Genomic DNA, 59,587 nt, shown 5'->3' with positions numbered 1-59,587 from the left:
ATGGTACAGGCTAAGTTATGGTAACAGAGAAATTCCAAAAGACAGTGGCTTATTTATAATAGTAGTTTATTTCTCTATCAAGTAACAGTGATCCATGGCTAATAGGGTGTTCACTATATTCAAGAAGGGCTTCCAAGTCTAGATCAAAGATCAGTTCTGCTCATGGCAAAGAATCAAGAAGGGGGAAAAGAAGAAAGTGAGAGCACTCCTAATCCTTTTATGAATAAGACTGTAAAACTGGCAGACATCACTTCCACTCACATCTCATTGGTCACATAAAGCTGCAAGGGAGATCGAGAAATGTAGTCATTAGCCCAGTCGCCATGTGTCTAGCTACAGCAAAAAGTAAGAAGAGGGCAATGGATGTTGGGAAATAATTAACAGTCTTTGACATAGATAGACCAATGGAAACCCAAACTTTTATGAGAATTTCATTAAGGAATAGAAAGAGGAAGTCTGCTAGCTGTTTCAACAGAATGAGTACCATATGTCTAGGTGTAGATTTCCTTTTCTTTATCCTCGCAATCACTTAGGGTTCTTGAATCTGTAGGATAGTTGGTGTTTTTCTTCACTTGTGCAAATCCTCAGCTCTTTTCTCTTCAAATACACTACCCTATTCTCTTTCCTTCCAGCTTTTCCCTCTCTCTCTCTCCCATCAAAACATGTTACATGCTTTATGTCTCTTAATGTCTCATTGATATTCTCCATCTTTTTGTTTCTCTGTGCTACATTCTAATGATTTCTCCTGACTTATCCTTTGGTTAAGTAATTATTACTTTATCTGTACCCAATCTACCAAATATGTGGTGTGGCAAAGTAGGATTACAGTTGTGAGTACATGAAACACAGTTTATTCTTGTGTTATTTATTAATTATTGTATTATTTTCCATATGAACAACTATAAACCTACCTTTGTCCCATATTCTATGCGTACTGAATTTTTAATTTCAGATGCTGAGTTTTCTATATCTAGAAATTCTATTGGGTTATCTTTCAAATATGCTAGGTTATTTTCTTTCTTTTATTTTTTTTTATTGTTGTTCTATTACAGTTGTCCCAATTTTTTTGCCACGGCTCCACCCACCCTCCACCCCCCACTCCCACAGTTGGTCCCCACCCTGCTGTCCATGTCCATGGGACATTTACATTAGTTCCTTGACTAGACCCTTTCCATTCTTCCCCCCCACGCCCGGTCACTGTCAGTCTGTTCCTTGTTTCCATGCCTCTGGTTCTATTTTGCTTGTTTGTTTGTTTTGTTCATTAGGTTTCTCTTACAGGTGAGATCACATGGTATTTGTCTTTTGCTGCTTGGTTTATTTCACTTAGCAGTTCCAACCATGGCTAGATTATTTTCTATAGTTTCCTGTTCCTACATATATTTTTAACATTGTCTTTTATTTGTTTAAATGTAATATGAAAGGAAATTCTGACACATGTTACAATGTAAATGAACCTGAGGACATTGTGTTAAGTGATAGAAGCAATCACAAAAGGACAAAGACAAATACTGTATTATAGTCTGAATATAGCATATCATTTATCATATCCAGGGTAGTAAAATTCATAGAATCAGAAAATATACTGGTGATTACTAGAGGCTGTGGGAAGGGGAAATAAGGAATTGTTATTTAATGGATATAGAATTTCAGTTTTGCAAGAAGAAAAAGCTCTGGAGATTGGCTGCACAACAATATGAATATAAGCAACATTGTTAAGCTGTACACTTAAAAATGGTTAAGATGGTAAACTTTATGTTATTTGTATTTTATGACAATTAAAAATAAAATAAAAAATTTTAATAATGCAAAAATATAATAATCATATTTGTCTCATAGTCTGGTATTCTTGCAGTTCTATTTCTACTGTCTGTTATTTCTGCTGGTTCTCACAGCATCTTGTTCCTTATGTGCTTGGTTATTTTTTACTGTACACTAGACATTGTCTGAAAAATTACTGATGCAGATTCTTTGAGGACCAACATAAAGATGCATTCTTCCAGAAAGGATTTGAGTTTGCTTCTGCCAAGCACTTAGAGGTACTTCCAGTTCAGGCCTATGTTAAACTAGATTTATGACTTAAAAGGTTTTCTTTTTAATGCTTCATGTCATTTAGGCAGCAAACCTACAAAAAGGCTAGCTATGGTTACAATGTCTCAAGGAGAGTCCCCCCCATCCCCACCCCATACATTCAGTATACTACTAAGTTAACTTTCCTGGAGTCTCTTGGGAGAAAGCTGTGGGGTGGGTGTACTTCTGCTTCACCTTCAGTCATAGCCTTTTGCAGGGCCCCACCAGAGAATGTTCTAATTGGTCTGGGGTAGGGCTTGGGCCTGGGTACTTTCGGTAATTCTAATGTGAAACCAAGGTTGAGAAGCACTTCCCTAATTTATCTGCTCCCTACCACCAGACTGCACCCTCCCTCCTCCCCACTCACACTCCCAATCAATTGTAAACAGTCTCTGTCTTCCCAAAGTTATGTCCCAGTTTCCATATTTCTCTCTGTTGTTTCTCCTTTGGGAAAGGAGGCAGAAACCCTGGTAACTTAACCACATTAGCAGGAACCAGAATTCTCTTTTATATTGTTTGTCTTCACAGGAGGTCTCAGCATGAAACAGAAATGCTGGTGTGGGATGACCGCCAAAATGGGCACTGTGTTATCAGGGGTCTTTACCATCATAGCCACTGACATGTACCTCATCTTTGAACAGAAGTACCTGAAGAGCAACAATTGCACTGAGGTTAACCAAGGGGCCAAGAGTGTGTCTATCCTGCTAAGGCAGTTCTTCATCTGTTGGAGTTTGACTATTGTCCTCTTCCTGTTTTGCATCACCATCATCATCAGCTGCTTGCTCCTATACTCAGTATATGCCCAGAAGTACCAGGGCTTGGTGACCTATATCATCTGGATCCTATTTTATGAAGCCATAAACACTGTAGTACAAATCCTCACCAACAGTGGCACCAGCACTGAGGTCAGAATCATGCGCTGGTTTGGCTTGGTGTCCCGTATATTCATGCACTGTTTCTGGATGTTCTTTGTCATGACTTATGCCCACATAATCTACAAAACTAAAAGCCAGGGCAATATCACTTTCTACAACAGACATATTTCTACAGGCAATGGAGATTTCCATCGGCGGAAATTGAAGATAATCAACTTTACCCACCACTATAATGAATAATGTTGGCCCTTTTATCTCCTGAGAGGCAGGTCTCCCAGGTTCTTACGGCAGTTCTGTTTCCATCTCTTCACTCTTGCTGGTCTGTACAGCAAGTAGAGACCCTACTGCCACCCTTTCCAGGGAACATGGAGAGAAATGTGATTTGGGTCACAACTGAAACATCCTCCTCATTGAGGATGTTTAGTTGAAGTTCATTGATATTTATCAAGCACTCCTTGGGTTGCTCCTTTTCCTGGTCAGTACCAACTTATCAGGCAAAATGAAGAGGGCAAGGGAATGAAATGAAGCTGAACAATTCATTCATCTTTGTAGGTTTTCATTCACCTTCAACCTACAGCTCTCTAATTTAACCCTGGGACAGGCAAATCTGTATTTATATCTCAAATTGCTGAAGCACAAAGGATACTGTTGAAGCACAAAGGACACCATTGGCTTTGTGCTATGGCTTTTCTCCCTCTGTCCTCTATGCTATATCCCATATAAGTAAAAAAATAAAACAGAGAAAAATCATTTTTCCTTTTCTGTTTTGAGTTCTCTCTTTTCTAAATTTGTCAAATAATATTAAAAATTTTGTCAAATAACACAAAAGACAATTAAAAGATATTTGTTAAACTTTCCTGTGTTTGGACACCTTAGGAAGATACAAAAAATGTAAGATATGAGGCCTGACCTTGAGGATTTTGCAGGTTAGTGGGAGAAACTAAATCACTGTTTAAGAATCAGTTAGCCAACCATATAAGACAGTACAATATTACACATTATCATGGATCAACCCTGGCTGGTTTGGCTCAGTGGATTGAGCGTCGGCCTGCGAGCTAAGTGTCGCTGGTTCGATCTTCCAGTCAGGGCACATCAGAGAAGGAAAACTCTGATTCCAAAAAACCTCCGCTGCCTTGCGGCATACCTCTTCAGGGGAAAGGCTAAGGGAGTAAACCCCGACAGAAAATCCGGAGCCGGAGTCCCTAAGGCGGTTTGACGTTGTAGTCAACACCGGCAACTCCTGTGGCGCACCTGAAGCCAAGCTGTATTGACTCCGTCTTTCCCTTGGACCCTTCAGCTGCGAAGAGAGGGGGGGTCTGCTGCATGGGCAACAGCAGACCCTCCATATCACCCTGCCCAGGCTCTGTAGCTTCAGCTTCACTGGAGAGGACACTCCAGCGTCATCGCAAGATGTCGATTCAACACGGGAGGAGACAGATACCGTGTCACTCCCGAGTCGGACTGCACAGCCATTCTCGGCGGTGCAGATAGACTCTTAAGAAGCTACACCATCGTCTCTCGAGACGGACGGCTGCCGACAATCATGGATCAACAAACATTATTTTGTATTTATTAGGTTCAGAAACTGTTAGAAGCAGCTTAAGCCAGGATAGAAGAAAAATTGAACAAACTTCTACTTCAAACATTAGATATTATGTTAATTGTTTACTTATTTAATAGCTTCCTTGAGATATAATTGACATATAATAACATTTAATGTTTAAAGTATATAATTTGACTTAAGTATACCCCAGTGAAACCATCACCACAATTGAGTTCATGAACATATATATCACCTCCAAAAGTTTCCTCATAATCCCGGCTTCCCCCACAGTCTCTACCCCGCCACTCCCAAGGTACCGATTTGGTCTTACCATATATTAGTTTGCATTTTCTAAAATTTTACATAAATGGATTCATACAGTATACTCTTTTTTTGGCTAGCTTCTTTCACTTAGCCTAATGCCTTTAAGGTTCATCTATGTTGTTATATGGATAAATAGTTTATTCTCTATTGCTGAGTAGGATGCCATGGCATGAATGTACCACAGTTTGTTTTTAATCTATTTGCCTATTGAAGGACGTCTAGTGGTTTGCAGTTTGGGGCAATTATGAATAAGAACACTATAATCAGTTTGTACAAAACTTTGTATGGATTTATGATTTCATTTATCTCAGGTAAATGCCACTTTAACTTTTTTAAGAAACTGGAAATTTTTTAGATAGGCTGTATCATTTTATATTCCCAATGGCAGTATATGAGAATTTCAGTTCCTCTACATCCATGCCAGCACTTAGTATGCACAGTAATATTTTTTTTAATTTAGCCATTCTAATAGGTATATAGTGGTATTTTATTGTGGCTTTAACTTACATTTCTCTAATGATAAATAATGTTAAGCATCTTTTCATGTGCTTATTTAGCATCCTTATATCTTTTTTGGTAAGATGTTCAAATCTTTTGCCCATTTTTTATTTTTCTTTAGACGATTTTTAAAAATTAGTGTTTTTTATTGTTGAGTTTGGGGTGTTCTTCATATTTTCTGAATACAAGTTCTTTATCAACTATATGATTTGTAAATATTTTTCATTTTGTGCCTTGTCTCTTCATTCAGTTTACAGTATATTTTGAAGAGCAGTGAGTTTTTATTTCAATGAAGTCCAATTTACCTATTTATTCCTTTATGGGTCACACTTTTGGTTATGTATTTAGGAAATCTTTGCCTAACCCAACGTCATGAAGGTTTTCTTCTAGGTTTTACTCTAGAAGTCATAGTTTTAAGTTTTAAACTTAGATATGTAATCCCTTTTGAGTTATTTTTATATGTGGTGAGATGTAGATCAAAGTTTACTTTTTTGCTCCTGGATAGCTAATTGTTCCAACACTAATTCTTGGAAAGATTATCCTTTCTCTACTGAACTGACTTTATATACATACATATACCTATTTCTGGACTCTATTTTATTCCATTGATCTAGTTGTCTATCTTTATGCCAATGAGATCCTGTCTAGACTATGGTAACTTTAATATGAGTCTTTAAATCATATTCCTCCATCTTTGTTCTTTTTCAAAATTGTTTTGGCTATTCTAGGTTCTCTGCACTTCCATATGAACTTTAGAACCAACTTAAAACTTCTGTTTTTAAAAAAAATGTTGAAATTCTGATTGGGATTACATTGAATCTGTAGATCAATTTGGGAAGAATTGACCTCTTACCAATATTGAGTTTTCTAACCCATGACAATAATATTTCTCTCCATTCATTTATGTCTTTGATTTCCCTCAGCAATGCTTAGTAGTATTTTTTAAAAGATTTTATTTATTTATTTTTAGAGAGAAGGGAAGGGAGGGACAAAGAGAGGGAGAGACACATTGATATGGGAGAGATACATTGATTGGTTGCCTCTCACATGCACCCATCTGGGGACCTGGCCCACAACCCAGACATGTGCCCTAACTGGGAATCAAACTGGTGACCTTTTGGTTCACAGCTTGGCACTCAATCCACTGAGCCACTTCAGCCAGGGCTGCTTAGTAGTTTTCAGTATACAAGTCTTTCACATCTTTTTCAGATTTATCTCATAAGTATATTTTTTAAGCTATTGTAAATGGTATTATTTGTTATAGTTCCCATTGTTTGTTGATAGTATAAAGAAATACATTTTAAGTATATTTTATTGATTATGGTATTACAGTTGTCCCAATTGTTTTCCCTTTGACCCCCTTCACCTGGTACCCCCTTCCCTCCAGCCATCCCCCACTTAGTTCATGTCCATGGGTCATGCATATGAGTCCTTTGGCGTCTCCACTTCCTATACTATTCTTAACATCCCCCTGTCTATTTTGTACCTTCCCATTATGTGTCTTAATCCCTGTATCTTTTCCCTATTCTCTTCCTTCCCCCTCCCAGCTGATAACCCTCTAAATGATCCCCATATCTATGATTCTGTTCCTGTTCTAGTTTGCATAGTTTTTGTTTTTGTTTTTTATATTCAGTTGTTGATAGTAGTGAGTTTGTTGTCATTTTAGTGTTCATAGTTTTTACATTCTTCTTTTTCTTAAATAAACCCCTTTAACATTCCATATAATAATGGCTTGGTGATGATGAACTCCTTTAGCTTTGCCTTGTCTGGGAAGCACTTTATCTGACCTTCCATTCTAAATGATAGCTTTGTTGGATAGAGTAATCTATGTTGTAGGCCCTTGCTTTTCATCACTTTGAATAGTTCTTGCCAGTCCCTTCTAGCCTGTAAAGTTTCTTTTGAGAAATCAACTGATAGCCTTATGGGAACACCTTTGTAGGGTAACTCTTGTGCTTTTCTCTTCCTGCATTTGAGATTCTTTCTCTTTAACCTTTGGCATTTTAATTATGGTGTGTCTTGGTGTGGTCCTCTTTGGATCTAGCTTGTTTGGGACTCTTTGTGCTTCCTGAACTTGTATGTCTATTTCTTTTACCAAATTAGGCAAGTTTTTTTTCATTATCTTTTCAAATAAATTTCCAGTTCTTGCTCTTCCTCTTTTTCTGGCATCCCTATCATTTGGATGCTGGCACTTTTGGAGATGTCCCAGAGTCCTCTTATACTCTCATTTTTATGAATTTTTGTTTCTTCATTCTGTTCTGGTTGAATGTTTATTTCTTCCTCATGTTCCAAATTGTTGATTTGAATCTTAGCTTCCTTCCCTTCACTGTTGGTTCCCTCTGGACTTTAATTTATTTCACTTAGTGTAGCCTTCATTCCTTTCCTTATGCTTTTGCCATACTCAGTGAGTTCTCTGAGCATCCTTATCACCAGTGTTTTGAACTCTGCATCTGATAGATTGGCTACTTCCATTTCATTTAGTTCTTTTTCTGGGATTTTGTTCTGTTCTTTCATTTGGGCCGTATTTCTTTGTCTCCTCATTTTGGCAGGCTCCCTATGTTTGTGTCTGTGTGTTAGTTAGAGCTGCTTGACTCTCTGTCTTAGCACACCTGTTATGTTTTAAGGGGCAGAGCTTTGGGTGTTTGCTGGGGTGGGGCAGCCTGCCACCTTGTGGCTCTGTAGGGGAGGAGATGTTGGAGAAGGAACAATGCCACTGCCTGACTTCTGCAGGCTTTCCTGGCACCCAACTTGTCTCTAGTCACTTCACCCACTTCCCATATGCAACTGGCACCTTTCTGACTGTTGCCCTGGTGGTAAGTCTCAGAGTGGGTGAGTTTACATATGTTCTGAGCCCATGTGGGCCCTTTAAATGGATTCTCCTGAGAATCCATTGGTTTTTTTCCTGCCACCCCAACCCCTACCAGTTTTTACAGCCAGAAGTTGTCAGGCTTTATCTTCCCAGCACTGGAACCCCCAGCCTATGGCTGGGGTTGCTTACTCACAAGGTATCCCTCACGATTTTTATCCACCACATGTGGATGTGGGACTGCCACTCCCACCACCGCCACTGCTCCACACTACACTTTGTCCTCTCCACCCTAACTCCCTGTGTCCACCCCTCCTACATGTCTGGATGAATTTGGCTTCTTTAAATGCTTGGTTGTCAGACTTCCATACAGTTCGACTTTCTGGCAGTTCTGGGTGCTTTTTGCTTTAAGGTTAGTTGTGATTCTTCTGGTTGTGTGAGAAGGTAAAGTGTGTTTACCTATGCCTCCATCTTGACCAAAAGTTACCTTTATTTTTTGTATATTGATTTTGTATCCTGCAACACTGCTAAACTCATGCATTATGTCAAGTAATACTTTTTAGATTCTTTCAGATTTTCTGCATAGTCAATCATGATGTCTACAAATAAAGACAGTTTTACTTCTTCCTGTTCTTGCCTTATTGCACTGCAGGCTAGCACCTCTAGTATAATGTTTAGCATAAGTAGTGAGAAGGAATACTATTGTCTTGTTCCTGATTTCAGATGGAAAGTACTCAATCTTTCTCCATTAAGTATGGCGTTCGCTGCAGGTTTTTCATAAATGTCCTATATCAGGTTGAAGACGTTCCTTTGTAGAAGAATTTTAAAAATTATGAATAAATATTGTATATTGTCAGTGTTTTTTCTACATGTATTGAGATAATATGCTCTTTATTTTTTTATATTATTAATATGATAAATTACTTTGATAGATTTTTCAAATGTTAAACCAGTCATGACATTTCTGGAATAAACTCTACTTGTTTGTGATGCATAATTCTTTTTTAAAATATATTTTTGGGTTGACTTGTTAAATTTAAAATTTTTTGCCTCTATGTTCCTGGGAGATATTTTTCTATAGTTTTCTTTTCTTGTAATGTCTTCATTAGGTTTTTATATTACAGTAATGCTTACTTCATAGAGAGAAGTATTCCTTCCTTTTCAGTTTTTCTTAAGAGTTTATGTATAATTGGTATTTATTTCTTCTTTAGATGTTTGGGAGGATTCAGCACAGAAGCCATCTGGACCTGGAAATTTTTATGGGAAGTTTTTAACTACAAAACTAATTTTTTAAGAAACAAATATGGTACTATTAAGATTATCTATTTCTTTTTGGTAAGCTTTAGTAGTTTGTGTCATTCAAAAAGTCCACTTTATCTAAGTTGTCAAGTTTATTACCATAAAGCTGTTCACATTATTTCTCTTGTTATCTTTTTAATATCTGGAGACTGTGTAGTGAAGTTACTCCTCTCATTCCTGATGTTTTCTCTCTTTTTTTTGTTCAGCCTGATTCGAGGTTTATAAGGTTTTAATTAAACCAGTTTTTGGTTTCATTGATTTTGTCTATTCTTTTCCTATCTTATGTCTCCATTGATTTCTGCTCTGTTCTTCATTATTTTCTTTCTTTAATTTTCTTTGAGTTAAATTTGCTCTTCTCTTTATACTTTCTTAAGGTAGAAGCTAGTCATTGATTTAAGATCTTTTTTTTTTTTCTTAATCTTTCCCCAAGGAGATGCTTATTGATTTCAGAGAGAGGAAGGATTGGGAGTGAGAGAGAAAGAGAGAGAGACAAACATTGATGTAAGAGAAAAACATCGATCAGTTGCCTCAGGCATGTGCCCTTACTGGGGGCCAAACCCACACCCCTTTGGTGTATAGGATGATACTCCAACCAACTGAGCCACCTGCACAGGGCAAGATCTTTTTAATTTATAATATAGGCACTTAGTGCTATAAAATTTCTTCTAAGTGCTGCTTTAATGGCATCACACAAATTTTCATATGTTGTGTTTTCATTTTTAGTCAATTAAAAATACTATCTAATTTCCTCTTGAATTCTTCTTTGATCTATAAGTTATCAGTGTGCTACTTTGTTCCAATATCTGGAGAATTTCCAGAAATCTTTCTGTTATTGATTTCTAATTTAAGTATTATCAGAAAACACACATTGTATGCTTTAAATCATTTAAAATTTTTTGAAAATAGTTTTATGATTCAGAATATGTTTTATCTTGATAAATCTTTCATATATATCTGAAAAGGATATTTATTCAGCTAGTGCTGGGTACAGTATTCTATAAATGTCATTTAGATTGAGTTAGTTGATAGTATTCTTCAAATCTAATATATTTTCTTTTTTATTTTATTTATTTTATATGCTAATTTTATTTTAAATTATAGTTTACATTCAACATTATTTTGTTTTAGTTTCAGAGGTACAGCACAGTAGTTAGACAATCACATACTTTACAAAGTGATCCCCTTGATATTTCAAGTAATGTCTTTTTTTTCTATTTTTATTTTTTAAGTGTATTTTATTGATTAGGTTTTTATAGTAGTTCCAATTGTTTTCCCCTTTGCTCCCCTCTTCCCAGTACCCCCTTACCCTCCAGCAATGCCACCCCACTTAGCTCATGTCCATGGGTCATGCATATAAGTTCTTTGGCTTCACCCTTTCCTATATTATTCTTAACTTCTCCCTATTTTGTACCAACCGATTATGCTTCTTAATCCCTGCACAATTTCCCCATTTCTCCCCCTTCCCCCTCCCAACTGATAACCCTCCAAATGATTCCCATACCTATGATTCTGTTCCTATTCTGGTTTGCTTAGTTGGATTTTGTTTTCATTTTTCAGATTCAGTTGTTGAGAGTTGTGAGTTTGTTGTCATTTTAGTGTTCATAGTTTTGATCTTTTTTTTCTTAAATAAGTCCCTTTGACATTTCATATAATAATGGCTTGGTGATGATGAGCTCTTTTAGCTTTATCTTGTCTGGGAAGCACTTCCTCTGCCCTTCCATTCCAAATGATAGCTTTGCTGGATAGAGTAATCCTAGTTGCAGGTTGCCTTTCATCACATTGAATACTGCTTGCCAGTCCCTTCCTGCCTGCAAAGTGTCCTCTGAGAAATCAGCTGATAGTCCTATAGGCACCCCCCTGTAGGCAACTCTCTGCCTCTCTCTTGTTGCCCCCAGGACTCTCTACCTTTCACCTTTGGCATCTCAATCATGATGCATCCTGCTGTGGTCCCCTCTGGGTCCAGCTCGCCCAGGACCCGCCATGCTTCCCAGACCTGTATGTCCATCTCCTTCGCAAAATTCGGGAAGTTTTCCTCATTTTTATCAATTCTTGCTTCCTCATTCTGCGATGGTTGATGGTTTTTATCTTCCTTATGTTCCAAATCATTGATTTGAACCCATTTCCTTCCCTTCGCCATTGGTTTTGTGTGGATTTTCTTTCACTTCACTTAGCATAGCCTTCACTTCTTCTCTTATGTGTTTGCCATACTCAAGCATATCTGTCAAGCCTATGAGCATCTTTATCACTAGTGTTTTGAATTCTGTGTCTGTTAGGTTGGCTATCTCCTCATCGCTTAGTTCTCCCACTGGAACGTTGATCCGTTGCCCCTTTTAGGCCATATTTTTCTGTCTCCTCATTTTGACAGGCTCCTGTGTTTGTTTAACTCCATGTCCCAGGTAGAGCTGTCGATCCTGTTATGTTGTAAGGGGCGGAGCCTTAGGGATTCATCAGTACAGGGCAACCTGTTTCACCACGTTGTGGCGATGTATGTGGGGGAGGGGTCCGAGAGGGAACGATGCTGCCTGCCCAGCACTCGCCCCTTTTCCAGGCACTTCTCCCACTTCTGTAAGGGACTGGTGCCCCTCTAGCTGCTGCCCTGGCTGTCATTCCCAGCGTGGGAGGGTCTGTGGATGTTCTAGGGCCGTGGGGGCCCTTTAAACAAGCAGATTCTGCTGAGAGACTAGCAGTTTCTGCCTCCACTCCAAGCCCCACTGGTCTGCATAGTCAGAAGCAATTAGGCTTGATTTCCCCCGGTGCTGGGACCGTGAGCTTCGAGGTCCAGTGAGGAGCTGGGAACGCTCCCCAGGTGTCCCTCCTGACTTTTTAAAACGTGTGACTTCGCTTTCTGCCAACCTGCCGCTGCCACCGCTGCTGCCCCAGCTCTGCCTCTCCTACCTGTCTGGGTGAGTATTTCTTCTTTATATCTTTGTTTGCTGGACTTCCATGCAGTTTGATTTTCTGGAATTTCTGGTTGTTTCTAGTTTTAAGGTAGTTGTATTCCTTCTTAGTTGTGGAGGGAGACGTAGCATGTCTGTCTATGCCTCCTTCTTGGCCAGAAGTCTCAAGTAATGCCTTTTCTAATTTTCTGTCTATTCCATTAACCACTGAAAGAGAGGTATTTAAATCTCTGACCATAATTGTGGATTTCTCCATTTCTGTTTGTGAGTCTATCCATTTTTTGCTTTATGTATTTTAAACTCTATAGTGGGTACATAAATATTTAGGATTGTTATATCCTTTGGATGGATTGACCCCTTTTCACTGCAGAATTACATTCTGTATCTCTGAGAGTATTCCTTGCCCTGAAATGCTCTTTATATGATATCAGTGCAGCCACTCCAGAATTCTTTTGATTTATATTGACACGATATATCTTTTCCTATTTTTTTTTAAACTATATTTTAGCTCTCTATTTAAAGTATGCTTATTATAGCCCTGGCTGGGTTCTCAGCTGCCTGGAGCATTGTCCCATACACCAAAATGTTGCTAGTTCGATCCCTGGTCTGGGCACATGCGGGAGGCAACCGATCAATGCTTCTCTCTCACATCAATGTTTCTTTCTTTCTCTCTCTCTCTCTCTCTCAAATCAATGAAAAAATATCTTCAGGTGAGGAATAAATATGTTGGGAACCCCCGACCCGCAGAGTTCCCCTGGTGTTACAGATGAAACAAAGACTTCCCAGGCAGCTTGTGCTCAGGGAGAGAAGGCCGGCAAATGTCTGAGAGACAAATGCCTTGATCACCTTTCTCCAATGTCCTTTATTGAGTGCAGTAAGCTTAAGGGCATATAGCATGCACATAAAGCTCATCAATCAATGTTAAATAGTGCTGATTAAAGAAAACAGATATTGTTCAGGAATAACAATTGAAGGAACATTTAGATCTCCCTCAGGTCAGGGTGTGTTGGACACAAAGACTCAGATGGCCATAAAATAGGGAGGGTGAGTTCATTTTGAGTTAAAGTTAAAACCTCTGCTGCTGGTATCCTAAAGCGATCAAGTGAAGTAAAAGAACAGGGCAGGCTTCAAAGGACATAAAGCATTTTCTCATGGCCCGATCCCCACTGGGGCCCACTGGCTATAGCATTGAGGCACGTATGCACCCAGCTTTCCCGGTTTTCTGGTCAGGTCTTACAGGCTTTGTTTCCTTTGCCTGGCCTGCGTGAGGCTCCAAGTCTCAATACTTTCTCAGGAGGACCCTGACATAAATATATAAATATCATGCTTATTATAGGTGGTATATAGATGGGTCTTGCTCTTTTTATTCAACCTAATAATTTTTTAATTGAAATATTTAAATTATCCTGTTATTTGTTTTCTATTTGTCCTGTCTGTTCTTTGGGGATTTTTTAAAACTTTTTCTACTTTCTTTTGGACTAATTTAATATTTCTTATGGTTTTATTTTATCTCCTTTGTGACCTTATTATATATCATTCTTGGTTGTGTTATTTTAGTGATTGTTTTAGAGTTTATAGTATACATCTTTAACTTATCAGAGTCTACCTTCGGATGATATTATACCACTTTACATATAGTATAAAAACCTTACAATAGTAAATTTTCAATTTTCCTCTATTGTGCAATTGTTATCATATGTGTTGCTCTTATATGTTATAAACCTCAATCTACATTGTTATTTTTGTTTAAATTATCTTTTAAAGAGCTGTAAATGACAAGAAAAAATCATATTTACTCATGTTTTTACCATTTCCATGCTGTACATTCCTTTGTATGGATGCAGATTTCTATCTGATACCATTTTTCTTTTGCCTGAAGGACTTTCTTTAACATTTCCTGTAATGTGAGTCTACTGATGATGAATTCTTTTGGCTTTTCTGTGTATGAAAAAATTATTTCACTTTAATATTTAAAAATAAGATGTTTTTCATATTTAAAGGGCTTTCAAAAACCCACTGTTAACCAAGAATCCTATACCCGCAAAGGCTCAGATTTTCTCTGAGTTCTAGGTTGATGGAGGTGACTTCATAGGGGACATGGCTACTTGGAAGTCCCTGGGGAACTCAGACCCACATTTTCCAAGCTGTCCTCATCACCTGCCCCACCCGAGTCCTAAGTGTGCTCCTGCCTCTGTACTCTCCACCTCAGTGAACGGGCCACCCTCCACCCAGGTGCTCATTCCAGACTCCTCCCACAGCCCCAGTCTCCAACTGCAAAGTCACTCCCCCAACATCCCTCTGTTGTCTTGCTCCACCTCATTTTCTACACCAGCTTCTCCACTATCCTGCCTCCACTCTTGCCCCCTTTCCGACCCATAGTCCCCATAGCAGCAAGAAATATTTTTCTAAAAGGCAAATCAGATCCTGTCTCTCACACACACACACCCTCAAGACCCTTCCAGATCTCCCCATTCCCCTTCACATGGCAGGTGGCACGTAAGGCCCCTTCCTTTCTCTGGCCTCTGCCACCCCATGTAGCCTACCACTCTGCTCAGGCTACACCAAACTTGCTGTTTCCAAAATGGCTTTGCCTGTTTCTGCACCTATCTGGATGTTGTCTACTTTGTGAAGTGTCTCCCTTTCCTGCCCAGTTACTACCCACCGCCTTGCTCTCTGCCTCACGTTCTTATAAGACATGGAGCTGAACTACCAAGGCCACAAGTGAGGTGCTGGTGGCCATGGGTCCCGATGGACAGTCCCAGCCAAGTTGCTTTGACCACATGCAGATGGGCTTTGTGATGGGTTGTGCTATGGGCGTGGTGGCTGGGGCGCTCTTCAGCACCTTTTTCTATTTCAGAATTGGAATGTGGGGTTGGGAGGTGATGGGCAGAATTGGGGGAAAAGGCATCAAAGAAACCATGATGCAAAGTGGCGGCACCTTTGGCACATTCATGGCTATCGGGTTGGGCATCCGGTGCTAATCAGGTCAATGGTTGCCCATATCTACCTCATCCCATCGGTCCCAGCCCAGGTACTATAATAAAAAGACTTTGTGTAGTTAAAAAACAAACAAACAAACAAAAACATCCTTTAAGACACAAGCTCAATGACTGCCTCCTTCAGAAAATCCCTTCCTGATTCTCACTCTGGGATACCTCTTGTTAGATCTTGAGGACACTGGGCCACCTCCTTCACAGCATTTATCACATTGCATTGTAAGTTTTATTTTCCTTAAAAAATTTTAAAAACATTTTGTTTCTTTGTTTCTTATTTGTCTAGCTTCCTTATTAGAGTGTTCACCTGTGTATCTCCAGTACCAAGCTCAATACCCGGCACATCGTAGATGCTCAATAGATGTTTGATAAGTTAATGTTGAATGAATGTACAGAGGAATGCAAGAGGAAACAGAAAGAGAACTTAGGTGGTTATTACAGTGACCCAGGAGGGAGGTGACAGGGCCAAAGCCAAGACTGGAGCAGCAGGGATGAGAAAACAATGAGGTTGATAAAGACATTGCCTGAACTCTACAGCACAGGCTTAAACCACAATAATGAGCCCATGCAGCTTGGAGCCCTATTTTGAGCTGGTGCAGGAGAGCACCCCATGGGGAGCAGCTGCTCTGGAAGGTGCTCTGTGAGCAGGGACGAGGTGCGGTTTAATTGCTGGGGACAGGAAAGCATCAATGCAGCCATCCACTGGCTAGCATACTGCCTTTCCTTCACCCACCAGGGGCTCTTCAGGCCTGGGTACAGTGAGAGGTTTGTGCATCAAGCAAGGACTAAACTCTGGAGTCCCACAGGGTGGGAGGATAATGGGGAATAAATAAGGTGTGAGAATATTTGGGATGAACCTTGAAAATATTATGCCAAGTGAAGTAAGCCAGACACAAAAGGACAAAGACTGTATGATTCCACATATACGAGTAACTTAGCATAGTAAAAGTCATAAAGACAGAAAGAGAAATGGTGGTTAACAGGGGATGGGTGAGTGGGGAGTCTGTTTGATGGGAGCAGTTTTCCTTGGGGAATATGAGAAGGTCTGGAGATGGGTGGTGGTGACGGTTACACAACATGTAAATGTACTGAGTGCCATTGAACTGTACACACGAAAGGGGGAAATGGTAAAATTTGGTATGTATATTTTATCACAATAAAAAGATTGCTACTAACCAAAAAAAAAGAAAGAGAACTTGAGATTGACAGAGTGAATGGTGAGTGAGGAGAAGACTGGAGGGAGGTTTATGGCAGCCTGTCTGGGCTCTGACAAGACTGAGCAGGAGCCCTGTTCCAGTCACTTTCGGAAAGAGACCATGTCAGGCTTCCAACCATCGGAAGCACGCCAGCCCAGGACTGCGCACGTTCCTCTCACGTGTGACTGTTCCCCTTTCTTCTCCCCTCACAGTGGTAGCTCACCAATAGGTCGAGGGAAGAGAAGGGAGCTTTGCCCTGGAATTCTCTGAACTGGGAGCCAGTAAGAAGGTGATCTGGGCTGGGAGAGATGTTTGCACTGGGCCCAGCTTATGCCAGCCTTGGGTCCTCAGTAATAAGTGTGCCCTCGGCAGGGTCCACTTAGACTCTGGGCATGTCCCCATGGCTGGAGCCAGCCTCTAGAGCTCAGGTTTGGCCTGGGTTGCAGCCGGAGGGTGGCCTGCTGGGTCTTTGGCTCTGTGACGGTGGCTTATTGTTGAGGCTCCTTCACCCTGGACAGAGAAGATGGTGAGTCGGATCCATAAACCTTCCTCCATTCCACTCACTGCTGGCTGACCCCTAACTTGGAACAAGTCTGGGTCAGACTCAGGGAGCAAAGTAGGGAATTTCCATTAGTGAGGCCTTGGAAGGAAAGACAGGGCATCCAGGAGAGAGACAGGTGTGATTCCAGGCCCTTAGGAGCCATGCTAGTTTTCTAACCTCAGAGAAAGAAACATCCCAGAGAGGAGCCCTGAACTGTCTCTATCATTATTCCAGATACAGGAGCTTCCTAATCCCCAAAGCCTGACACCAACAGAAATACCCTTTTTGCCACCTTAAAGCACAGCAGCTACTGGAGCAGCAGAGCTGGAGGCTTCCTGAGGAGTATCTCAGGTCAGTTGTGCCCCACCCCAATGATGTGTTAGCCTATAGCTGGTCAGAGCGGGGACCAGACCCCCTGTCCCCATCCAACCTATAGCCTATCAACATACCATTATTACTCTGAACTCCCCCATTTACCTCTAGTGGCTGGGGGGAATTTGTCTAGAGTTGGCTGTGCAATCTTGTCATGTAGCTCCATTAATTTTTTCTTCTGCAGGAGGTGCTCTGGTACAACAAGTATAAAATGAATAGCAAGATGTTCTTGCAGTTGGTGGGCATCTTCTCTATCCTCAACACCATCCAGTTCCTCATCTTTGACTTGAATGAAGTTGTGTTCCTTGGCTATGAGAAGTTCAGCATCTACATGGACATAAAGTATGGGATAGCCTCTTGGATCTTGACCAACAAAAAGGTCATCAGCTTCATCCTATCCACCATCACCATCATGGTCAGCTCCTTGCTCCTCTGCTGCATCCATGTGAACAAATACATGGGATTTCTGTGCTATGCCGTGTGGATTGTCACCTATGAGCTCACCAGCTTTTCCATGGTCCTGCTCACCAACGGGATCATCAAAGAGCAGTTCAAGGAGCTGGGTTACCTGCACTTGATCTTCCAGATATCCCGTATGTTCCTGCACTTCTTCTGTCTGCCCTTTATTGTCAAGTATGCGTACAACCTTTATAAGGACCCCACGGTTTTAAGCAAGATGAACCACTGCAGGCAGTCATCCATCAGTACAATGGACTTGTGGCCATCGGCCAGGCTGAAAATTAAGAGCCGCAAGATAAACTGAGCAGAGCCAGGAAGAAGAGAGGGAGGGACAGTGCTCCCCAACCATGGAGCCCCCCTTTCCCAGCCTGCTTTCTGTTGGTTCTGCTTGCCTTTTCAGGGTTCTTGAGTTTTATGCATTTAAGAGTGATTCTTGGGGGAGGGAGTGTTGCATGGATCAATTATTGTACATGTGTGTGTTTGTGACTCGTTTCAGCATTGAATTATATCTGTGCTTACTTAGCCATCTCAGTTGTGCATACTGTCGTCTCTCATGGTCCCCTCCTCTCTGCATGTCCTTAGTTTCTAGTTTTTCTCATGTGGATTGCCCACAGATGCCTGGCTCTAGCCGATAGAACTTTCTCTGCTGATAGAAATGTTCTGTCTCTGTGCTGTTCACTAGCTACATGTGGCTACAGAGCACTGGAAATGTGGCTCTTAAAACCCAGGATTTTTCAGCATTTTAATTCTTTTTTATTTCAGTAGCCATATTTGGCTGGCTTGTAGCTGCCACACTGGAGAGCACAGTCATATGGAGCCTCACTTTACTCCTGCATGTGACCATCGCCAGAACCCCTTTCCAGCATCTGGCATCACTTTGCTTCCCTCATAGTTTTCAGAAAACACTTCCTCTTGTTAGTTTATAATATGTCAAGAGGAATCCCCATTCAGGAAAGCTCCAGTTTCTCAACTTAAGCTCTATTGACATTGGCTATCCTATCCATTTTTTAACAGCATCCCTGGCCTCTGTCCACTAGATGCCACTAGCATCCCCCCACCCTTGTGACAACCAAAAACATCTCGTTGCCGCCTTGAGTGTTGTCCTGATACACCAAGGCTGCAGGTTCAATTCCCAGTCAGGGCACATGTAAGAATCAACTGTTAAATGTATAAGTGGAACAACAAATAGATGTCTCTCTCTCTCTCTCTCTCTCTCTCTCTCTCTCTCTCTCTCTCTCTCTCTCTCTTCCCCTACTTTCTCTCTCTTAAAAAATCAATAAATAAAAATTTAAAAATATATCTCACTGCCAAATGTTCTCTAGGGGACAAAATTGCCCCCAGTTGAGAACCATTATTTTAAAATAATACACCCTAGCATTGAGAGCTGGGATGACACTACTGTTAACTAATGGAGAACATCTTTTCTGAGAGCTCTTTACATTTACCACCTTGTACAGTTTTAATTCTGATGTTTCCATTTATGGTGTGATGAAACTGAGACTCAAGATGTTTAAGGGGTGTGATCAAGGTCACATAATAGTAAAAACAAGATTTGAATCAAGATCATCTGATTTCATACACGAATGTCCTATTTGGTCCCCTGAAGCACTCTTACTTTTACCAAGATTTAAAAAAATAAAAAAAGGTATGGCAGGGGAACCTCCTTTTAGGATATTTCTTTTTCCTTCAAAATTTATTGGGCATTAAGTCAAAGATCACTGCTTTGACCACATTCCCCTGAACCATGAGCATAATGATAGCAGCCCGCTTTTACTGAACACTTAATGAGTACTGGATACTATTGTAACACTTCCCTCAAATCTTACCCCCCATGATGGATTTGGACCCAGGCCAGTTCCCAAAATGACCACGAGATGGCAGTCAGCAATAAGCTTTTGTCTGGGGCTGTTTGATACCTTAGCCAGATCCTCTAAGGGTGGCTGATTTGGGATTTAGGGGACCTCAAGCTGACGACTGAGGACAGATAGTGTGAGTCCCCGCCCTATTCTCACAGGCTGCCTTGACTGGCTGTAACTTGTTACCAGAAACAAACAATAAAACCTGAGCCGACTTCAGGGTCCTGCGCCCCGATCCCAGCTGGGGTGGTGCTGGGAGACTGGAGACTGGAGACCCTATAAGTAGAGAAGGAGTGGAGGGAGGCCAGAACTATGAGCTGCCTGATGCAGGACAACTTAAGGTACTCAGAGGCAAGACTGGTGCTCCTTTACACTGGTACTTCTCCAAAGTGTTGTTTACATCTGCTGCCATTTCCTGGCTTCCCTTTCCGTCTAGAACCCACTTCACTCCACTGAGACTGTTCTTGGGAAGGTGGTCTCCGCACTACTCCATCCCAGCTTCAGGTCTCAGCATTCTCTTGCGGGACATCTTCGTGACTTTTGCCCAGCTAATCCCTTCCTCTTTTGCAAACAGTTTCTCCTCTTGGCCCATGGAGTCCAGGGCTGCCTTCGCTCTCCATGGCCTTTGCAGCAGTCCAGGTTCAGTTTCCCGGTGCCCTTCTTTCCTCTGTCTGGGTCACCTCCAGCGCTCACCCAGGCCCATTACAATAATCCCCATATGACAGCTGCAGCCTGGGCCTCTTGCCTGAACTGTGCAATTGATCCAGTTGCTTCCTTGCTATAGCAGGCAGCCCTAACACAGTTCCCAATGATCCCTGCACACTCATCACCTCCCCTTCAGCGTGGCCTAGGCCCCCAACAAACCCCATCAGCTTCATCTTCAATACAGATCCAGATCTACCATTTCTGCTGCCACCACCCTAGCCTAAGCCATCACTGTCTTTCACCCAGGCCACTGCAGCAGCATTGTGCTGACTGGTCTCCCCAGTGACACCCTTGCTCACTCTACATCAGTTATCCACCCAGCAGCCGAAGGAATCCTGCTGAGCTCTTGGTCAGATTGTGCCTGTCCTCTATTTATGCTCTGCTAGTTCTCTCCACCACACTCAGAGTAAAACCCTGAGTGCTTCCCATGCCATGCTAGGTGCTAAGTGATCCAGTTCCCTGTCATCCCTGCATTCTCCTTTCTAACCACTTGGTCCCTCTGCTCCAGCCACACTGCTCTCCTTGCAGTTCCTCTTACATACCCAGCGTACTCCAGCCTCAGGGCCTTTGCATGTGCTATTCCTGTAGCCTGGAATGTTCTTACTCTAGATAATCATTGGCTTCCTCTTTTGTTTCTTTCAGATGTCTGCTCAAAAGTCATCAGAGAGACCTTCCTACCAACCTATGTGAAACAGCTCCTCCACACCCCACTATCACCTGACTTACCTCTCTATGCTCCTGAAGTATGAGCACCATATTTCTTCATTGCTGTTTTCCCAGCACCTAAAACAACACCCAGCATGTAACAGGTGCTCAACAAGGACTGTATTTGTGAAATGAATGGACACAAACCCTCAGCAGAATCGAACGACCTGTTGTTCCTTGCTTTCCAAATGGTGTTTATGGTGGACGGGCTGGTGAGGGGTAGATTCTTATTGCTCTTCAGCCTCCCCTTCCTGCTCCCTCTTCTCTCACTCATTTCTGGAGTCTCTGGTGGACACTGTAAAGGCAGGAAAATACCCACAGAGGAACTGATTCCAGCTTTCATGTCCCTTTCCTCTTCCCTAATCCTTTTCTCTTACAGCAGCTATTGACACTAGAAGTACCACCTCACCTCCCAGCTCTCCCTCACCAAGCCTATAACAAGCCTTTGGAATAGTACAGGAGCCCCTGGGAAGGACAATACTCAGAGCTGTCACCCACGCCTGTGAAGAGTCCCAGCTTTCCGCCCTCCCTTTCCTCACTAGGTTTGCAGGTCCTGAGCTAGGAAGTACAGAATACCCTGGAAAGCAAGGCACAGCCCACATTCCCAGGGGCTCTTGGCCTACTGAGGGACTGGGTCACTCAGGGCCATTTACACCCCATATGATGGGTGCTGGGAGCCACAGGACAAGTCCCAACCCTTGGAGGGTGGAAGTTCAGGGAAGTCTTCCTGGAGGAGGGGACCTTCAGGCTGAGTCCTAGAAGAGGGTATGATTTAGCTCGGAGAAGGGAGGGGGGGAAATAGGAAGGTGGGAGCCTGAGAAGGTGCAAATACTCCTGGGATAGTCACGTGTAAGTTCTTATCTGTCATTTCCACCTCAGGGTGAAGGAAGGGCCTCAGTTCAGGGGAAGATGGTATCAAGAGAAAGCAAGCAGGCATGAACTTCCCCAGAGACAAGAGGGTCTTCCCTTTTCCCACAGCCTCGTCAGTATTCACCACTATTTTGAGCACCTTTCTTTCCCACCTCCTATCCCCCGGTTCTCAAGATTTCTTCCAGCAGCATGTCCCACAGGGGCAGACTCCATTCTGTGTTGACTTCTCCCACTGGTTTCAAGATGTACAAGTGTTTGTCTCTTACTTCTTTTTTCTCATGGCCTCAGGTCTCCATTTTCCTGCTTCCTTTCCCCAGAAACTCCCCACATCTACTGATTGCGACTATTCTTGGCTTTTGAAGCCCTCCTTTTTTCTTGCTTTGGTCTTGTCTGACTATTGGTCTGTACATATGGACTGATGCTTTGCTCTTTCTACCCAGTCGATTTGCCTGTCCAACAAGTGGTTATTGAAGGCCCCTCGGTGCCTGTCCCCGGGTGAAGCTGCTGAGGCAATGACAGGGCTGAGCTCCTGACTGTCCAGACAGCTTTCACGTGGGCAAGCTGCTTGTGAAACCTCCTCAGCTTCCTTCCCCTTGCCTTTTGGCCCTTCACCAGTCACTAGTGAAATAGAAACTTGTTTAAATGCTTAAATGTTTTTTTCCTAAATAAATTATGATTTTCTTCCCTTCTGACTGTATTAATTTTGGTTCGTAAACAAGGGCTTTGTGTGTGTGCATGTTTGTGCATGTGACTATATGTGTTTGTGTATCGATGTTTGTGAATATGAATATTTCTATTTGCATACATTGTGTTTGTGTGTGTTTTGTGTTATGTGTGTTTTTGCATGTTTGTGTATATGTAAAAGGCTGAATTAAACAATTATTTGATAATTATCAGAAATAACATATATTACAGATACAAAAAGGTCAATTTTTTTTCAAAACCTCCTTCTACCTCCTATCAAAACTGCCTTTTCCCTTCGAAATATGTTTCAAAGATGCGTACGCAGACATGGCTTGCCTCTACTCACAACCACATCAAAATTACAATTAAATAAAGAACAACCATCAGCCAGAACCATCATAAATCGAGTTGAATGGAAGTCTGACAATTACAGAATTAAAGAAACCACATCCAACGAGATGGAGCTGGCAAGCTGGTGCCCTATCTGAGACCCCATCAACTTGGCTAACACTGTTTGACCCACTTTGGAGATTCCCATACACTCTGCGCCACCCAGCTTACAGGGGTCCACCCAACCTGCTTTACCATATGAATGGCTGGTCTTGGCTCATGCTTCACTACTTCCAAAATCCTATCAAACAAGCAACAGCTGACCTCAGTGAGCTCCAGGCCCAGCACTAGCAGCAGCCATCTCAGATTGCTTTATAGCTCAGGCAGGGTGGCCCCGGGCAAAACACAGGAGGGGGCTGACCTTGACCTGCACCACCCTGGAAGCCCAGGGCCAGTGCACCCAGGGGACAACTACAGACCATGTCAGAGCACCACCACCCTGTCCCTGCACAACTGATCCTCCACAGAGGGCAAAGTTGGTGGTCAGTGGTCACCTCCAGTCCTTGTGTTACAGACCCCCAGCCGATACTGTTCTGGAACAGCTATGAGATCCAGTTGCCTGCTGCCAAGAAGGGTGACTCCCAATACAAAAGTTTAGTGGAAAAGGAAAGGGGTTTTATATTAAAGTTTTACAGATTCAGAATAATGATCGGTTTCTACTGTTGTGTCCCATTCCCTTTAAAACACCCAAAAATGCTTAGTACTGCCTCCCCCTGAAAAACCAGGCCAGTTTCAGAATACACCAGTCAGAAGTACTGTCTTTCGGAAAAGCAGAAGTCCACGGCTCAGTATTCCCAGTCACAGTTCAGCATTTCAGGCACCTTCCGCTAACCCATGCTTGGTTAGGCAGGTCCCTGCAATTCCAGTCTCATCAGCTGTGCTGCCATGTTCTCCAGGCATGTTTCCCAGTGGGTCTCCTCTTTCTTACTCCAGACTCTCTCCAAACCACGTGATTCCCTCTTACACATCAGACCTCCTAGCTGACTCCCTTCTACTCCCTTTCAGACCATGTGACTTCTCTCCACATCCTCATGGCTCTCCCTAATTTTAAATGCTGAGCTGGAGCACCGCACATCATTGTTATGAAAGTATCTTAAGCCTATCATCCACCCTTTTACCTGGGGCCAGCATAGCTTCCCTTTTGGAGAGCCTTCGCTATCAGCTTGCCATAGATACGCAAAGTACATTAAAAGCCATATTATCTCCTTTCCTAATCCCCAAAACCCTGAGCTGTGGAGACTTTTGGGACCTCTCCCCTACTCTGTTACACTTGCAGCTGACTGGCCTGGGTAAATCCCTCCCATTGACCTGCCAACAGCAACCAAGACTCAACTTCAAGAGGGTGTACTCATCCCACATGAAGGGCACACCTTGAGTACCCAACTTGGTGATAGGGGAGGCTGTGCCATTGGACCCTATAGGACACCTACTACATTAGGCCACACTATCAAGACATGGGGTCAAAGACATGGGGTCTAATACATAGAAACAAACACAGGGTGGCTGCCAAAATGAGGAGACAAAGAAACATGGCTCAAATGAAAGAACAGAACAAAACTCCAGAAAAAAAAAAAAATGAAATGGAGGTAGTCAACCTATCTGATGCAGAGTTCAAAGCACCGGTGATCAGGATGCTCAGAGAACTTGTTAAATATGGCAAAAGCATAAGGGAAGAAATGAAGGCTACACTAAGTGAAATTAAGAAAAGTCCACAGGAAACCAACAGTGAAGGAAAGAAAGCCCAGACTCCAATCAATGATTTGGAACATAAGGAAAAAATAAACATTCAACCAGAACAGAATGAAGAAACAAGAATTTTAAAAAACGAGGTGAAAATAAGAAGACTCTGGGACATCTCCAAAAGGGCCAACATTCAAATCATAAGGATGCCAGAAGGAGAAGAGGAGCGCAAGGAATTGAAAACTTATTTGAAAAAATAATGAAAGAAAACTTGCCTAATTTGGTGAAGGAAATAGACATACAAGTCCAAGAAGCACAGAGAGTCCCAAACAAGTTGGACCCAAAGAAGACCACACCAAGACACATCATAATTAAAATGCCAAAGGTTAAAGAGAAAGAGAGAATCTTAAAAGCAGCAAGAGAAAAGCAGAGAATTACCTACAAAGGCGTTCCCATGAGACTATCAGCTGATTTCTCAAAAGAAACTTTGCAGGCAAGAAGGGACTGGCAAGAAGTATTCAAAATGGTAAAAAGCAAGAACCTACAACCAAGATTACTCTATCCAGCAAGGCCATCATTTAGAATGGAAGGGCAGATAAAGTGCTTTCCAGACAAGGCAAAGCTAAAGGAGTTCATCCTCACCAAGCCATTATTATATGAAACGTTAAAGGGACTTATTTAAGAAAAAGAAGAAGATCAAAACTATGAACATTAAAGTGACAACAGACTCACAACTATCAACTGAATCTAAAAAATAAAAACAAAAACAAGAACAAACTAAGTGAACAACCAGAATAGGAACAGAATCATAGGTATGGGGATCATTTGGAGGGTTATTAGCTGGGAGGGGGCAGGGGGAGAAATGGGGAAATGGTGCAGGGATGAAGAAGCATAATTGGTAGGAACAAAATAGACAGGGGGAAGTTAAAAATAGTATAGGAAAGGGTGAAGCCAAAGAATGCATGACCCATGGACATGAACTAAGGGGGGGATTGCTGGAGGGAAGGGAGTTACTGGTTGGAGGGGGACAAAGGGAAAAAATTGGGAGAACTGTAACAGCGTAATCAATAAAATATACTTAAAAAAAACATTCCATGAGGGGCAACACTAGAATCCATCTTATTTAAAGGGGATGTTGGTCTTTCTCTTGCCCAACAGCGTGACACTGACAAGATGTATTTTATGAATGAACTGGAGAGTGGAACTTGAAGCCTTCTTCCTTCTCAAAGTTTTAGGGGGACAACGGATTCTTTTCAGAGGGATTGGGAGAAAGCAGTTGTAAGAAGTGCCCAGGCAACTAGAGATCCTATTAAATCTGCAAGGAAACACTTGACAACTCCTTTTCTTTTTTCTTTTATAAATTATTTAATTAATTATTTATTTTTAGAGAGAGGGGATGTGAGGGAGAAAGAGACAGAAACATTGATGTGTGAGAGAAATGACGATTGGTTGCCTCTCATACATGCCCCAACCAGGGATCGAACCCACAACCTAGACATATGCCCTGACGGGGAACCAAACACACGAGCAAGGCATGTGCCCTTACTGGGAATCGAACTGGCAACCTTTCTTTTTGTGGGAGCAATGCCCAGCCAACTGAGCCACACTGGCCAGGGTCTGACAGATCCTTTTCAAGGTTTCCCAGCTCCTTTCATCTTCCTCTGCCCTTACTGAACCTGCTGCCAGCTACCCTGACCTCAGCCCACCCCACCTGCCCCACCCTCCCATCCAAGGATTTCTTGCATTTTTTGGTGTGATTGAGATGATTTTATTTAGCATTTGATCACCTTTGTACAGTAACCACCCTCCCACCCTCCTTCCCCTCCTCTGACATCCTGGAACACCCTTATGCTTCCTAAACATGTGCCTTCACTCTTTCTTTTCTTTCTTTCTTCCTTCCTTTCTTTCTTTATTTTTCTTTTCTTCCTTCCTTCCTTCCTTCCTTTTCTTTCTTTTCTTTCTTTCTTTCTTTCTTTCTTTCTTTCTTTCTTTCTTTCTTTCTGTCTTTCTTTCTTTCTTCATTTATTAAAATTCATGGCTTGTCAACTATTTGCTGGGCATTATTGTAAGAAGTGAGGCAAAACTAATAAACAAAACAAAACAAACAGGATGCGGTCCTGGTCCTGAATCAAGGAGGGAATAATTACAATATTATATAATAAATGAAGTAACAGAGGTAAGTTCCAAGTGCTGTGTTATCTCTATTTCTCAGTAATTCATTCAACAAATGCATACTGTGCGCATGCTATACAACAGTCCCTGTTCTAGGTGTTAGAGCTACAGGGGTAAAGAAAACAGATAAAGTTTCTGCTCTCATGAAGCTTACATTCTAAACATGGAAGACAAGTTATACATAAATGAACATCTAAGTATATATCATAATTTCAGCTAGCGGTAGGTGCAAAGAAGAAAAGAAAACAAGGTAATATAATATAGTTTTGTCCCAGATAGTGAGACGTAGCCATTCTTAATAATTCCAGCCTATTGTGATTGATTGTTTCAGGAGCAGGCCCAGGACCAACTGGAAGGGGCATCTAGAAGGACTTTGCATAAGAAATGACTCTCTGTGAACCTCTGTGTGAAGGACATTCCAAGCAGAGGGAACAGCAAATGCAAAGTGCCAAGCAGTGGGAACAAATCTGTTGTGATCAAAGATTAGTCAGAAAGCCAGGGACTAGAGCACAGGGAGTGCATGGGGCATGTAGTAGGTTGACAGGCCCAGCATCCTTTACAACCCCTCCAATGCATCTTCCTATGTTCCCAACTCCCTTGCAGCTGTGGTCCTAGAGGCTGGATGAGGGGGGAATTGGGGACAGTAGGAGTAAGGCAGAGACCATCTTCCTGCCACTTCTGACTGCAGCAGGCAGACAAGGTCATGGAGCCACCCTGGTTCTCTGCTGCAATGTTCCACTGTTCAGTCACTAGATTTGTGAGCAACTGTAGCTTACCGATCCCTGGGTTGCTGGTGTTTTCTGGAAATCAACAGTTCCAAAGTGATCTCCTGATCCCCAGCTTCCCGTGGGGGACAATGACAGCAGCTCCACTGGCAGGCAAGTTCACTGGGGTCATACAGGAGTCATTCCTAAAGGCCCAGCACCAGTGGAAGGAACCAATTCCTTACATTCAATCCCCTTCTGCCTCAAATACCTGGAGTGGCCTTCTGCTTCCCTGCAGCTGGTCCTGAATGATAGAGTTTGGGACACCCAGCTCTCACATTCAGGAGATCACACTGTTCAACAGAGAAGTAAGTGCCTGTCTAACCTTATTTTCTATTTCCCAGGACAGAGTCAACACCCTATTCATAACAAAACATCTCCCCTCACTATCTCAGGGTGTTCAACTTGCTCAAAGAAGTGCTGGCAATTTTTTTTTATTATTAAATTTTTGGAGTGGTATTGGTTAATAAAATTACATACATTTCAGGTGAAATGTAGGTAGTCTTGATAAACAAGTCTACAGGTTTCTCTTTGTCTGCTGTGCTTGTTGAACTGCTCAGGGAATTTGAGGAGAAGGGACAGGCGTGGTTTCCGCTGGCTGCCTCTCCCCGAGTCAGTTACACTTGGCTAGGTGTTCATGATCTGCCCTTTATTACAATTCCCACAGGCTAGTCAGATATGGAAATGATACTGGAATTCCAGGTGCCTTGCCAATTGAGTCAACATCTATGGAGCACTCCAATGAGCAAGGCCTGTACAAAACGCACCAAGGGAGATGGAAAGCTTCCCTCCAGATGCTAATAGTCTAGTGGAGAGAAATATAGAAACAGACTCTAATAACTAATGCTGATTGAGTGTTTGCTAGGTACTGCTTCAAATGAATGAACCAATTTAATTCCCTTTGAAGTAAATTGTATTGTTTCCCCCATTTTATAGATGAGAAAGCTGATGCCCGGGGAAGTTTAACTCACTTTTCTAGAGTCATATACAAAGTGGCACCACTGGGATCTGAACCCAGGCACCCCGGATCCAGGGCACCTCAATTAGTTAATCACAACCAGGCAGAACATGAGTCTCAAAGAAAGCAATAGGAGAGCAAAACAGAGGTAGAAGTGACTCTGCCTAAGGGAATCAGGGCAGGCTTTCCCTCCTCCGAAAGAACTGGCGCATCTGCTCAACTCAGCAAACATGCATTGCACCTGGGCTTTGTACTGGGCCTTGAGAAAGGCCCTGATGATACAAAGATGAATAAGACCTGCTTTTTTGCCTTTGAGGGGCTCACAGAGTAGGAGGGGAAGCTGATAGCTAAGAACATTAATTGTGATATGGGATATTAAGGGGTGCAGTACCAAGGAGAGGATCAAAACTGCAGGTGACTTAGGGGTAAGAGAAGGCTTATTAGAGGGGACACACAAGTTGGGCTTTGAACAATGAAGGTGGTCTTGCCAGGCCAATAGTTTGGGCGGAGATGGGGGAGTAAGGGGGAGCAGAAGGCATCCCAGACGGAGGGAACACCTGGGTGAGTCTAGAAAGTGGGAGCTCAGTTGCGTTCTGCAGTTCTGGGGGTGGCAGCCGATGACGAGGCTGCAGAGTGAGCAGCAGCCATGTCTTGAAGACACCACTGTGCTGTGCCAAGGACAAGTCTGCACTTTGCTCTGGGAAAGTGTTTTTCAACATGAGGGTTGTAACCCGTTCAAGTATGGTGAAATTAATTTAGTAGGTCAAGACTAGTACTTTAAAAATGAAAAAGAAATTGAAGAAAATAAACTAAAATAAAATATGGAAAATAAAGAAGCCCAATACTTTTGTTTAAGAGTAAGTACAATTTTCTGCAAATGGTGTTTCAGTTTTATATATTGTGGCAGATACTACAAGTTTTCCATTAATCTATTCTCCTCTGTTCATTTTATTTTTTTTAATTTTATTAATTTTGGAGCACCGCCACGGGGATGGCAGGAGGGGGAAGGAAGTGTGGACCAGGGAGAAGGGCTGCGGGGCACTGCAAAAATTTTCAAATTAAAAAAAAATTGGTATTAATTTGAGAGAGAGAGAGGAAGGGGAAAGGTGAGAGAGAGAGAGAAACATCAATTTGTTGTTCCACTTATTTATGCATTCATTGGTTGCTTCTTGTACGTGCCCTGACCATGGATCAAACCCTCAACCTTGGTATAATGGGAGGACATGCTAACCAACTGATCTACTCAGCCAGTGCATCTCCTCTCTTCATTTTAATAACAGATCCCCAAGTGCTGGTACATGGCTTCCCAGTTAGAGACTATATGTTCCAGCCTCTTTCGCAGTCAGGTGTGGCTATGTGACTGACCTCTGGCCAGTTAAGTGTGAGCAGAAGTGGTTTGTGCCACTTCTCAGTTACGTTCCTAAAAGGAATGGCATGCTCTCCTTTGTGTCTTTTCCTTTTCACACTAGCTTGGATACAGACATGATGGTTGGAACTGGAACTATCACCTTGGGCTCAGACTTGGAAGCTGCATATTGATGGTGTTAGAGCCTTGAAAAGCACACCCCAGACTACAAAAGAGATGACAAGTTATGTGAAAGGGAGGTTAACTTCTATTTTGTTTAAGGCACACTTACACCCTGGCTGTGTGGTTCAGTTGGTTGGAGCATTGTCCTGTACACCAAAGGTTGCAGGTTCAATTCCAGGTCAAGGCTCATACCTGTCAGGGTGTGTATAGGAGGCAACCAATCAATGTTTCTCTCTCACATCAATGTTTCTTTCTCCCTCTCTCTTCCTAAAATCAATTAAAATATCCTTGGGTGAGGATTAAAAAAAAAAAAAAAACCACACATTTCTGTTTCATTATCTCATACCAATCCTTAATACACACATACGTCTACGTGCACATATATGAGGTCTGTCCAGAAGGTATCCAGCCATGTAACATGAAAAATAGACATTTATTGAAGAAGATACAAAGTGCAAGAAACAGTGTACATAGGACAATGACACCTCAGTCCCCTTCAAAGCAGGCACCTTGGGACCTCACACAGTTCTCCCAATCGCCATCAGCTGCCCCATTGTATCTTCTTGAATCTCACTGATGGTCTGAAATCTCTTCCCTTTCAAAGGTGATTTTAGTTTTAGCTAGAAGTCACAAGGCACCAAACCTGGGCTATAGGGTGGCTGAGTCAACTGGGTGATTTTATGTTCTGCCAAAAACTCTACATGAGACACGATGCATGAGCGGGCGCATTGTTGTGATGAAGCTGCCAGTCACCAGTTACCCACAGCTGCGGCTTCTGAATCATTCAAATACTTTCTGCAGACGAATTTTCAAAGTTAACACAAAAATCTGATGCAGATTTGTTGCTCTACTTGTTCAGTCATTTTGAATGTGACAACCACACAGTACACATGCTCACTCAACGGTGTCTACCACCCCCACTGACTAGTACAGTGAAGTTGTCATTGTTCACACATGTGCATTCCAGTCCACTTTCCTTGACTGCCAGATTATATCAATGTCATGCAAACCGTTCACATTATATTAACAATGGCCAGACATTTTCTGGACAGACCTTGTTGTATATGTTTATACTCACAAACATAGCAGGTTATACTGTAAACTATATTTTTTACTATAGATTGTAGTTTTAAAAAATAGAGTAACTGCCTGCTCTTAAAAGGCATTTAAAAATTAGGCTCATAGGAGTTAGGTAACTGATTCAAGGTCCTAGGGGCTCAGTGGCAAGAGCTGGTCCTTGAACCTTGACCTCTGAACCCAAAACCAAGACTCTTCAGGGTCACCAATTGACAAAGATTCACTTATCTTGTTCTCTCATTCAATCCCCTCAACACTTTTCTGCACCACATTGTTCCCCTAATTTTCTAATTAGTTCAATTTAATTCAGCAAATACTTTTTGTAAACCTACTACATGCTAGGTTGTAAAGACATAGGGAAACCTTCACAAAAAGCGTCTTAACTGGTGTCACAAATAGATACCAAAGTAAATATGGACCTATTGTCATGCATAAGTCAGTAGATATACACATATTTCCCAGCTCTGACCCCTGAGAGGGCATAGAAGCAGTGACACCCGAGCAGCAAGCAGCACAGCCAGATCCCAGATTTGGTTTTTAAGTACCATTTTCAATAAAAGGGCCTAAGGTACTCTGCAGAAGTGGTTGATTTCAGGCTGGGAGGTAAAACACAGAATGAGTCTGGAGCATCTTGCATTGTCAGGAAGTAGGAAAGTGCTCAGGAAAGGATGGGAGCCCACTGAAAAGACACAGGAACCAGCCTGAAAGCACCCCCAATGGCCAAAGCTGATACAGCTTGAGCAACAAAGTGAGCAACAATACTATTGGATCTTAACCCACAGAATAAAATAAATACCCAGGAGTCCAAACTGATATAAATAAATAAATGCATAAAAAATTACTTCCTTAACTGAGTGCCTAGGTGACCGGAAACATGAAGGTTTAAAAATTGAGTAGCAATTGAGTAGGCTTGAATAATCACACTTTGAGGTAACCGGAACAAAAACCCACTTGTAATGGACAAGTCCTGGAACAGAAGGTTAAAGTCCTGGCTTAGTTTTGTCACCCCCAACATCTATTACAATGGGGGTAAGACCATCTACCTTGCCTACCTCGTGATTCTCCATAGAAATAAGAGGATATGAAAGAAAGGTTTAAGAAAAAACAAAAACAAACAAGTGAAAAAAAAACCCAAAACAAAAAACCTCCTTAATCACCAGGAAAATTATCGTCATTATTCACAGATTCTGTATTTCTGGATTTGCCTTCTCACTAAAATTTATTTGTGACCCTAAAATCAATCCTCACAGCACTTTCCTGGTCATTGCAGACACGTGCAAAGCATCAAAAACTTGAGTCACTGAAAGCGCATGACTTGCCCATCATTGCCAAGTAGGACAAGGTGGAACAAAGCAATGCTTTCTCTGTCTTCTTCTTTTTTTTTATTTATTGATTTTAGAGAACAGGAGGAAGTGGGGGGAGAGAAACATAGATTTGTTGTTTCACTTGTTGATGCATTCATTGGTTGCTTCTTGTATGTGCCCTGAGCAGGCACATACAACCGTGAAGTATCAGGATGATGGTCTAACCAACTGAGCTACCCAGCCAGGGCTTGCTTTCTCTGCTTTCTTGTCCCAGCTCTTATACTCTAAACAAGTGTCCTTTATTTTTATCATGTTTTTCACATTTTCATGCTTTTTGTTGGTGACTTTGCTGTTTAAAACTGCCCCCAAATGTAGTGCTGAAATTCCATCTAGTACTCTAAGAGCAGGAAGGCTGTGGCATGCCATACAGAGAAAATACAGGTGACAGGTAAGCGTCCCTTGGGCCAGAGTTACAAGACTATTGGCTGTGACTTCAATGTGAGTGAGTCAATAATACAGCAGGTCCTTGAATAACCTCATTTAGTTCAACATCGTTTCATTATAATGTTGATGAGAGGCCAGAGGAACTTAACCCTTGTTTATATCAATTAGCCTGTGGTAAAATTGCCTTTTTCATGTGCCATTTGACCAAAATCACAGAACCTATTGACAACGTTAAGTGAGGACTTGCTGTATATACATTAAATAAGATGTCTTTAAAGAGAAACAAACAAAAAAATGTTTGTGACCAGAGGTCCACAGGAACCTAACCTTATCTTTCCCCCAGCAGCAGTGATTCAGTATTCACTAATTCAAGTGTTCACAACAACTTTATAGAAGATAGCTGTTGTGAATAATGACGGTTGACTGTATTTAATAGCACTTTCTATGTGCCTAGCCCACCCTATACTTTCTTTGAGATAGACACAAATATTGCTTACAACATCCTAGAAAAAAAAGGTTCTGTCTCAAGCTTCTATCAGTCATCTCAGTGGAGAAGAAGCTGGCTGGTGCAGCTGCTGACAGATGTCTGATTTGTTGGGTATTTTGTACTCATATTATTTTCAAGTAGGTCAATCATTTTTCTGGATTACTATAGTCAGTTCTTGTCAGTTTTAGAGAGAATATGCTGAGGTGACAGACACTTGAAATTTTTTTTTCACAAATGCCCTGCAATTTTATTATGAAAAATTTCAAACATACAGAAAAGTTTTTTTAAATAGTAAAATGAATACCCATCAACTCTTGAAGACTTGTTGCATGGGAGAGTAAGCAGGCTCATGTAGAGTCAGAAAGCGAAGCTAGGACCAAGCGAGGGAAGGCAGAGGAAGACAAACTTCAGCTTGAAACCAGGAAGAATTTTCTATCATGCAAGAGGGGTGGACTTGGCTAAGTCAGAATGCCAAGGGACAGGGATATGTTGGAGCTGATCCCTGTGGCAGGTTTTGTCTGAGTTCTAGAATTCCCACAGTATTGTTTTCATAGCAACTGTATAGTATTTCAGCCACCTCAGCGTTAACTCAGCATTTGAGTGTGGATCTGAGAGCCCAGCCTCCACTTGTAATGTGGTTTCTCTGGGAAGATGTGTTGAATTTCAAACAAATGATAAAAATATTTTTGAAACACAACTGACCCAATAAAGGTTGGAGAATTGTCTGTTCTTCTTTTCACTTGTTCTTAAACTCCTTGGAGCTTCTCAGCTGCCCTCCTAGTGCTGCTGTTCTGAGATTTGGAGACTAAGTCTGTGTTTGCCTTTTTAAATAATAACTTTCTAAACTTCATATTCCAACATGGGTTTGACCGGACAGGAAGGAAGAAGACCTGAAATCTGGACCCTCTGAGTCAGATGTTCCCAGCCCAGCGTCCTGATTTTGTCTGACGGAAATGCCTAGGGCGATAGATCATCTGGCCCACTGAGAACCTACCCCCAACGCCTTCAGCCAACCTGTTCTTCTTAGGCCTCTGGTCCCTATTTGTTAGCACAAAGCAGACAACATATTTTTATGTATCCTCTCATCTGGTCTCCAGGTGTTCCGTGCGCCTTACTCTTGCCTTTTCATAAGATTGTAAACCTGGATTTTCCATCTGCCCCTACAATATTCATCTTTTAGGGCTTACACAAAACCAAGAGCAGCAACAGTGTGGTGTACAAAGAAAGGCCTTCAACACGGAGACAGATAAACTTAGAATTCGACTCTGCCTCTCACTAACCATGTGACCTTGGTAAATTATTGAATTTCTGAATCCAGTTTTCTCATTTTTAAAGGGGAAATGATTGTGCACTTGTAAAGTATTTGTCACATGGTAGGCACCCAATAAATGCTCATTCTCAAAAATGAGCATGTGTTGTATAACACCATTTAAATGAAATACTAGAATGAGCAAAACTAATCTGTAGCGACAGAAAGTGGATCAGTGGTTGTCTGGGGCTGGAGAACGTGACTTGGGGAGATTGCGCAGGACCTCGGGAACCTTGGGGGTGTGTGTGTAGAAATGCTCTATATCTTGATAGTGATAGTGATAGTGGTTACACAGGTGCATACAATTGTCAGAACATATCAAATAGTGCACTTAAAATGGGTGTTATTTAGTGAATATAAATGATCCCTAAATAAAGTTAGTTTTAAAAAAAAGTTTAACCCTGACTGGTGTGATTCAGTTGGCTGGGTATCATCCCACAAAAAGAAAGGTTGCTGCTTTGATTCCTGGTCAGCGCACATGGCTGGGTTGCAGGCTGGATACCCGCTCAGGGTGCTTACAAGAGCAACTGCTCGTTGTTTCGCTCTCACATCAATGTTTCTCTCTCTCTCTTCCTCTCTCTCTAAAAATAAATAAATAAAGTCTTTAAAAAAAAAAGAGGTTTAGGCCCTGGCTGGTGTGGCTCGGTGGATTGAGCGCTGGCCTGAGAACCAAAGGGTCACTGGTTTGATTCCCAGTCAGGGCACACGCCTGGGTTGCAGGCCAGGTCTCCAGTTGGGGGTGCGAGAGGCAACCGCATGTTGACGTTTCCCTCTCTTTCTCCCTCCCTTCCCCTCTCTCTAAAAGTAAATAAATAAAATCTTTTTTTTTTTTAAGTTTAATCTCTTCCTTTCTTTGTCAATAAAAACGTGTTGGATTAAGGAACTCATTTCAGGCCTGGCCAGGTAGCATGCATAGTTGGTTAGAGCATCATTCGATTCCCAGTCAGGGCCCAACAGGAAGCAACCGATGAATGCATGAATAAGTAGACCAACAAATCCATGTTACTCTCTCTCCCTTCCTCCCTCTCTCTAAAATCAATAAATAACAATAATGAAAGAGGAATTCATTTCAGAGTCAAATATACATTTTAAGTTCTTTTTCATTTTAGATTATTCATATCACCATATAACTCCCCCCATGGATTGATGTAAATAAGTGATAATTGGACTGACACCAAATCTCACTCTTAACTGACTTGTATTATAAAATTGGAGAGATGTGTTATGAGGGGCACAAGCATCGACACACAATGAAAACATACTTAAAGGTGCCACACGTTTTTCCAAAAATCATCAACTTAAAGAAGAAAATATTTTTCTGTTGAAATTAGAAGCGTGTCGCAAAACCAGGTGAGAGTGGTGAGGGCTTGGATGGGAGGAGAGACCTGAGGGAGCTTTCACCTTCGTCTGCTAGTGTTTCCTACCTCCCTCATCACCCCCATCACCCGCATCTCACAGAGCTCCTCCTTTCCTCTCTGGGTGGCTTAAAGAATTCCCCTGGGATCTGCTCCCACAACACTTCCACTTACATTTCACTGGGCATAGCTTTGTCCTGTCTCCACAGCTAGCTGCAAGGGAATCTGAGGAATTTAGTCTTTATTCTTAAGGAAAGTCATATGACCAGCTAAAAACCAGAGGTTCTGTTACCAAGGAGGAAAAGGAAAATGGATATTGGCCTAGGCAACAATTAATCTCTGCCCAAAGCCCTACCTGGTAACAGAATATTTCATATATAATGTTAGAGAATTGGAAATTACACAAATAAATAATGTACATCTGTAGTACAGCCATATCCAAGTGATTGTTAACCCATAGTTCTTGAAGTGGAAACATTTCAATAGCACATTGCTAAGAGTATTTCTCTCCAGTGTGATAGTATTACATCACATAACCTTGATTCACTTTATACTATTATTTTTACTAAAAGACATGTGCCACTTAAAAAAAACTATTTGCACTTGGAACTGTGTGGGCATCTGTGTCTCTCGGGACCATCATGAGTGGAACTGAGAGGTAAGCGGTGGTGGGTGGGGATTTGGGGGTTGGGAGGCCTTAATCATTGTCCTGCAGGCTCACAAGTGATATTCAGTTACTGGGTTCCTGGGAGACCCTGGACAGGAGGACCCCCAGGCCTGGAATTCAGGAGAGATGTCTGTGCTGGAGCTGCGGGAATCATCACGGAGAAGATGGTCAGGCAAGCTGGGGAGAGAGTGGACGCTGGCGGTCAGTGCTGGGCTCTTCCCTGTGCCTCTGCAGAGTCACACCCTGCCCTTCCTCATCTTGCTCTGTGTCCTGAGAGGCTGACCTGGGGGGACTGCCTCATACCAGTGGGAGGCCCTGGTAAGAGATCAGAGGGTGAGAAAAGAGAGAGGCCAGGGTAGTTATCTCTCTGGCTTGCTCCCTGGGGGGACCACAGGCTGACTGCTTCTCTGGGATGAAGGTCACAGATATCATCAGGCAGGCTTCTCCGCACCTGAGGTTCCAGCTGCTGCTCCCTCCTCTGCGCCTCAAGAGGTTAGCCCCAGGGTAGGGCACTGCCTCTCCTGGTTTCCCAACACCTGCCCCACACCTTCGTAAAGAGCTCTTTCTCACACTCTCCTCACTTCCCCCAGTCTGAGAGCGCTGTTTCCTGCTAGAGGGCTTGGGACAAAGATGCAGAGAAGTTGAAGGCAAGCCAAGGGTCATGAAACAAGGGGAGGAGTTTCAAAGAGAGCAGGCCCAACAGTGTTAGGAGGCTTGCAAAGTCAAATTAAGGGTGAGGTCTCAAAGGTCAACTGGGATGGGCCACCTGGAGGAGGAATGGTGAAGAGGAATGAAGGGAATTGGGTGGGTGGTTATGAGAGGAGGGATCTGAGTTGGAGATCAGGAAGAAGATAAGACGTGGGAGCTGAGAGAAGGCAGTGGGGCAGAGGCGAGAATCAGGGCAGAGGTAGGAAAAGAAGGCAGCCAAGCCACTAAGTGTAGAAATAGGACTCTAGTCCAGGTGTGGGAAGCAGGGAGTCACTCCAAGAATGAGTGTGTATGTACAGCGGCATATCCACATCCACACACATATACAATACCCACACCCACTATACTATTATGTGCACACCAACACACACACATAAACATATATATAGCAACTTTCTTCACCACACACACCGAAGATACAGTATGTGCGTACGTACACACACCATCATGCCATATCATCATCTCCGCACCACATCAGACATGCACCACACATACACCAACACCCCCACACCACACCCCATGTACAACAGTCACTGCCAGAGCCATAGATCCCACTGGGAGCCCATGCAATTGGATCTTTGCTTTGCTGTGACACTTGTCTGTTTGCTGGCATCACACTGAACCCTGAAGGGAGCAGATGAGAAAAGCCTGGTTCTGTCTACTCACGTACGAAAAAGGAGTTCTCAGTGTTTTCGGCATGGTGCCTGATGCATAGTAGGTGCTCCAAGGATAAATCTGAATGGCTACATGGTCTTTAGCTCTTGCGCTGTGGTATTGGGCAAGGGCTACACCTTGCTGGGCATGCTGACCTCCTAAGCAACTTAACCCAGGGGGCCCCTAAAGACAGTCCTCCATCAGCCACAACCCAAATGCCTGTCCATGCCATAGAATATTCCAGAATGAAAATGCACTAAGTGCTACAACATGCATGACTCTTTATAACATAATCTTGAGTGAAAAGAGCAAGTTCTAGATCACTACATACATGCATGACACTCTTAAAAGTTCAAGAACTAAACTAAACACTACATTATTTAGGAACACATGCTTATAAAATAAAAACTTTTTAAAGAAACCTAAGAGAATGCTAAAGAAAATTTAGGACAGTGGGTTATATCAGGTAGAGGCAAGGAATGGATAAAAGAGGATCATAACCACGGATGGATGTCATTATCAGTCTGCTTCTTGAATTGAGTGAGTGGTACGCTCACCACCCAATATAAAATAATAACAATGGAAAGCCATGCTTGGACCAGGGATGAGAATATATTAGGAACCAAGGATTATGATTAACTAAATTCTGTCCATCGGATGTCCTGTTAGAATAAATAAAAATAAAGTCTGTCCTCTCAGCTTGACCCTAGTTCTGCTTATTTTTGCACTTCCTCCCACAGCAATGCTGAGGGGTCACTGTAACCTTGCTCTTGGCAATCGGGGTTACTAGCGCAAGGCTGGGCAGGAAATGAACTGGGGGATGAGGCCATATCTGCTATAACACTGTTCTCGATAGGTCCTTTGTGGTAAGGGTTTCCAAGAACCAGCAGAGCAGTTGAGGGAGCTGAGCAACATTTACAAGAAATGTGCCCTTGCCCCACCCCAACCACCCCTCCCCCTTATCCCATCTCCTCCCTTTACCGTCTTGCCTCCAACTCTTCCTCCCCACCCAGGCTCAAGTGAAGGGTAGCTCCCAAGAGCCAATAATGAATATTTCCACAGAACTGTTTACCCAGCTTTCTGAGGTCTAGAGAAGAACTATCCTGCCCTCAAGATCCTGGGCCCTGAAGGAACCTCAAGATGACTAATCCACACAAATATATTTATTAAGAGGTAGTAGAGCAGAGTGATAATGAGCATAGATTGCCTGGGTCCAAATTCTGATCTGGCCATTTCTTAGGTATGTGACCTTTCACGTGGGAATTAACTGCTCTGCACTTCAGTCTTCCCTATCTGTAAAATGGGGATAACTCATAGCATCTGCCTCATGGAAATTTGTTGTGAGATTAAGTTAATACGTGCAAAGATGGACACATAGTAGATATTTAATGAGTGTTAGCTATTATCACTAAGTGTTAGGAAAGATGCAGATGCCTTGACTGGTGTGGCTCAGTGGGTTGGGCATCGTCAGGCAAACTGAAAGGTCACCGGTTTGATTCTCAGTCACGGCATGTGCCTGGGCTGCAGGCCAGGTCCCCGGTTACGATCAATGTTTCTCTTGCACGTCTATGTTTCTCTCCCTCCCTTCCCCTCTCTCTAAAAATACCTAAACGAAGTCTTTCTAAAAAATGATGCAGATGAATCAAAGAGACCATGGTGTAGTGCAGGAGTTAACAAATTTTGTCTGTAAAGGGGCACATAGTAAATACTTTTGGCTTTGCCCACCATAAGGTCACAACTACTCAGCTCTGCCATTGCAATACTAAAGCAGCCATAAACAATTCATAACTGGATGAGCTTTATTTATGAACACTGATAGTTGAATTTTAGATAATCTTTATGTGTTACAAAGTAATATTCTTCACTCGAACTATTCTACTGTTTCAAAATGTAAAACCCAGTCTTTGTTTGCAGGCAGTACAAAACCAGGTGGTACGCCCCACTGGGTCAGCAGGCTGTTCTGTGCTGATCGCTGATCCAACGGGAGGAAATATTAGCCCCTCTGGGTTTCTCTGTTCAATGCATGTTCAGTTTACAGGTGAACAAACTGAGGCTCATCCCTCCAAGTCCAACTGAGTGTTGCCTTTTCTTTGAAACCTTCCCAGATCACCTCGGCCAAGGAGGCACTATCTCCTGCCTCCTATGTAATAAGCACTAATTTGTTCATTATTTTTAAATTTTTATCATGGAGTTTTCAAGATAAACCAAAAGCTATCAAGAATAATGCAGCCCTGGCTGGTGCTGCTCAGTGTACTGAGTGTCAGTCTGCAAACTGAAAGGTCAGTGGTTCGATTCCCACTCAAGGCACATGCCTGGGTTGTGGGTCAGTCCCCAGGTGGGGGCATGTGGGAAGCAACCAGTTGATGTAGCTCTCACACACTGATGTTTTTCTCCCTCTCTTTCTCCCTACCTTCCCCTCTCTCTAAAAATAAAATCTTAAAAAATTTTTTTAAAAAGGAATGCAGGGTGGGGGTGGCAGAAGAGGGTAAAGAGGGGATAAATGGTGATAGAAGGAGATTTGACTTGGGGTGATGAACACACAATGCAATATACAGATGGTGTATTATAAAATCATACACCTGAAACCTATATAATTTTATTAACCAATGTCATCCCAATAAATTCAATACAATTTTTTTGAAATGCAAACACCTTACTTTTTACCATCTGGCTTATGAAATAAAGCATTGCCCGAACAGTTGAAGGCCCTGTAGATACTCTTCCCGAAATCACAACCTCCCTTCCTCCTCCCCAGAAGTAAACGACTATCCTGATTCTGGGACTTTATTGCCCTGTGCTTCTTAGTAATTTTACTGCATATATATATCTGCATCCATAAGCAGTAGATAGTATTTGTTTGCATGTAAGTATACTAATTTTTAAACCCAATCTTCCCATTATTTAACTTGGACCTTCCTAATAATCCATTCTAGGAGTATCTCTATTTAGGGATTAGTTTCAGAGGGTGTGACAGCTTGCCCAAGGCAACCACGCAAGTGATGGAGGTAGGATTCAAAAGCCCAGCTGTCAATTCCCAGTCAGGGCACATAACTAGGTTGCACGTCAGGTCCCCAGTTGGGGATCCGAGTGAGGCAACCACACAGTGATGTTTCTCTCCCTCTTTCTCCTTTCCCCTCTCTCTAAAAATAAATAAACAAATAAATAAATCATTTAAAAAAAAAAAAAAAAGCCAAGCTGAATTCCCGAGGTGATGCTCCTAAACACTGCTTGTGGCCACACAGTCATATTAGTTATCTGACTCCCGTTCCATGCTAATTTTAAACAACACATGAAAAGAGACTAAATACGATCTTTCACCCTTCCCATATAACCCCTAGTATCTTGCACCCAATAACAGCACGATATGTATTTCTTCAGAGACCCCATCTTCCATCACCCCTAGTAGTCTCAACAGTGGATGGGAAACTGCCAGAAACTCACTTCCAGGGAAACAAGGGTGGAGCTTTGCTAGATTTCATTACAAGTTTGGAACAACTTTTAATTGTTCACGTGTCAACTTTACTGGAAAGGATGAGGCATGCAAACTTCATGCTCCAAGAGGTTGGGAGTTTGTGTGTTGGAGTGGCGGGGGAGGGGAAAGGGGAACTCAGAAAATCAGCCCCCAGAGCCAAGAAATCCTTCCTTCCTCTCCTGCAGCCATGCAGGCAGAGCTAGCTAGGGTTTGGGATCTAGGCCAAGCTTCAGGGCAGACAGTGGGGAGTGATGGGTATTGCAGCCTGACCCTCAGGCAACTCGACAAGACAGCGTCCTGGCCAGTGTCCAAAGGCTGTGTGCACACACCAAGGGAAGAGGACAAGATGACCCACCGGGAAGAATGTTAGGTCTGCAAATTCAGTATGCAAATTGTATGTTTTCAGCATATCAGGCTGTATTCAGGCCGTGAGTTCTACCACCCAGTTTAAACTAAACTCAAGAAATGAACAAGGAGCTTAAACAGATTCCTGCAAAGAAACTACATACTAAAAATACTAATTATCCCAACCAGGGACAATGGAAGAAAATCGAGCTAATTTTCACCTACTCCCTTTATCAGCCTGTTGTCAAGCACACTGGAGGGGAAAACCCTGTCTGCTGAAGTCAAAAGACACATTTGCACTCATCCACTATTGTTCATGACAAAACCCCACACTAAATATGAAGGGAACTTGAATCAGTCAACTAAGAGTAAATAAGAGTACATAGTTTCTCCAAGAAATGTAGCATGTACCAAGGGTACATGCTCAGTTTTAGTAGTGGGAGACCATTGAAACAGCAACTATCTAATAAAACTGTTGGATCTCTCAGCCCTATTCAATTGAACGTTCTGCAATGATGTATTGCCAGGGCCACTAGTCACAAATCGCTGTCATGAAATGTGACTAGCGCAACTGGGAAGTAGCTACATGTGCTGCATTAGTGAAGCTCTTGAATTTTCATTAGGAGCAGAGTGGGATTTCACAGGGCCCTCAAGCCAAATCTTGTCCACATAAGATGACCTCACCAAACCTTTGGCCATACGTTCATTTCAAAGAAGTGATCATCCCAGAAGTCCTGTTGAAGGAAACTGCTTCAGGCTTAAAGTTCCCTTTTGCCTCCTAGGACAGGATTTTGGCACTTACCAAGTGGGCAATAAATGCACATTAGCCTGTCTCTGCACAGACAACACTTAGAAGCCACAAGTTAAAAGGTTTTTATTCAAAAAACGCCAAGTATAAAAAAAAAAAAAATAAGATCTCTTTATTCCCCTGTACAGTATTTCACTCAGATAAAACCAGCAGGCTACATGCTGCTCAAAACACAGCCCCAGAGAGGATCCAGAAGGCACGCCACCCCGAGCTGGTTTTCATATATCTATCCTATGTACACAAGTCAGCAACGCCCTCCCCCATCACCCACCAAACCCATCCCACTCAGGTAAGCGGGCGGGAGGGGCCCCACAGCAGTAGGGAGCTGCAACAGCTGTCCCGCCTGAGTCCCATCACCCTAAGAACAGAGCAAATGTCGTAGCCCCCTCCCCCAAAGGTCCCCAAGTCAGAGGAGGAAAAGGAGAAAAAGAAAACTATGGTGCAGCTATGGAAGCTTGGAGCTGGAAGGGAACCAAATAAATAAATAAATAAATACATAACGATGACCTCCAGGTTAGAATGCGCATCTTTCCGGGGGGGTGGGGGGCGGAGAACACAGGTAAAAATAACTTAAAAGACAAAAATTTAAAAAAATTAGATCAACTACAATCCTTTTGTACACTACCATGTCAACTGTACACACATTTACAGTTTTTCTGTTGATTTGCATTGTTTGTGCATTTTTGTGTGTGTATGAGGTCTTGGCTTTGAAACAGTTAAGTAAAAACCAAAAAGGAAGACCAGAAAAAGGGCAGGTGGCTCAGCGTTTGGCCCTGTAGCCTCTTCCATGGCACCTTTCATATGGAGGGGGTAGGGGGAAGAGAAAAGTAGGGAACCAAACCCAGGCAGATTTTTGGAGAAGCAGCAGGTAAAAGAGGCAAGTTCAAGTATTTCTCCCAGCACAGCCGGAGTCCCCACAGAAGGCACTCAGAAGAGTCGGAAGAGGTGACAGGGGACTTAAAAAGGTACTAGTCCTATCCCACCCCAACCTATTTCCCCCCAACCCGACCCATTGCGGCATTCAGCAGAACTCATGATGAAGGGAACAGCCCCATGATAGGGTTCTGACCCACTCCCACCCACCCCCACCCCCGGGATTCTGCAGAGCCCAGCAATACTGGCTGGACATCTAGGAGGAGAGAGCATCTACGAGGAATTGAGGCCTAGGACACCGAGAGAGGAGTTTCTTCCCCCCTGCTGGAGGCATCCTCCAGGGCCCTGGGGTCTGGAATGAGTTGTAAATGTTGTTCCTGTATCAAGCACTGTCCTGCTTGGTGAGCAGTGTCACTAGTACAGAGTTTCCCCTACTTGGAGCATCTGGCAGAAGGGGAGGACCTGCTGGAAAAGCTGCTATTTGCTGGGCCCTGGCAACAGGCTGTGAAGATGGATCTCAGCAGTTTCCTGGGGCAGGAGGCCATCTTGCATCCACGGATGATTCCGGATTTCTTCAAAGGAAGGCCGATCTGATGGTCTCAGGGACAAGCACCACCTAATGAGATGTTGACACTCTGCAGAAAACAAGAAAGGTTATGAATGAGTCAACTTGTTTTTGTAATGCAAAGGCCTTCCCAATTTGCTTCCCAGGGGACCACATACTTTCTAGAACTCATATTCCATAATGGGAATGCATTAACATCTGGATCCTCCCGTCTGCTTTCAGCTGAAAAAACAGCTCCCCTCTTAAACCTGTGGTTTTCAAACTTCAATAGCTGGGGCCTTTCCCACGACACCCACTCACCAGAAATAGGATGATGACAAGGGATTTTGATGCGGCATCAATGAGCATGAGGTGACTCAATTCACCTACCAACTTACAAATACAAACACCACCCATAATGAGGTCACTGGAACTGCAATAGAGCCTGCCTTAAGAAAGAAAGCTCCAAGAGCCCTCATCTTTTTACTCCCTGGTAAAACAGCCAGGCCAGGCATTGAGGGAACAGGAGGATTCTGTTGGCACTTCAAAAAAAACCTATCAGCAAAACTGGATGGTCTTTTCTTATTATTCTCACATTTGCTCTTCCTGACCTCCCAAGGAAGTCTGAAATGCAAACCATTCTGCTTCCTGGGTGTCAGCTCTCAAGGGTGAATCACTGGTCTAGGATTCTGCTAAGCCACAGGTTAGCTGACAGCTATCCCCTAGAGAGTGAAGCTCTCCAGAATTCAAAGACTGTGCCCAAACAGCCCTGTGATTCTTGCTTCTCAATAAGGGGCTTCCCAGATGTTACCTGAAGAGACCCTCTGCCTGAAGAAAACTTGGCCCCTGATGATCTCTTCATCATGCTCAAAAGGAATATCTCCACAGACCATATCATAGAGCAGGATCCCCAGAGACCACACAGCCGCCGACCTGCCGTGGTAGCGATGGTAGCGGATCCACTCTGGAGGACTATACACACGGGTCCCTGTGAGCCGGGGGAATAGAAAGGAACACACACTTTTAGCAAAAATAAAACACAAAGCAACTGAATCGTATGCTGAGTAACTCCTAAAAACAAACAAACAGGCACCACCCCCTTCCCCCAGGAGCTGGGTGAACTTCATTTCCCTAAGCTGAAAGAAGAGCATAAGCAGCTTATGGCATCTCTCCAACCCAAAGCATTACCCACCTCTCTACCAGCCTAGACCAGCCTAGACCATAAACTGAAATTCTTGACAAACTGTTCAAAGAAACCAACAGGGCCAGCCGCAGACCCAAAGCCTGAAGCCTGTATGTGGCAGGACCACCCACAATGGGATGAAGAGACGAATGTCTTTATAATCAAGGGAGCTATCCCACAGACTAACCTTAGACTGCATTAAAGGTTGCCCAGGAGCCAGGGTGAGATTCTCATCTCAGATATGATACAGGTGAGGACACTTGCACAGTATCTTAAGTCAGGGTGCCCTCTGTGAAACCTTCCTCCAGCCCTCGGAGTTCAAGGGCAGACACCCTCCCCTTCCTCCCCACACTGGAAAGGTAGACAGAGCTGCAGAGCGGGTTTCAGACCACGTGATTCCTGTTTACAAACTTTGGGTTGTAAAAAAAAAAAAAGTATGGATCATCCCTCTGGTGCTCACCAGGGGGCAGCAAAGACTCAAAAGAAAAAAAAAAGAGGGGAGGCTCCGGCCAGCCATTAACTGTAAAATACAAAAAAAAAAAAAAAAAAAAAGCCCAACCCAGCGTCCTCCAAGGGCAAATAAACACAAACCGCAAGCCCCCGTCACAAGTTTTGAAAGGCTGTCGGTTGTTAGGTTAAGCCGCTCAGATGATGACCCACCCTACTTTGCTTTGATCTTACGCGCTCTCTCCATTCCACCTTTTCTGAAAGAGCCCGCTCCAAGCCCCTCCCTAGATAGGTTTTCTTTTCATCCTCTCTTCGTAAACACCCAACTAATTTTGAAACCAGCAAGAGATCTTATTTCACAACATTCAATCCCGACTCCCTCACGGCACAACACCGAAAAAAATAAAAATCAACAAAATGAATTATTTAGTGAAACTACTGTTTCTATTCCTTATCCGTCCCTAGACCAAAGGGGAGGTAAAACTGCAGCCCTAAAAACTACCTTACAGAAAACTAAACTCATAAAACAAAACAAAAATTACAAAGCCAGCATCAATTTTCATCTCTCCCGCTCTCTCCTCCCTCTTCCCCCTCCCATCCTTTTACTGGCGGGGAAACTGGGTCAGACTTCAGAAATCTGGGCTACGGCTGGCTACCCACAACCTCTTATTCATCGGGAACACTTGGAACCCACAGAATTCCACTTAAAAAAATAAATAAAATCATGCCAGAAACATTACAGGTTCAGCTGGCTTGAAATCCCCGGCTTTACTACGCTGGGAAGCTCTCTTCGCCCCACCCCTGCAATCATGGAGCCAGGCGGCCCGATGACCTTTACAAAGGGCCGAGGAGAGAAACTGGCCCGAGGCCTCCAGGCTAGGCCGAATCACCTGGGCAGTCCCCTCTGGGGCAGCTCCCTCCCAAGCCTGGCTCACCGTCAAAGTCCGTGTAAACGGTGTCCTTGAGCAGCGCCCCCGACCCGAAGTCGATGAGCTTAAGCTCGCCGCGACTGAGGTCGATGAGGATGTTCTCGTCCTTGATGTCGCGGTGGAGCACTCCGCAGCTGTGGCAGTGCCGCACGGCCTCCAGCACCTGCCAGAAGAAGCTCCGGGCCAGCTCCTCCTGCAGGGCCCCTCTCTCCGTGATAAAGTCGAAGAGGTCTTGCACCGGCTCGGGCCTCTCCAGGATCAGGACGAAACTGTCGGGCCTCTCGAACCAGTCCAGGAGCCTAATGACGCCAGAGAAGCCCGAGCTCACCTTCTTCAGCAGGACCACTTCCATGGGCACTCGGGTTCCATTGGGCTGCGGGGACCAGGAGGCTGCGTTAGAGCGGGAGTCGGAGGGCGCCCCTCACCCCACCCATCCTGGGGGTCGCTCCCTCCTGGGCACTCTCACCAGTTCTCCCCAGTCGGAAATCCGGTCCTTCTCCACGTGTTTGATGGCCACCTGGAAATCACCCCAGGAGAGCCTACATTAGATCCCCTCGCTGGGGCCAAACACAACGTGCGCCCCCCACTGCCCGGCGCGCCCTCCCCACGGCGGGGCGCCCGCTCACCGGCAAGTTGTCGGCGACCCGTATGCCTGAGTAGACGGAACCGAACCCTCCGCTGCCCAGCAGCGGGCCCACCTGGTACTGCGACTCCAGGAGCTCTTTCTCCTTGCCTGGGAAAGGGGGAGACATAAGGGACTTAGTGCCAGCCCGTGAGCCCCCAATCCCCACCCTGGGGTACAGCCTCACCCCCCTCCCCAACCCCGGATTAGGGGGGCACTCACCGGGCGCCAGCTTGGTGGCGTGCAGATCGTTGCAGGGCGCGGCGCGCAGGTGGGCAAGCGAGTTGATTTTGGACAAGAGCATCCCAACCTCCAGGGTGTCGGCGTGGGGGCTGTGTCTGGAGGCGCCGCAGTGGGAGCTGGGGCTGGGACAGTGCCGGGGGCTGTGCCTACGGCTGAGGCTGCGGCTGGCGATGCGGCTGTGGCTGCGGAAGGCCGAGGGCGAGTCGGAGGACAACTGGGGGCGCTGCTGGGGTTGGCGGCTGGTGGACTCACCGGCGGGGTCAGGCAGAGCCGAGGGCGACGGGGTGGGCGGCTCGTGGGACTCCTGCGGCAGGGCTGCGGCAGAGGGGGCTTGTAGCTGCTGCTGCTGCTGCTGCTGTCGATCCCACCACCGCCGCCGTCGCTGACGCCAAGTCCTCTCGGGCCTCCTCCGCCACTGCGGCCGCTGCAGCAGACGCCGGGCTCGCCCAGCCGCCAGGAGTAAAGGGGCGGAGCGCGCCTGCCGGGGGGGCGCTGCGCGCAGGCGGGCGGGGATGGGGCGGGGCCTCTCCAGGAGGCCTAGGCTGGGAGCCGGGCTGCCCGGCTGACAGAGGGAGGAGAGGGGGTAGGGAAGCGACGGGCCATGGAGACTATCCCTGCTACCCGCCCTGCGCGCTTGGTCACCACGCCCAGTCCCCGCCCCCACGGGCGCATCTCCAGCCAACCAGAAGCCGATGATCTACATAACGCAGCACGCCTCGCCCACGCCCCGCCCTGTTCTCGCGGTCAGAATGGTTTCTACGCCGCCACGACGTGGCGGGAAGGAAAAGGCGCCAAAATGGAGGGGGAGGGGCGCGGGGCGTGAGAGGAGGCGGGAGCTGGGTGTCGGACTGCGAGGGCGGAAGGATGGGGAGGGGCGTATCGATTCAAACCCAAACAATAACAAAGCCTTCAAAGGCCGCCCGAGGCCGGCTCTGCGGCTCTCCTCGGAGGTTTTTGGGTCAAGGGCTCGAGCTCTAGCATAACAAGTTGCGCAGAGACGACGGGCGTTGGTGTGTCGGGCGGAAAGGCCCGGCGGCCGGCGCGTCGGGGTGTGAGGAACTATGTGTGTGGGGATGCCGACGAGGGTGGTCTTTCTGTGTGACTCAGACCCAAGACCTCCAAGTCGGCCTGGGCGGGTTGACGAGAGCTGTGGGCTCGGGTTGGGGCCTCGCGGGTTGGTGTGTTGGGGGCGCGTGGGGAGAGAGGATCTGAAAGACATGAGTCACGGCATTTTCTCGGAGGGAGTGGAGGTGGCACAGCCTGGAATAAAAGTGGGGGAGAACTCCTCTTATTGGGCCGGAGGGATCCAGATCGCGAACATCACAGCCAGTGAGAAACAGCAGCCCCAAGCTTCTCAAGATTTTTATTTTTAAAAGTGCTGAAAGGAATCCTGATTCCTAAGAAGTGATATGTCAGAGTACCCGGTAAAGAGGAAATCACGAAACAAATGTTAGTATTGTGTTGCCAGCTGCTGTCTCAGCCTCTTGTGTGAGGGCGAGAGAGGAAAATTCCTCACCTAAAACGCGGGTGGGAGGTTGCGCTTGATTTAATCAGTTTTCACGTTATATTCACCTTTTCATCATCCTCTTATTACCAGTAAGGCAATCCTAGCAATTATTGGCTGCCCCTGTCCTGTCTCAAAAGGAAATCCCGGCCTCTCCCTGAGCCCCATAGAAATAACACGGAAAATCGACCATTCGACTTTCATCCTTTGTTCTTTTAAACTTCATGTAGAGTTGATAACGACGTGTGAAATGAGTAAATTAAAATTCTGTGTAATCCATAGATTGAATTATCAATGGCCTAAGTAACTGAAAGCTAACTATATCCCATTTTAATTTTTTTCAAGTTGCTGCCACTTAAAAGGAAAAATAAGGAGATTTGAGAATCTGTGTACCTGCAAGTCATTAATGACTTTAAATGTTAATTGTTTTCTACAGTGCGAGATAACTCACAACTTCTAAAATTTATTTCTGTACTGTGGCCTAACTCGTTAATTTAAAATTTTTTTATATTTATTGATTGATTTTAGGAAGACAGGAAGGGAGAAAGAGAAACATCGATTTGTTATTCCACTTAAATACTTAGGTATTTATACTTCATTGGTTGATTCTTGTATGTGTCCTGACTGGGGGTTGAACCTGCAACCTCAGTGTATTGGGACTATGTTCTAAGCAACTGAGCCACCTGGCCAGGGCCAGTGGGTTCATTTTTGATGAGTAGGAGAAAACCCAAGAGAACACCAATCATTCCCTTTTTGCAGAGAGGAAAATTAAACCTAAGTGTGATGACACTGGGTCATACAACAGCCAAAGGAGGAAGAGTTGAAATGACCCAAATTCAACTCCCAAGGATTCAAAGGTTTCCTCTTATCAGGGTCTAAACCTGCCACTGGTACTAAGACATCAAGTGTTAATGTATGTGACCTCGACCTTCATTTCCTCTACCCTCCCTTTCCTTTCTCAAGCCCTAGTAGAATCTTCCTACTTGTTTGCATTCACCTAGCACTTTCCAGACTTTCTGCCTTTACAGAAGCAGTCAACCTGTTCTGAGAATGACCTCACCTCTTCACTTTTATTCAAAGCCTTTACAACAGGAAACAATTGTAGTTCCACCCAGATTGCTAAACAAACTCCACGCATTCATCTACTGTCCACTCCATCACAAAAATGTAATATTTGGGTTTTATTTTTTAATCTGAATTAGTTAAATTTTCAGTTATTTATATCTTGTCTCCCTCTTACTTGAACATATACTTTAACATTTGAGGATGAAGGGGAAGATCAAAATAGGTCCCAACAAAAAGGTCATGATTAAAGTCAACTTATACCAAATTTAAGTTAAGTAAGTGGGTTTAGGCAAAATAAAGGTTAGAAGCAAAGACTTTAAATTAATTTAGTCTGCTTTCAAATCTGGGATCTTGCACCTATTGGTTATGTGATATTCGTCAGGTTCCTTAACCTTTCTAAGCTTTAGACTGAATGGAGATAATAATGGTACCTACCTCATAGGGCTATGGTAAGGAGCAAATAAAATTCTGCATGTAAAGCAGAATTGTGTGCATAGCTTAGCACAAAGTAAACTTATAAATATTAGCTATATGGCAATAATTCTGATGGTGATTATGACAATGATAATGAAAAGAAAGGATTTGAAATGGTCTTGCATCTTGGAGATTCCAAAGGTGAAATTCAGGATAGTTTGATTTTAATCATCTTGATATGAAATAGTTGTATACATTAAATCCAGTTCAACCTTTTTCACTTTCTCTAGACCTTTGAAGGCCTAAATATTTAATTAGTTAGAGCTAAAGTGATTAACATTTAATGTTTGCTTTATATGGTGGGTGCTTCACAGCTGGAGTTACAAAACATGGACCTTGCTTGGCAAAGAGCTTTTATTTACTTAAAATGACTTACAGAGGTAATTATTAAACATTCAAGTATGTTTTGTATTAAAAGTTACTTTTTTGAGTGTAGGGAACTTGATGCTTTGCTTCATCAAAATGTAGTTTAAATAATATAAGCAAGCACTACTTGTGCTGTCTCAAAGAATCAGAAAAATCACGCTAATTATTAAGTGACAAGTGCTTTGGGAAAGATAAAGGCAATAATTATGCTAACAATTCTCTGGAAAGGGGAGAATGTTAATGTTAATTTGAGCAATAGCCAAAAGAATCCTTAGGTGGTTTCCATATTCTACCTCCTATGGATATAATCAAGCCATTGTTAAAGGAATGACTTCAGCAGTTTCTGTAGTCACAGAAGTTTAGAATTGAGTTTGAAAGGGTTGCCTGTACATTATTTTTAAAACATACCTCTGAGTCTAGCTGATACATTTATATAAGTAGGTCTATACTTTAAAGTCCTCACTTATTGTCATGGAACTGCAGCAAAACCACTGCATAACAAAACCAATTTTATCATAGGCTAAAAGAGTTAAGTTTCTAAGGCATCTCAGTGTTGTAACAAAACAAAGTTGAAGGAAAATCTTATTCCAGGACTTGCTGTACAGCTTTCTCTATAAGCTATTGGCAGTTAATCAGGTGAAAATCATTTAGGTCTGCATCTCTTATTCTTTCCTTAAAAAAAAATTCCTGCATTTTTAAAGTTTAATTTTGAAAAAGTCGTCATTATTTTTTTTAGTTTACTCTCCTTGTTTGGTGAAATCAAAAGGGGAAATGTTAGAGAAAGCAAACTGCAATACATTTCTTTCTTACTTTAAAGTACTTCCAATGACTGCAACAGTTAGGATTCTTTAGAAAATGTTAAATTTTACATATATTTCATGTGTGGAATATATGTGAAAATCTACTACAAACTGTAAGACACTAAACAGTCTAACTTTAGAAAGACTAAAGCCTTCCATTTTAGGTTGTAACAATTGTCGTAGTGGTGAACAGCTAGCAGATCCAGAGTGTAAACTTCAGTATAGTCAGGGACTCTGTAATCAAGTCAGAAATGGTTCTTGTCTTTGATAATGTGACATTTGTTTCAAGTTTATAAATCACTTTTAGTCAGCTTTCAGTTTTGTTAGCAAAGTTGGAAAAAGCATTTTTATCATCCAGTAAAGTATATTTAAATACATTACAAGTTCATTTTTTAAAATAAAAATAACCTAGGTTTATTTTTGGAATTTTACACATTCAGTACTGACAATTTGAATTAAAATAATCAATATTTATTAAAGGCACTATACACAAAGATTATATAGTTCCTGAGTATTAGTAAATAGGTAAAAACAAAAGTGAGTAGCTTAGAATGTATCAAGACTAAAGGAAGCCTGGAGGTTGTTATAAAATATCTTATTAGAAAACTAGGAAAATTTATGCCTCATCTCTAAAAGATCAGACATGTGAACAAAAATTCTGAGAGGAATAGAAAGGATGTCATATGTTTGGGAGTTGGTAAGTGGATTGTCTGCCATCTTTAAAAAGCAAAAGAAATTACTGATTTAGATTCAAAAAGCCACAAAGTGCATCTAAGTGAAAGAAATCGCTCAAAAAGATTATGCGGAACATCTTGATAGGCACTAACAAGATGCTAATAAAAAGTTTGTTTATCATGTATCTCATTTGTCATTTAATAATATACAGATTTACTTTTCTGTATTTGTTTAGCCTCTACAACTAAATTATAAATGTAGTGAGGGCAGAAACTATCCTTTCATTGAACATAAAGCTTAAGTGCTAAAAATGGGTTGGGCAAAAGGGATAAAAGAGACATTATGATAGCAGCCAACACTGATCATCAAAGATGTGCTAGGCATTTTTCTAAGCACTTTATGCAGATCCTCATCTAAATCCTATGATGCTGGCAGTTTTACTATCTTCTTGGTTTACAAATAAATAAACAGAAGTAATTTGCCCACGGCTACACAGCTAAGTGACAGAGCTGTCTCCTACCTACCATGCCATTCTGCTTTTCCAAAAGACACAAGATGAGTTTAAGGGATTTAACAAGGTATTCTATGATTAGGTTCTAACTGAGAATATCATCCACAAAGACAGGGTTCAGAAGAGACTGAAGAAATTTGGGAAAGTTCCATGGGGAATGTAGAACCTAACATGGATCTTAAAGGGTGAGCAAGAGATGAATAGGTGGACAGGAGAGAGGGAATGGGGTGAGTAGTGTCAGGAACTGAAGCAAAAGATGCTTATTATTATGGTCTTTGTATTCCACAATACATGGGGAATGAATGAATAAAAGTTTCTTTAGCTACAACAAGACATTGAAACAACCTAAGTGTTGCTTAGTGGATGTGTGGAAAAAGAATTTGTGGTATGTATAAAAAATGGATTATTATGCAGCCATAAAAAAGAAGGAACCCCTTCCATTTGCAGCAACACAGTTGGGCCTTGAGAGCATTATGCTAAGTGAAATAAGTCAAAGAAAGACAAACACTGTGTGATCTCACTTATATGTGGAATCTAAAAACAAACAAAACAGCGCTGACTGGTGTGGCTCAGTGGATTGAGTACCAACCTGAAAATCTAAAGGTCGCCTGTTCGATTCCCTGTCAGGGCATGTGCTTGGGTTCCGGGCCAGGTCCCCAGTTTGAGGGCGCGCAAGAGGCAACAAATTAATGTTTCTCTTGCACATCAATGTTTCTCTCTCTCTCTTCCTCCCTCCCTTCTCCTCTCTCTGAAAATAAATAAAATTTAAAAAAAAATAAAAACAAACAAACTCAGGAAAAGAGATCAGAATTGTGGTTACCAGAGACAGAGGGAGGGGGAATTAGATTAAAGTGGTCAAGAGGTACAAACTTCTAATTATAAAGTAAGTAAGTACTGGGGATGTCATGTACAACATGGTGACTGACTATTGTTAACACTGCTGTAGAGTATATTTGAAAGTTGTTAAGAATGTAGATCCTAAGAGGTCTCATTACAAAGCATTTTTTAAAATATCTATATTAGATGATAACTAAACTTGTGGTAATCATTTCACAATATATGTAAGTGAAATCATTATGTTATACACCTTATACTTAATCAGTGTTGTATGTCAATTACCTCCCAATAAAACAAGGGGAACAATGTCTCCTTAAATAAATCAAAAGCAGAAAGCCAGAAAGACAAATCAACGGGACCTCCTGATGTCATGATGCAAAAGGCGAAGGGAACATCAACCACATATTTATGTTTGTCTCCCTTTCTTTCTCCCTGCCTTCCCCCCTCTCTAAAAATAAACAAATAAAATAATTTTTTAAAAAAGAGGTGAAGAAAAGAGATGAAAATCATGGTAGATTTTATTTCAGTCTTCATTGAAGAAGAAAGTAGGTAGGTTCTCTATTCAAGTCATCTCTTGAAGTTTATGGTTTAGGAATGGCAGCTTAAGTTCCAAATGACAGACATGCATTAACATGATGGGATGAAATCCACTCAATAATTTGGAAAACCTTATTATTTTCAACATATACTTCCTCTTTCCAACTCTGTTTTAGTTCTCTTTTTAGGTTGGGTGCTGCTGCTGCTGCTGCTGCTGCTAAAACAAACATTGACAGCTCACCACAGCCAGAACTAGAACAACCATACTACAAATACGAAACCACATTTTATGGCCTTTAGTGTATAACTGTCAAAGGTTCTTTGAATTTCTAAGTACAATCTTGCTCACTCTGGACAACTAGAGAGCTGTGTTATCTTTATAAAAAGTAAGTTAAGTTGGCTTCTGTGTTCAGTGATGTTATTTCATTAGACACCCACTCACTAGATGAAAATCGAATGCATTATTGGCAGTCATCAGAGTTAGCTCTGAAGTCACTCTTATGAATGAAAGTTATATTGGCAAATAGCCAATCCTCTTGTGATGGGCTGTAGAGACAGCACAAGATTACATACTTCAGTCCAAATTACATATATATCCCCAAGGTCAGTCTTCCCTTTCACACCAACTCAACGCCATTTGGACTTCTTGCAGCTTTCCCTGATCACTGCAGACAATAGTTTTTGAACTCACAACAACTATATTGAATATTTTCAATATTGGTTATCTAAAGTGTTCAATGAGATCTTCAAGTCCAGAGACTATATTGTATATTTTTTAAGATTATATATTCCCAGTCAGGGCACATGACTGGGTTGCACGTCAGGTCCCCAGTTGGAGGCACGAGTGAGAGGCAACCACACAGTGATGTTTCTCTACCTCTCTTTCTCCTTTCTCCTCTCTCTAAAAATAAATAAACATACAAACAAATAAATAATTTAAAAAAAGATTATATAGCTCCCTTTGGGAAATATTAAGTAGAAAATTTTTTTAAAAACTGAATTGAATTAAATCCAAGAAAGAAGACTTCTAAGTTCCTGTGAATGTCCTCTGCATTAATCTTTGTCCCTGCCACTTATATTATAATGAAAAAATAGATGGCTGTTTGCTCTTTTAAAAATATTCAATATAGACTTGAGAGCAAAATTTGCCTTTATCAGAAAAGGACTTTAATGAATTAAAATTGCCAGGTTCCTAAGCCAAAGGCTTAGAGAAGTAAGTACAGTCTAATATATAGAAGCAATATCTGTGCTTCCTTTGGCAGCACGTATACTAAAATTGGAACAATTCAGAGAAGATTAGCATGGTCCCTGCACAAGGAAGACACACAAATTTGTAAAGCATTTCATATTAAAAAAAAAAATCCAATATTACTTGAGCATTTACTATATGCTAAGCATTATTCTAATCACATTATGAACCATATAATATGGCAATATATGTTATATATGCTACATATTCATATGGCACATATATTTATTTCTTTAATCCTCTTAATTATTATTCTACCCAGAAAGGTAAATAGCTTGCCCAAGGTCCACAGATGAGAGAGGCATGAGCCCTAATTCATGAAACATACACTGATTAAGAGATAAACAATGTGTGTAGTAGCTCTTTGTGTGTCAGAGGTCACACTTGGAGCACAGAGGGCCACAGGCCAGATTAAATAAAATCAGGAAACAAGGTAATGAATGGGAAGACAATAGAATTCATGGATAATTTCCTTCAGTATTGTGCCCAAGAGAAATGAATGGGGATTTGAACGATGCCAAAAATTAATGGTGTGACAGGCCAGGTAGCCCAGTTGGTTAGAGCTTTGTCTCCATATGCAAAGGTTGTGGGTTAGATCCCTGGTCATGGCACATACAAGAATAAACCAATGAATGCATAAATAAGTGGAACAACAAACTGATGGCTCTCCGCTCCCTTCCTCATTCTCTCTAAAATTAATAATAATAATTAAAAAAGTTAATGTTATGAATGAGTGGTGGCAGAGGAAGGGCTGCTAAAAATGAGAGCTTCTGGCAGCTAAACATGTGGGGTAAGTGTTATCCTTAGGGTGAGGTGAAGTTATAATCTTTAAAGCAGTGAGCCAAGAATCTCTTATGTCTTGCATTGGTATTGACTAATTCGGTCAATCAATCAATGAACAGTTGCTAAAGAGCTACTATATTTAAGGTACTGTGTTAAGTACCACGGAGATACATAGAGGCAGAAAATATGGTTCTAGTTTCTGCTTAAGGATCTTCTTGTCTGAATAAGACAAGATATATAGAATCATAAAGACTGAGCTAGAAGGAAACCTAAAGATCTTCTCATCTAATCTCTTTAGTTTTATAGATGACCAAAACCAAATATTAGGGACAGGAAGTGATTTGACAAAGTTCCCACAGCATTTTCAGATCAAGGGTAGAACCCAGAATTTATTGCTACCCCAGGTTTTCTGTTTTCTTGTGTAAAAATAATAAGTAATAAAGGTAGTATTCGCCAATTAACAAGTTAATGGTATAGACAATGCATTGCTTCTTACCATAATATGTTTACAAGGTCAAGGTCTAAATGCTAAAACTTTTTCTGGGGAATTTTCAGGTGCAAAGGGACTTTCCCAGTTGTCTCTTCAGCTGCTTTAGCATGAAAACAGAAAATGGCCCCTCCTCTGTGCTCTCCAAGCACCTGTGTCACTTCAATCATACACGTCATATGTGATCTTGATATGTGCAGTTTGCTAGTTCTGAAAGTGTGTGGTCTCCAGATTAGCAGCACCTGGAAACTTACTAGAAATGCAAATTCTTGGGCCCCCTCCAGATCCACTGAATCGGAAACTCTGGGGGTGGGACCCAGTGATCTGTGTTTTAACAAGCCCTCCAGGTGACACAGATGGGCTTTTGAGATTGAGAACCTCTGGTCTCTCTAAATGGCCCTCCTAAAAGATTATGAGTTCTTGAAGACAGGGACCATGTCCACCATAGCTTTTGTTTCCCTAGCTCAGTACCAAGCCTTGAACAATGGATGTTCATCAATGTCCCTGAAACAACTATAGAAGTGAACAAGGCAAAAGCATCCCATTACCCAACTCTCAGGTAATGATCAGCACTGTTAGGTTCACTTTATGTTATGGGCTGAATAGTGTTTTTCCCACCCCAAAATTCATATGTTTAGGTCTAACCCCCTTGCCCCCCGACACACACCTCAGAATGTGTACTTGGAAATAGGACCTTTAAAAAGGTAATTAAGGTAAAATAAGGTCATATGTGTGGGCCTTAATCTAATATGACTGGTGTCCTTATAAGAAAAGGAGACGAGGATATAGGCACAGAGGGAGAACTATGTGACTAAGAAAAGGGGGTCATCTAAAGCCAAGAAGAGAGGCTTCAGAAGAAACCCACCCTGTTGACACTTTGATCTCTAACTTATTGTCCCCAGCATTGTGAGAAAAATTAATTTCCGTTGTTTAAGCTACCAGATTGTGGTACTTTGTTATGACAGCCCTAGCAAACAGATTCACTTTGTAAAACATTTTATAAAAATACTATCTCTGAGCCCTGGCTGGTGTGGCTAAGTGAATGGAACGTCATCCTACTAACTGAAAGGTCACTGGTTTGATTCCCAGTCAGGGCACATGCCTGGGTTTTGGGCCGGGTCCCCAGTCAGGGGCATGGGAGAGGCAATCAATTGGATATATCTCTTACACATTGATGCTCCTCATCCTCTTTTTCTCCCTTCCTCTCCTGTCTCTAATTAATTAATTAATTAATTAATCCTGGCTCTGAAATCCAGGAACTCCCATCCAAGCCTATGACAAGACAATCCTATTTTCATATAACTCTACAACCATCTATAGATGTTAACCATTAAAGTGTTTATTTAAGAAATTACTCTTTCATGTTCAATATAAGCACAGATTTTGGAGTCTGATAAAAGTGGGTTTGAATCCTGACTTAGTCACTTAGAAGTTATGTAATTTTAACCTCTGAAGACTCAGTTTCCTTGTTTGTATCATAATTTGGGGCTACTAATAGCTCCCTCCTAGACACAACTCAATAATTGACAAGTATATCATAGGCATTCAGTATTTGGTGACTGAAAAATGATAATTAAACAAATTATTCAGATTGGCCTTCTCTAGAAGACAGAATTAGAGCAAAATTTTACTTAAATGCTTGTGTCAGTTCAACGAACATAATACTATAATGACTTTTTTAAATAGTTTATAAAATGACAGAATAAGTATTTTTTTAAGAGAAAGGAATTGAAGAGTCAAAGGGAAAAAAAAGAATATGAATGTCAGGAATGTAGACCGGTTCTTCACTCTGCAAGATGCAACACCTAAGAATAGTTAAATTATCTCAAATTAATGAGTAGGTAGACTGTATGAAGGGAAAGATTTTGTCTTGCGTCCCCAGAGCTTAATATGGAACCCGGCACTTACTAGCAGTTCAACAACTTTTGGTTGAATGAAAGAATGAATGGCCTTCTGCAAGGACAATTATACAAATTACACAACTGGGTTGGATTTCAACCCAAGTATACTGACACTAAGCTGGTGGTTCTATAGCACTTTGGCATTGTGCAATCAATACTTTAATTTTAATCTGGGAATTTCACTTTGGGGACATAACCTAAGAAAATAATCCTAAAGGGAGAAAAGTTTTATTTCTAAAACTGTCTTCAATTATAATAGTATTCAAAATAGAGAAATCCTGGAACAGTGTTCAGAGCCTCTCCAACCCACTGTGTATCTCCCCTGTCCTGACTGGGACTAGGTCCTCCCTGCTGTACCCAAACTGTTCTGACCGTCCACACAGCCCCTCACCTGAGTGGACTAGTGCCCCAGACTTCTAATCCTTTGGAATCAGCTCCCCTCATTAAAACTTATTTGTGACTGCTTATGTTTAAGACTCTATCAGCTTATCTGATAAATTAATTTAAACTGAGGTGCTAATGAACGCTAATGGCTGAATATGAGTCCACTCCTGGATAACAACTGCACTGCAGCAGCATCTTATTGTGAAGAATAAGGCATGTGTTCTGGCCATTGGAGGAAGGTATTTTAAGTAGGGGGATTTCCTCAAACCCCTCAAATTACACCATGTAGACAGCTGCCTATCCCACACGATCTGGCCAACTCCTTGGCATCCAGTTATCAGCACTCAGGGGACACTAGAGGAAA

General features: G+C 42.6%; 3 protein-coding genes, 1 non-coding gene and 1 pseudogene across 4 annotated transcripts; 4 read left to right on the top strand and 1 right to left on the bottom strand.

The window, feature by feature from the left end:
- The first annotated feature begins 2,606 nt into the window (after nt 1-2,606).
- On the top strand, nt 2,607-3,182 carry TMEM217 (transmembrane protein 217). The gene has a single exon (XM_090280427.1). The coding sequence runs from the start codon at nt 2,607-2,609 to the stop codon at nt 3,180-3,182; it is 576 nt and encodes a 191-aa protein (XP_090136553.1).
- An 11,856-nt stretch (nt 3,183-15,038) lies between these two features.
- LOC150006943 (reactive oxygen species modulator 1 pseudogene) lies at nt 15,039-15,287 on the top strand (annotated as a pseudogene).
- A 2,026-nt stretch (nt 15,288-17,313) lies between these two features.
- TMEM217B (transmembrane protein 217B) lies at nt 17,314-18,358 on the top strand. The gene is made up of 2 exons (XM_090280426.1): nt 17,314-17,387; nt 17,593-18,358. Exon 2 carries the CDS (start codon nt 17,620-17,622, stop codon nt 18,169-18,171), a length of 552 nt encoding a protein of 183 aa, XP_090136552.1. The 5' UTR covers nt 17,314-17,387; nt 17,593-17,619; the 3' UTR covers nt 18,172-18,358.
- Nucleotides 18,359-42,861: 24,503 nt separating this feature from the next.
- Nucleotides 42,862-48,166, bottom strand: PIM1 (Pim-1 proto-oncogene, serine/threonine kinase). The gene is made up of 6 exons (XM_090282326.1): nt 47,630-48,166; nt 47,412-47,518; nt 47,252-47,302; nt 46,792-47,158; nt 45,038-45,214; nt 42,862-44,317 (listed from the first exon to the last, which is right to left on the bottom strand). Exons 1-6 carry the CDS (start codon nt 47,709-47,711, stop codon nt 44,160-44,162), a joined length of 942 nt encoding a protein of 313 aa, XP_090138452.1. The 5' UTR covers nt 47,712-48,166; the 3' UTR covers nt 42,862-44,159.
- A 7,499-nt stretch (nt 48,167-55,665) lies between these two features.
- On the top strand, nt 55,666-55,772 carry LOC150006940 (U6 spliceosomal RNA). The gene has a single exon (XR_016512044.1). It is a non-coding gene; the product is annotated as a U6 spliceosomal RNA (small nuclear RNA).
- Nucleotides 55,773-59,587: the final 3,815 nt, after the last annotated feature.

This window comes from Furipterus horrens, unplaced genomic scaffold (genome assembly GCF_987537825.1).
Source record: "Furipterus horrens unplaced genomic scaffold, mFurHor1.1.pri manual_scaffold_6, whole genome shotgun sequence".
Classification (NCBI taxonomy): domain Eukaryota; kingdom Metazoa; phylum Chordata; class Mammalia; order Chiroptera; family Furipteridae; genus Furipterus; species Furipterus horrens.
Note: the sequence above shows the minus strand (reverse complement) of the source record. Positions and strands in the feature narration are given on the sequence as shown.

Bases quoted from the DNA above. Each gene is read 5' to 3' on its own strand.
- PIM1 (XM_090282326.1), bottom strand. From the start codon at position 47,711: ATGCTCTTGTCCAAAATCAACTCGCTTGCCCACCTGCGCGCCGCGCCC. The intron at 47,303-47,411 runs GTGAGCGGGCGC...GGTGATTTCCAG, and splicing joins GGGTCGCCGACAACTTGCCG to GTGGCCATCAAACACGTGGA. The intron at 44,318-45,037 runs GTAACATCTGGG...TGTTTTCTGCAG, and splicing joins CAGGCAGAGGGTCTCTTCAG to AGTGTCAACATCTCATTAGG.
- TMEM217 (XM_090280427.1), top strand. From the start codon at position 2,607: ATGAAACAGAAATGCTGGTGTGGGATGACCGCCAAAATGGGCACTGTG.
- TMEM217B (XM_090280426.1), top strand. From the start codon at position 17,620: ATGAATAGCAAGATGTTCTTGCAGTTGGTGGGCATCTTCTCTATCCTC.